The 67,637-nt window shown below is 35.5% G+C and overlaps 1 protein-coding gene across 1 annotated transcript; it reads right to left on the bottom strand.

The window, feature by feature from the left end:
- Positions 1 to 15,206: 15,206 nt before the first annotated feature.
- Positions 15,207 to 18,336, bottom strand: LOC107852087 (pollen receptor-like kinase 3). Its single transcript, XM_016697137.2, has 2 exons — positions 16,792 to 18,336; positions 15,207 to 16,297 (listed from the first exon to the last, which is right to left on the bottom strand). The coding sequence occupies exons 1-2, from the start codon at positions 18,062 to 18,064 to the stop codon at positions 15,729 to 15,731; spliced, it is 1,842 nt and encodes a 613-aa protein (XP_016552623.2). The 5' UTR covers positions 18,065 to 18,336; the 3' UTR covers positions 15,207 to 15,728.
- Positions 18,337 to 67,637: the final 49,301 nt, after the last annotated feature.

Raw genomic sequence — 67,637 nt, 5'->3', positions numbered from 1 at the left:
ATTAACTTTCACAATTCCACTTTCAAATCACTTCACCATTCACCATAGACACAAGGAAACACACACACACTGGGAGATCCTATAACCGATATAAACCATGTGAGCTACATGGAGTCCAACGTACAACCCACGTTGGCGAGAGCCATCCTATCCTTGCCATCGGAGTAGGACTATCGATATTAAATCCACACAAACTAGTGATCACTATATAAATCATCCTCAGGCTTACTCCTACGATGACACGTAGTTCTAGGGAAGTAAGGTCGCTTTATACCTCTCGCTCGGTGCTAAAGATTTCTCCCAAACTTAGCTTAGATCATTTCAAAGACAATCCACAACAAAATAATTTCAGTAATATATAAATATAAATCGGGAACCATCATGCTTCCCATCTATCAAAATCAATCACGTTGTGGATTTCTTTCACACTTAAGTTCAATACAACTCTATTAAGACCAAAAGGTCAAATCATTCAAAATATCTCAAATATTCAACATCACCGTGCTTATAACACACACTTTCTCAAAAAAACACAATTTCCAATGGGGATTCACGACCTAAATATCAAAATCATGATAAATATCATTCAAGATTTATGCTTTATATCTCTACACATGTAAATTCATCTTTCAAAATCATAAATATCAAGATTTCATAATAATCATCATAAGATATGGGCTCATGCTTCAAATTCATAAAAATCAAATAAAAATCATGCCTTTGTTAAGAAAATTACTTTTGGGCATAAGAACGAAAGAGAGTTCTTGTGGAAAAACCCCGCATACCTTGAATGATGAACTTTAGATCGATACTCATTTTTGAGATATTAATCGTGCCTTTGAATGATGGTTCTTAGAGTTCTTGAACTAGCAACTTTGAATCTTGAATAAATTTGCAGAATTAATGGTGAACTTTGGAGGTTCTTGAAGTTGGATGTTGGAGCTTATGGTTTTCTTTTTGAGGGAATTTGATGAAATATAACATATAATGCTTCTAATAGGCTTTAATATAGGGTTTGGAGAGATTTTGGGTGAGAGGGAGTGACCAAAACGCCCCTAAAAATCAAATAATTCTCGAATCTGTCCTTTGGTGGACTGTTTTGATAGTTCAAAGTAGATCAACCATAACATTTTACTCCGATATCCAAATTGGATGAAACCAACTTCATTAGAAAGATGACTCTCATATCTTTTCATTGACATATAGTATCTCACCCAGATCATTGTGTGCGAGGAGTTATGATCGTTTAAAGTTAGAGAAAAAATACGCCAGGCCTCAGTACTTTTTCCTGCATGTTTTACTGTTCACTACTATTCACAATTCGATCGGAATATTCATAACTCATTGCTTAGGTGTCTGTTTTGGATGATCGACATATCGTTGGAAAGCTTATTCAATACTATACGCAATGGTGGGTCATAATCTAATAAATTCTGCACAAAAAATTTATAATTCATTCTAGAAGATAGAACCCAACACGTTTATGCACAAAATTTCAATGAAAAATTTCCTGGGGTATTACAGAAGAGTGGAAAGTTACCAAGTGATATGGTCCAGAATCTACAAAATGATGGCTTGTGTATGGTGATTACCACTAGAAGTGGTAAGATATTACCTGGCCCTTCTGTGGGCAAAAATATATTGGATGAGGTAGTTGATAATGAACCCAACAAAAAATGTCCAGTGGAGTTGGAAAAGCTGGATCATGCTGATAATGCTCTGGAGAATAGGAAATAGAAGAAGGAGAACTCACCCAAGACCACCACCTCTCTTTCCTCAATGATTGAAGGAAAAAACTGATGATGCAAAATTTAATAAATTCATGGCAATGCTCAAACAATTGACGGTGAATGTGCCATGGTGGAGGCACTTGAGCAAATGCCAGGATATGTAAAGTTTATGAAAGACCTTGTCACGAAGAAACAAAAGGTTATCCATGAACTAGAGGAAAATCTTTTTCATTGTGGCGCTATCTCCACAAGGTCTTTAGTGTGGAAAAAGGTAAACCCAGGAGCATTTACCATCCTGTACACTATTAGGTCCCTAAATTTTACAAAAGCTCTATGCGATTTGGGAGCAAGTATAAACCTAATGCCACTTATCGTGTATAATAAATTTGTTTTGGGGAATCCTACCCCAACTAACATGTGGTTGGTGATGGTGGATAGGTCTGTAAAAGGGCTAGTGAGCATATTACATGATGTCATGGTAAAGGTGGCCGACTTTATTCTACCTATTAATTTTGTAGTCCTAGACTGTGAGGTGGACTTCGAAGTGCTTATCATCCTAGGTAGACCATTCCTTGCAACTAGGAGAGTGATAGTAGACATGGAGCTGAATGAGATGAAGTTCAGGCTTAATGACAAGGAAGCAAGATTCAAAATACACTTATCCATGACACCGACAAAAGAGATGAGTGTTTTTTCAATCGTGGACATATTCTATGAAGATGGTAAAGAGGTATCAGCAGGTTGTCTTGGAGAAGTCTGAGTAGTAAAGATAACCAAGTCGTGCCACGGCGTTACATCAGGCGCTACATGAGAGGCAACCCATGATCCTCATGATTGATCTACCCTAGGTATACCCTATTCCTTAGTTCAATTTTTCTTTGATTTTTCAGTTAAGGGTGTAGGGTAAAATTGTTGTTGTAAACTTTTGTAGTCGACTAGGAGAAATACAAGTACTTAAGGCAGTTAACCTATTTTTGTGAATTTTGAGCACCTCTTCAATGGACTTAGTATTTAACTGTGTGAATTGCATCTGATTGTGACCACTATGCATCATTGTATGGTATTAGTTTTAGTGACACTGTAATCATTGCTAAAGTGTGTGTGAGTAGTAGCATGTGATATACTTGTGTGCCAAGTGTGTGTGAGATCTTACTCAGTTCCCATTATATGTTGAAATCCAAAACTTTCCCGATTAGTCTTACCTTGGGTAAAGGATAGGGGTTAGGAAAGGATCATAGGCCGTCTTGATATTAGCTCACGTTTAGCCTAAATAACCTTCCCTGTATGTAGAATATCCCTTGATCCCCTATTTGAGCCCGATTAGCCTATTTCTTTTTATGACACCTGTCACTTTTTCAGGTAAAATAATAATGAACCTATTTTGGTCCTGGTTCTCCTTAGACAGTGTGCACCTTGACTTAAGCAAATGGCCTAAGTTGACGGTGGCTATCGTAGGGGTGCGTGATGTAAAATGAGTAGGAAGAAAGGTAGTGTAAAAGAAAAGAATAAAAATTTCAGTGAGGTAGAAAAAAGAAAGAAAAATAAAAGTTGTGAAAAAAATAATTGTAGAAAAGATCGCACCCATCCTGAATGAGTGTGATCAAGAAAAGAGAAGAATAGAAAACGGCTAATGTGTGAAACCCCAAAAAGCTAGTATAGTGTCAAGGATTTTAGTAACTTTAAATATCATGGAGTATCATACCATCCCTTAGCCTACAATACAAGCCAAATAAAAGACCAATAGTAATCCTAGCTGACCTGTCTGATGATCTGGGTAATGAAAATAAGGGCAAGACTATGGTATTTAGTATACATTGATTGGAACTTCATTCTGAGAGTGAGTGTCTTGTGATTATCCCCATGGTTATATATGTGATGTCTCATATGAGAAAAAGGGGATTTCTTTGTAGTGAGGAAACACTGGTTACATTGCTAGTTACTGACTTGTTTGGATAGTGTAAACTTGATGCATGCATGGTTGTGCTGCTGAGTTGGTGCCATTGCTTGATTCCTATGTGTTGCATTGTTGTTCTTCAATAATATACACAGTTTTTCTTGAATTGACTGACGTTGGAGATGGTGAAGATATTTGATATGATATAGATGATTGACTGCCAAATGTACTTTATATTCTCTTAGTTGTGTTTGAGTTGCTTGAGGACAAGAAATTGTTTTAAGTTAAGGGTGTTGATGTGTGAGTTGATACTAACATATTTGAGGCTTTTAACTGAGAATAATTGCAAACTCTTAAGCAACTTTTGTCGTTTTTGATTGTCTTATCTTTGATTTTGCAGTAGAAGCTAAGATGCTAGAGAACCAAAAAGGATGAAAGCAAAAAGAGTTGAAATCTGAAGCGAAAAGAAGAAAAGTATGGCTGACGACATTCCTGTTAAGTCATCAACCCTGTGATAAGTTCTCATCTTCATCGTTAGCCTCAGACAGAGAATGGACTTGAGTGGAGAGTTGTGACGACATTTTGTGATAAGCCTTCAAGGAGCTGATAGGTCGTCAAAATTGGTGTCAACCTAAGGAAGAACATGAGAACTGAGGTAAAGACGTGATGACATTCATGATAAATCATTAAGGAGCTGATAGGTCATCAAAACCATTGTCAGCCTAAGGCAGCAAATACCAAAAGCAAAGAGGAGCTTACGACATTTGTGATAATTCGTCAGCCTCCTAACAGGGAATCACGGATGACATCACCTATCCGAGGAATTGCTGAACTTTATTATTTTATTTCCATAATTAAGGTGAACTATTTAAAGCATTGTTTAGGGTTTTCTTAAGGGTTCCGAACCTGAGTTTTGAGACACATATTTTTGTTATTTTCTCTCTCTAGGTTCTTGGCTTGAAAAAGCAATTACTTTGAAGAAATTTTAATTATTACTTTGGGATTCCTATTGTGATCTAATATGAGAATCACTAGTTATTATTCATCTTGTGGTAAATTTATCTTTCAAATTATGAATTCATCTAGTTGTTTTGATTATTACATCATGAGTGGCTAAATCCCTTTAACTTGAATTACGGGATCTAGGGTTAAGTCTTGTTAAGGTGCTAAGTGTTTAAGATTCGAAAGGTAATACGACTCCTTGATAATTTTGAGGTTTTAATTATTGTCTATTGGATGCAAACAATTGATAACACCTACTTTGATTTGCTTGAGAAAGAAATCAAATATAGTGGGAAGTGAATTATCAATAGGGACTTGGAAACACTAAACTTCCGTTTAATAATCAATGATGTAACAAGGTTGATTAGCCTGAGGTAAAGTCTGGTTAATAAATATAAATTGCCTAAGTCCAAGAGGATTAGGAAATTAAATGCTTAAGTAGGTCGAGAGACATTTAGGCATAACTTTGATAAAGATAACCTGTTGTCCTACATACTGTGAGAATCTTGAACCACTATTAGCATCTTTCAAGTACCAAAACCCCTAGTGAACATAATTCTTGTTTTTACATAAACTCATGATTACAAACACTGAAGCTAAAGTCACCAATAATTATTTCTTAAACTCAAAACCACCCATTTCAGGAAACATCTAACTATTAGTTGATTAACTCGCATATGACATAAATTCACACCATCTTCCCTATGGGATTCAACCCCAACCTAGTTGGGTTATATATTGACAATGATTACTTACATTCTCATTAGAGAGGTGTAGTTTGAGCATTATCAAAATTCGACTTTGCCAGCAGATCCATAATGTCGATTATAGGGTGTTAGCATATTTGGTATAAATTTACAACTTTTAAATCTCATTTCGACCCTCGGTTTGAAAAATTATAATTTCGATTTTCGGGGGTCAAATTTGTGAAAATGATATTTTTTTTGAAAATATGATATTGCCATTACTTTTGGAATGTTGAGTTTAGTATGGTTTCATAGTCCATTTTCATGTATCAGACTCCGAATGAATCTTGAACACCCCATCGAAGTCCGGGGTGGACTTCAAAAAAATACAATAGCTTTTCCAAAGTTGGTGCAGATTTCTGCAATATTAAAGCTGTTTGGGGTCATTTTGCTAATTTTTTTCATCTTGTCTATTGAGATTTAAATCCTAAAATAATTTGGGAGCTTAAAACTGAAGTTTGTGGGAGTTTAGGAAGCTATATTAACATATATTTCTTGATTATAATATGGATTTAAGGTGATAATTCACCCTTTTTTAGTAATTTTTTGATTAATTAAAACCCAAAAATCTTAGGGCTTGATTTTAAACTCAATTTCACTCCTTTTAACTTAAATAATATTTTTATCTTATAATTACTATTTTTTCATCAATTTAACCTTTAAAACAACTCTGATTCTTGATTTTAACCCGAATTTTAAAAATTTTACCAGTAAAGCTTAAAAATGGTTTTTCTTTGATTTGAACCTCATATTTTAACTCATTTGACTTGTTTTTTTTAGATGTATATTTCTAAAAATATGGGGAACGTGCTTTTAAAGTAAAGTTTTAATTTTGCCCTTCTTTTTTTGAAAATTCATTCCGGGGGTCCGTTTTGAACCTCAACCAAAAGTAGTCAATATGAGTATCGTTGGTTTTATTTTGATGTGTAGATTTTATATTTGATGTTTTTAATGTATTTCAAGATTATTCGTGAAAAATAAGGTCGTGGGTTCAAAGTGTAGTGGATCGATTTCTGCTTTTGAGGTAGGTTATAGCTTAACTCTTTCAGACTTGACTGAGTAGTAAATAATGACACAAAATGCATGTTAAGGGTGAAAACTAATCATAAAAATGGATATCTATATGTTGTGCTCGTATGGGGGCCTATATGTGATATAATTGACAAAATTGAGATAGCATGTGATATGTGTGACTACGTGGGGTCCTATGTGATATTGATAGCCTTGAATGAATGTGAATAATTATATTCTGTTGTTATAATTCATAATGTGGTACCATTTCTGTATTGTGATTATTCATACTTTATTAGCATATGAGACGTGGAAATTCATGGGTGAAATAAAAATAATAAATGGATATTGGCTTATGTGGCTGTGGAAATGTATCATTATGGTTAGCTTTGAAAATATATCATGTGGTTGGTTGTGCAAATATATCATGTGATTGGTGATGAAAATACTCATCCTGATTGGTTGTGAGCATTACATCTTCATATCATACTCATTCATGAAATATTGGTACCACCGTGGCAATATCTAAGAAACACTGGCAACACCTAATAACACCTTTTCAAGGGATATATCAGAAAGAAGATATGATATATGTGGATTGTATACAGGTTGACGAACCCCTCATGGGTCCTGCATTGAGAGGCTTGCCTCTGTAGGTTTATACAAGGATTGTGCAATGATCCTGGAGGTTGTAAGATGGCCTCATGCATTATCATCATCATCATCATCATATATATTGCATTTACTTTGTTGTGTTTATATTGCGTTGTATTTCCATAATAACTTGCAATTTATGTAATTGTAATATCTTCTTTTACTTATATTTGATGATATTGTATATGGATGTTCCTATTTTTTCTACTTATATGTTACATAATGCATACTTGTGTTCTATCTTGTTGTGATATTGCAATATATGTGATATATTAGAAATATTAGTGCAAACGGTATGGGCTACTGTTATGGGACATTGGGCTACTTTTATGGGATATTTTCTGATTGTAGGTGACGTGCCCTTAATTTATATTTTGTATTCTTTATTACTACTTTTCTTGGTCAGTCTATGATACCTACTGAGTATAAGTGGACCCTACTCATACCTACTACACCCATTCGGTGAAGGTCCTAGCTTAAGTACGCCTCATCTTGCTTGACTCTGGCAATTGTTAAAGCTTCTAAGGTAGCAGTTGGGCATTTATGTACCCGAAGTTCACCTCTATATTTCTATAGTAGTTATGTCTTTATTAGTATTCGAAGACAGATATAACTCCTTTGTAGGTATTTTTCTGATGTATTTGGCTCTTGAATTGTATTAGTAGTCCTTACACTATTGACACCTAGTTTTGGGCATGATCGGTATTTTGGATAGTCTTTTCTGCATTATTATGATTACTTTATGGTTCGGCTACATTCTTGAAGCCTTACGTTGGGATATTTTTGTATTTTCCTCTTTTTGTATTAGTTTGGGTGATAGGCTTACTTGTTAAGGTACGCTGCCACAAGTTCCATCATGACCCTCATTTTTGGCTAATGACATTCTTCCCTGTTTGTCTCTCAGATAAAGCTTGAAATTCCTTAAAGACATCAAGTACTTAATCTATGGATTTTAAAAAATATACCTAGATCTTACAAGAATGATCATTAATGGAAGTCACAAAGTAAAGTGCACCACCTTATGACTTCACTTTAAAAGGACCACATAAATCAAAGTGTACTAGCTCCAATAGTTCGGGCTTTCTTGAGGTACAATGACCTTGAAAAGAAACTCTCTTCTATTTTTTGTCTAAGAAATGAACACATTTTTGACCTTTGCTTGTTTCACACAAGCAAGTAGATTCTTCTTATCCAAATATGTGATTCCGCTCTCACTCATATGACTGAGCCTCTTATGCCACAGTTATGATAAAGTGTCACTTTCCACCAAATTCATAAAGTCATTGAACAAAGATCCTTGAGTCACGTATAAATTAGAATAATTTCTACCTTGAGACACAACTAATGTCCCTTAGGTGAGCTTTCATTAGCCATTGAACAAGTCTTTATGGTAGCCATAATCATCTAGTTTCCCTATATATATCAAGTTTAGAGGAATGTCAGGAGCATGTTTGACATTTTGAAAGACTAACGCTGTATCAATATTAGTCTTCAAACAGACTGTGCCAAACCCAAACACCTTGACTTCACTAGTATTGCCTATCTTCAACACTCTATAGTTAATATGAGTATAAGATAAAAGAAGTCTTTCCTCGGTATGACATGAGATATAGCTCTAGAATCTACTATCCAACTAGTATCATGGGATATAAAATTGATGACGTTTTTATCATAAGCAACGAGAAGGTCATCTCAGACGAAAACAACCTTATTTTAGTTATTTTCTTATTTCATTACTTCTCTAGTCTATTGCTTTAACTTATATCAAAACTTTTTAATATGCCCTTTCTTGCCACAATGATAGCATGAACAACTCTGATACCCTAACCTTGACTTGCTTCTTCTTTTACCTTTATTTCTTGCATTTCTTGTTTTGTCTCTCCCTTGGTCTTTTGTAAATAGAACATATGAGTGTGAGGAATAGCCCTAAGATTTCCTCATTACTTCTTCATTCAAACCACTTCTCTTGGAAAATTCTATAGTCACATTGTTACCAAATTTGTTAAAGGAACACGAAGAGTCTCCTAAGAATCTAGTAGAGTATTCAAAATCCAAAGTACTTATATCTAATCATTAAAATTAACACCCATTCTAGAAAATTGATCAAGGACACCTTGCAAATAATTTATATGGTCAGGAATAGTATTTTCCTCCTTGTATTTAAAGGTCATCAATTGTTTTAGTAGGAACAACTTGTTATTGACCATTTTTGAAGAAAAAAGTGTCGCTAACTTTTTTCACAGTGTCCTAGCATATGTATCATTCATAGTATGATTGCGAACATTGTCTTCAACTCATTTCTTTATATTTCCACATACTTGTTGGCGCTTAAATTCCCAATTTTCGTTAGTTATATTCTCGGGTTTATGATAAAAAATGGAAGTCTTTCCTACTATAGAAACATAGGGTGTTGTACAATGATAGGTTACAAAAAGTGTTTCCTATTATAGATATTGAAAATTTGGTAAGAAGTGGTTCAGATCATGCTCCAGTGTTGATATAATTTAGTAGGACAAGTGAGAAGGTAATCAAGCCATTCAAATTTCTCAACTTCTGGTTGAAAGAAGAATCTTGCATGGAGGTAATTAAGAATAACTGGAAGGCTGACATAGAAGGTAATCCTTTAATCATCTTTCATAAAAAACTGAAAAAAATAAAAGTTGCTTTGACTACTTGGAGTAAATAGGCTTTTGGAAACATATTCCATGAGATTGCTACTTTAGAAGAGGTGTTAAAAGTAAGAGCTAAGTCGTTTGAATAAGATCCTAGAGGGGATAATAGATTTAATTTCCTAAAACTCAAGCAGAGTTAGCACTACAACTGAGAAGAAAAGAGGACTTCTGGAAACAGAAAGCAGGTTTTGAGTGGTTAAAAGATGGAGAAAAGAACACTAGATTTTTTCATACAATAGTGAAAGGAAGAAGATCAAGATTAAAGATTAAAAGAATCTAGAATGAAGAAGGGAGTTGGTTGGAAAGTCAGGAGAAAATTGCAGATGCAGCAACTAAATTCTTCCAACAATAATTTGAGAAGTGGAAGGGTAGAAATGACTTCTTAATGTTATATGTACTTCCTATAATAGTTTCAGAAGCTTAGAATAAAGAGTTAAAGAAGGTCCTAATAATTGAGGAGCTAAAAATAGCAGTTATGGGGTTGAATAATAATAGTTTTGGAGGTCCAGATGGTATGATTGGTGCGTTTTATTGGGATACTTGGAATATTATTGCCAAGGATCTTCATCAAATAATTATTGCTTTTTTTCTACGGGTATGAGCTCCCTAGGTTTATTACACATACTAATTTGGTTCTGGTACCAAAAAAGTTAGTTGTAAACACCTTCTCAGATATGAGACCTATCTTACTTAGTAATTTTATGAATAAAATCTTTTCTAGAATTATTCATGAATGAGTTAAGTGTACTCTACCTGATATTGTTTCTAAAAAATAAGATGGCTTTGTTTAGGGAAGAAGTATAGATGAGAATATATTGGTGGTCTAGGAAATAGTATCTGAAATTAGGAAAGGGAGAAAACCTCCTAACATGGTAATGAAACTGTATATGATGGAAACATATGATAGAGTAGAGTGGTCGTTTCTTACTAAAGTGCCGAAGAAGATAGGAATTACTAAAGATAGGATTGCTAGAGAATAATTGGTATTGTATATTGCTAAATGGACAACCTAAATTACTTTTTAAATCCTCTAGTGGTCTAAAGCAAGGGGATCCACTTTCACCTACTCTATTTATCATTGCAACTGAGGTATTATCAATAAGTTTGAAAGCTTTACTACTTAAGAAAGAATTCAAACTATTTGGTATGACTTGGGGTAGTCCTAAAATCAATCATCTAGAATTTGCACATGATATGATTATACTGTGTAAGGTTGAATTAGGTACATTACAGTTGGTTAGATAAACATTGGAGAAGTATGAAATAGTATCTGTCCAAAAGATAAATAAGGAGAAAAGTGCTTTGTATTTTCATGAAAGTATGTCTAATAGGGTAGTGGTAATGGAAGGGGTAGCAACTGGGATATTGAGATAGTAATTCCCATTCAATTATTTGGGATGTCTTATCTTCTACATGAGAAAGATAAAGGTATACTATAAGTAGATCATGAACAGAATTAGCAATAAATTGCAAGCGCGGAAAGGTAAATTACTTTCTTTTGGAGGTAGAGAAGTTTTAATCAAGCATGTATTAAAAAGTATTCCTATTAATTATTTATCAATCATGAACCCTCATAAGAATGTCTTAAAAACTATTCAGAAAATATTTTCTCAATTCTTTTAGAGTAGTACTGTAAAAGGAAGGGGAAGCCATTGGGTAATATGGAAGACTATATGTTTTCTTGAGGGGGAAGGGGGTTTGGGGTTCAGGTTGTTGTATGATGTTTCCAAAGCCCTCTTTTGTAAATTATGGTGAAGTTTTAGAACTAAGAAGTCTATTTCAAGTGAATATAGGCATAACAAATATTGCAACAAATATCATCCGAAGGAGGTAATGTGAAAATCAGGTGGAGGATCTCAAGTCTGGAAAAAATGCTACAAGCAAGAGATCTTACTGATCATGTTATAAAGTGGTAGTTTATAGGAGATGATTCACATATTTGGTTTGAAAGTTGGACTAGAGTAGGAGATATTTATTCTATTATGCAGGAAAACAAAGAATGGGATGACAAATATCAATATGTTAAGAAATCGGTGTGGAATGGAATCTGGAATGAAGACTTGTTGAAGAATTTGTTTTCAGAAGAGCTGGTGGATCATATACTTCATAAAGTAAGGCTTTTAGAGCAATCAATAGAAAAACATAAAGCAATATAGAGTGTTGATACAGTAGGAAAGCTTACAGTTAAATCAGAATGGAAGTATGTGAGACATAGAGAAAAGACTAATGATTTTTATAAGTAATTATGGATTAAAAGGTTGCCTTTTAAGATTGTTTTCTTTATGTGGAGAATGTGGAAGGGAAAGATTCTAGTGGATGATACTATAAGAAGATGGGGAGTTGAACGTTCTTCTAAATGCAGGTGTTGTCAAAATCCAGCACAAGAGACTATGTCTCATATGCTAAGGAGATCTTATACTACTAACGTGACTTGGTCCTATTTTTCTTCTTTTGCAGGAATTAACATTCAAGGATTGGGCCTAAGAGATACATTATGTACATAGTGGGATGTTCAGCTGGAACAGAGAGAAAAGGTGTACTTCATAGCATTACCTGGTATTATTTTGTGGGAATTGTGGAAAGAAAAGAAATACATTGAAACATGAAGGAAAAAGATTGAATGCTAAGAGGTTTACCTTTACTATTACAAGAAACTTAAGGATGCTCTTGAAATTTAGAAAGCCAAAGATGGATTTCTCATATGAATAGCCGGTGACTTTATAGTAGTTGAAGTAATTAAAGCCTAGGATAGATGTCATTATAGTGTTATGGGAGTTTCCAATGGCAGGCTGGGTGAAGTACAACACTGATGGAGCATAAAAAAAGAATTCAAGGAAAAGTTCATAGGCATTCTATTTGAGAGATATACATGGTGATCTATTACATGTAGAAGGAACAATCATAGAGGATACTAACAACATAGAAGTAGAGGCTATGGCAATACGACATGCAGCTTAACATTGAAATCAATCAAAGAAAGACAAAGTGATCATTCAGACAGATTCTTTAGTAATGCAAAACATAATAACTAAGGAATAGGACATGGAGTATAGCAGATAAGGTCAATAAACTATGGAAGTTACTTTCAAACAAGCATGTGCAATTTCAACATATTCTAAGAGAATGTGACCAATTAGTTGACTATTTTGCTAACATAGCAATGGAACAAGGGGAGTTCATATGTACATAATTCAAACAGTTAAAAACCGCAGGCAGGAAAATTCCTAATAATGATAAGCAACAATGTCCATATTTGATGTTAAAAGGGAAGCTTGGTGCACTAAAGCTACCCCTATACACGACGTTCGGGGAAGGGCCCCACCACAAGGGTGTATCATATGCAGCCTTACCTTACATTTCTGCTAGAGGCAGTTTTCAAGGCTTGAACCCATGACCTCCATATTTGAGGTTATCACCATCAAAAAGGGAAATGGATTGGGTTGGTAAAAGTAAGTTTTTTTACATGCACTAGATATACAACCTGAGAAGGTAACCAAAAAGGTGAAATTACTACTTAACCTAACTACACCATCCAATAAAAAAGGACTCTTAGCAGTTTGGAAGGTCACAATGTCAGATCTTAAATTTAGGTGGCTGAGTTACTTGTTACTTTCAAAATACATGTAGTTCCGAGCATCCCAGAATCTACATACCATCCATATCTACAGTTTAAAGAAGGAGAGGTCAAGAAACACAATCTACAAATTAGTTAGCAAAGGTAATAGAGGATTCAAATCACTTGGAAAAAGGAACAAGTCTAAGCTGACTAGACCCTTCAATTTAGCACCAAAACCACAGCATGTACCCATACACTGGAGAACACAACTGCAATACCAAAAATGAAGATACAAAATCAGGACTTAAGTAGAGCTGTCAGTAGCAACAATCAAATGGAAGAGGGATACTTATTTATGCAAGCTGGAAGAAGCTCCAAACAAGTACAACCAAGGCACGGAGTTCAGTACCCACAGCTGAAGCAAAAAGAATTGCTGATTCTCAAAGGGAAACATGATGGAAAGAGGTAGAGAAGAGTGAAGCTCAATACTGAGCTCGGATTATGAAACCCTACTCTAGATATATGTGGTTTTTTTGGGCGGGTCATCTGATGGACTGGTCCATTTCTTTTGTTTATGTTTTGTTTTTGTTTTCTTTTATTGTTGGAATATTTAGGATGGGTTGGTCCATTATTGCGTGGATTTTATTTTGATTGATTAATAAAATTAAAAATTAAACCAAAAAAAAAAAGATCTTTCATCTTGCTCTTCATATGTTGCAATTGCTCCCATTTAAACATACCATCTTGCTTATATTTATCTCCATCTCGAAATCCTTGATAGATAACTAAGACTTTGATACCACTTGTTATGATGAAAATAGGTAAATACAAGAACAAAGAAAGTAAAGAACATTAAGTCTAACGTGTCAAAACCCTTCAAGGCGAAGATAACAACCACGGGATCACGGAGATCCAAACTGCTCCAGTATAACAATAAGAGGGTTACAAGTATTTTTCGAATGTCCAAACAAGAAGATTCAAACATGGAGACGCAATAGCTACACCAACAAAAGTAAATCAAGAGAAATCTCCCGAAATAGAGCTACTGTTCGGGACTAAAAATCAGATGCTCTGAACCACCAAATCCGATCTCCACCGCTCAAATCAAACACAAAAATGTTACGAACACACAGTCAAAATTTCAGCCCGATCCAATGGTGAATAAGCCAATAAACTCAATCTAAACTTGGCTGGTCGGAGAGAAAAACTGCAGCAACTAAACTCTCTTTCTCTCTTCTCTCTTTGGTGAAAGCTGCCTCAAAAATCTCTCTTATGTGCTAATGTCTCTCAAAGACAAATACCAATGAGCTTGAATAATTTCCTCTCAAATAGTCCTATTAATAGATGATGGGTGATGCTTTTCCTAAAGCCAAACCAACTCAAAAAAAAATAAAAATCCGAATCCTTTTTCAAATAGGATTGGAAACCAAAAAAGAATAAGATTAGGCCATGGACCTTAGGCTGGAACGTGGGCCACGACCCAATATATTCCTCAATTCACAAGGTGAATAAAATTTACCGGTGGATGATGGAAAGAATTGCAAGCACCATCATAAGAAAAGAATAAACTTCCATTCACCAATCCTGTTTGAATGGGACTGGAAAGTTTTCTATGGTTTCTGCTTTTGCCATGGTTGTAAGTTTGCAGGACTCGGCACACTTCATGCTGAAGATTTTCAAGATAAGAGAATAAAAAGAAAGGTGTACTTTTAAATTGGATGTTAACAGATTTAATAAAGGATGAGCCTCTTTGATGCAGCAGAGATTTAATAAAGGATGAGCTCTTTGATGAGCTTCTGCACAAAGTCTAGTCACTAATGTTAGTTTAATAGGCCTTCTGTCCATGTTCTATTCTATTCATAGAGGTATAGCATATGGAAGTATAAGACAGAAGCTATACATAAAATGTATCTGCATTGCTAATCTGAAAAGAATGAACTATAGAGAGAAAAATTGAAAATGTATTATGTTACATGGTCGCAAGAATATTCATGATACAATACAAGTTTGTGTAATTTTTCATATGGCTACTTTCAGCTTTCTACTTACATTTAGTTCATGTTGATGAATCTGCACAAAGTATCCTTGCCCACGTCACGCCCCTTTGACACAGGCAAGTCAAATCATATTAGGGGCCATATAACATATAAAACGCATAGAGAAAGCTCTTTCATGCTCCTATATCTTTTTTTTTTTTAAAAAATTTTGCCATCTTAATTTTATACCTTTACAGGAAATCATTGTGGCCAACAGATGAACTGTAGACAACATTCATCTAAGAGAAAGGAAAATGCGATATTCTTTTGGAACATGCGACATTCCTTTGTAACATGCCCTTTTCAAGACTCTACTGGGTAGAGCTCATGCGTTGATAATTAGTTGGAGAACTCAAACAGCTTTCTCTACTTTTTTTTTCCTCCCTACCATAAATTGAACCTCCTGGTCGTCTAACCAATCACTATGTCAAGTTTGTATCACTTCTATCCTCCTTATGGCTTCCTTCATGTCGATTCTCTTATCATGGTCGCTCACAGTGCATGCAGCTCCTATAAGAAGGAACTTCTCCATCATTTCAAGGGAATCCTTGGCTGTTGCTATCTCTGGATCAATCAATTCTGATACTCTATTCTCTTCAATTGCTGACCGTGCCCATTGCGCAACATCCGTTCCACAGTTTTGGTTGCTGAGATATTGTGACGGGAATTTCCCAGTAAGGATTTCAAGAATTATGATCCCAAGACAATAGACATCACTTTTTGGAGTGATTTGTTGGTTTAATATGGCTTCTGGAGATTTATAAACAAAAAGAGATTGGACAGCTTGCGAATTGTTGAGTAGTGGGTAAAAGGCATAATCTGTGAGAAGTGGTTCATTATTTGCAGTAAGAAGAATGTTGCTAGACTTAAGGTTCCCATGAGGTACATCATATGATGCAAACTCTGAATGAAGAAATTTCATTCCATTGGCAACTCCCAGGATGATTTTAAGGCGAGTAGGCCAATTTAGTTGAGCATGTGCTATCCCCCGATCACCTGAAAATTTTGGATAACATCTCACAAGATAATTCATTAAGAGTTTATCGTTTTGATAATAGCAGCACCCAAATTGGCATGTTAAATATATAATGTGAATATTACCTCCAGGCATATCAGAGACCAATTCAACAAACTTATGGTACGTCAGAAACTGCTGCAATTATTCAAACATCTAAAGTTGTACTCTTTCATAAATTGTTCAAACGTGTAAACTTGCAATTTTTCCTGCAATTTTTTTTTTTTTTTTTTTTTTTGCAGGGATCAATGAATAGAATAGAAATGTTTCGGGCTATCTAAAAGCATTTTCATGAATTATGTAATCCAAGACTTTAAAAATAGTCATTTCAAGGGAACTATTAGCAGACTATTTGATAAACATAAAGGATATCCCATCCTGTTTATGCACATGAAAAAGAAAGAAAAATGTTGTACGCAAATGATATATGGGCTGTTTCATGGACGCCGTGAAGCGAAAAAAGAAATACCCATACCATGTAATAGGTACAACAGGCTGCCTTTGGAAATATATTCCGACACCACAAGCTTCTCCTCTTTCCTGTAGTGGTATGCTAAAGGTTGCAATATGTTCCTGTTCCTTAACTTGGCAAGTCGCCTGATCTCTGCATCAAAACTTTCCTTATTAAATTTATTTGTCTCTCTCAACCTCTTCACCACGACGGACACTCCATTTCCCAATATTGCCTTGTAAGCTGACCCCAATCCTCCATTGCCAAGGACTTCAGCTGCTGCCTTCATCAAATCAGGCATCCCAAATATACCTTTTTCTTCATTTACAACCACTAGATCACCCATATCGATTCCACTTCTTGAGCGTCCTTTCCTTGATAAGCGAATAGAGGTGCGCGTGCTCATGCTTCTGTAGTTTGAACTTTGAATGTGCATCTTCACAGTCTCATCAAGGTTCTCTTTTTCAATCTTTTCAAAATGATCATCCTTCCTCTTTGCCTTAAAGAATATAACAACCAATAACAAAACAACTACTAAGCCTATAATTATCCATTTTGTATTGCCGGAACCTTCAGACTTTTCCACAGAGGCTGCTGGCTTGCACTCCCTCCCTATTTGTTTTCCACATAGATCTGGATTTCCTTGAAAGGGGCCCGGGCCAAACATAGACAAACTCTCTGGAATTAAGCCTTGTAATTTATTGTTTGACAGGCTGATATATGTCAGAGTACCCTGTGACAAAGATGGAATAGGTCCTGTGAATTCATTATTCTCCAGGTGGAGTTCTGTAAGATATTTTAAACTGGCTAAAGAATCAGGAATTTTCCCTGAAAACTTGTTCTGCGCAAACCAGACTTTCCTGATAGACCCCATTTTGGAGAAGAAATCTCCAGGAATCTCTCCAGTAAAGTGGTTGCCATCAAGGAATAAAGACTTGAGAGCACCAAGCCTAAAAAATTCAGGAATCGCTCCTGAGAAAGAGTTGTTTGCAAGATTTACAACTCTAAGGCCTTGAAGGCTAACTAATACATCAACATCAAGATCCCCTGAGAGGCCAACACCACCAAGAAGTAAGCCTTGGACAACATTTTTGCTATCACATTGAAGACCAAACCATTTCTTTTTATTATCACAAGGACTTGTTCCCTTTATCCATGAGGAATCAAGAGCTGAGGTATTTAATAACAATTCTTTAAATTCAATAAGGACCTCATCATCTCCAATGGAAACACAAGGAGTTGGAAGGGATCGAAGGAGGAAAACAAATAAAGAAATAAGCAAGAGGACAGCGGCCATTTTTGTGAAGAAACAATGAGCCGCTCCCCAGAGAGAGAGAGAATTTCTCTGATTCTTCTTTTCTTGGGAGGTTTGTCATGGTCATGTGTTTTTTTTTTTGTGGTGGGATTAAGGTGAATGGTCTAATTGACAAAGATTTGTGCATGCCAGACACAGAATGTTGTCTGTAAACGGATTCAGAATGTTGGATAGAAAGAGAGGTGGACCTTGCATTGACCTTGTCTATGTCAAGAGCCCTTCTCGCTTTAATATTCTAACTTCTTTCTATCTTATCTTATGTTATAAGCATTAAAATGGTAGCATAAAACAAAACCATCTCATAAAATCTCCACTATTCCACATTATTATCGGGCATTATTAGATTATTTGTATTTGTTTCTCCTAGTTCTCTCTTTATTTACTGAGATCTTTTTCTTCTCTTGTTTCTCTTTTATATGATTTGGAATTGATGAAGAAAAATGAAGCTTACCTACTGAATAAGTGTACTTGTTATGTTAACAGTTAAGCTCCTATAGTTTTAAAATAGAAATCCGGTTATTTAAATATTTAATGAAATTGTAAAGGCTAGTTTGGCATGAGAGACAAGGTATAACTGATTGCGGAATTAGTTTTTGGATGAGTTTATTCCATGTTTTGTTGGTTAAAATCACTGGATAACTTATCCTGGGGTTAATTATCCTGGTTTGTAGTACTATTTTAGTCTTATATTGAGGGTGGGTCAGTGGGATAGCTAATCGTGAGATAATTGTTTCCTAGATAACTTGCTTCCCAACCAAACGGGCCCTTAAAACTTCATTACTTTACATATTCTCCCTGAGGACGAACTATATGTACTTGTGTTTCATTATATTTGAAATCTATGAAGTTAAAGAGTTTAAGGTGGAGTAGATTTTAGTTACACTTTAGTAAAGGGGACAGAAACACACTTTATTTGGGATTTATGAAAATGGAGTTGGAAGATAAGTTCGGAGAATTCTTTGTAATGCGGAATCCAAGTCCAAAAATAACCAAATTTTAATTTTAAAATGCAGTGATAAATGATTCTGAAAAGAGAAAGAATAACTTTTTTTCGTGAATAAATACATTTTTAATACTGATAAGTGCATAGTTTCAAAACGAAATAAGCCTGACCTCAGAACATAAAGCAAAACCTCTAATCTAGCAGACAACTACAATTACATGAACCTTTATTTAAATCCCATATTGTAGTTGGGTCAGTGGGATACTAATCCTTAGATAATTTTTCCCTGGGCACCCAGCCAAACGAGCCCTTACAACTTCATTACTTCACATATTCTCCGTGAGTACAAACTATATGTAGTTGTATTTCACTGTATTTGAAATCTATGAAATTAAGAGTTTAAGATGGAGTTATTTTTAGTTATACTTTAGTAAAGGGGATAGAAACACACTTTATTTGGAATTTATGAAAATGGAATTGGAAGATAAGTTTGGAGAATTCTTTGTATTTCAGAATCCAACCCCAAATATAAACAAATGTTAATTTTAAAATGTAGTGATAAAGTATTCTGAAAAAAAAAGAATAACTTTTTTCGGTAAATAAATGTATTATTAATATCGACAATTGCATTGTTTAAAAACAAAACAATCCTGACCTTGGAAATTAAAGCAAGACCTTTATTCTAACACATAACTACAATTGCTTGAACTCTAACTACAACCTATGCACTACTAGATAGATGAAGAGTTGCAGCGGGTTGCTTCTCAAATCTGAGACCTATTCCCAGATGGACTAAAACAACAATAACTAGGAGAAAGCAAAAACTATAAAGTGTGTAGAGAAAGTAAATAGTATAGACAAGAGTTTTTTGTGGAAACTCCTTGCTAAAGGGAGAAAACTCATGACCTACCTCCAGGATTTCTAAGCTGTTCTATATCCAAGCAACTTCATTGAATACAAACTCCAAACTTCAACACTAAACTTTTAATCCTTAATTTCTTAATAATAACTCCATTACAAGGAAAAAGTACAATAACTCTACTATACCCGCACACCAACTAACTCTAACTGGAAACTCATGCTAACTCAAGCTTGAAAATAACCTAAATCTAGATGATTACAAAGAAAATGGGTTTACACTACAACACCTAAAAACAATCATAAGCAAACATAGACAACTATTTCAGAGCATATTTATTGTATCTTGTTTTGATGATTAGAAGCTGACTACAAGGGACCAACTTCCTGGATGTTCAAATGTACAGTACAGCTAGCACGCGTATACACAGTTCTGTCCTCATGTGTAACAAATTATGCAGGTGTTGCTTGTACTATTTGGGACACCTGGTCCAATCTCATTATAACCCTAATCATCACTCCACTATAAAAAAAAAGATGTTTTTTCATCTAGTGGTTTTTGCAAATTCAAGAGCTGAAGAGATATAGAAGAAAAAACTGAATTTTGTGATACTTCTCAAGTTCTTATTTCTTATTTGTGCTAAAAGAGTGAATATTCTTGAGTGAAGCTTGAGTTTGTAATTTAATTACTCATTCTATAAGAGTAATGCTTTTTATTGTCATACTTTGAGATTTCTTAGGTAGAGTTGCCTAAGTTGTTGCTGATTAGAGTGAATCAACTTTGAGGGTATCATGGTAGAGTTGTCAAGGTGTGCTTGTAGTAGAGTTATTGCAAGCAGGAAGATACTATAGTTAGGATAAAATCGATTTTGTAATCAAGAGGTTGATTATAGTCGATTTTTGAGGAGCTTGAGCAAGGGGGTTTCCACGTTAAATTATGTGTTCTTTAAATTTCTTGCACTATCTTTTGTTCCTAGTTAGTTTATTGTGTTTTTGCTTGTGATTGACTTTGAGGGACTTGGTCCCTCACTGTGTGGTGCAACCCCCAGGATTTTAACAATTGGTATCAGAGCAGGTTCACTCTAAAAAGTTCAAAACTAGAGTGTCTTGGTTAGCATGACCACTTCACTTAAGCTAGAAAAGGGCAATCTACCACCAGACCACCAAGATTTAATGGGTAGTATTATGGGTGATGGAAAATTAGGATGTTTGACTTTATTATGGCTAAGGATAGTGAGCTTATGAACATAATTCTTGATGGTCCTCATGTTCCGATAAAGAAGTCAAAGAAGGAGAAATAACAAGAATGGTAGTAAAAATCAGTTGGGAAAGTGATAGTGAAGATTGAAGGAAATTAAGAAGAATTATAAGGCCAAGAAATTGTTATTTTGTGGCATAGGGCCTGATAAATATAAAAGGATCTCAGTTGGGGAAAATGCCAAGGAGATCTTAGATTTCTTGAGTACTACTCATGAAGGCACTACTCATGTGAAGGATTCTAAAGTACAAATGTTGACTACTCAGTATGAAACCTTCACCATGAAAAAAATAGAAATCATCTAAGAAATGTACTCTAGATTCACTTCTATAAAAAATAAGCTTTACAGCTTAGAAGAAGTGATCCCATTGTACAAGCAAATGAGAAGATTCTTGGTGTTCTTCTTAAGTCCTGGTAAAGTAAAGTGGATGCTATAACTGGATCCAGAAACCTGAAGACGCTCACCATGGATGAACTAATTGGAAATTTAAAAACTCATGAGCTCAAGAAGAAGCAAGGTAAGGTGAAGAATGAAGTAAATATGAAAAAATTTCTAGCATTGAAGGCTTTAAAATATGATTCAGCAGAAGAGGACACTAATGTTGCCTATTTGACAAAAAAGATTGTCAAAGCCATGAAGAAAAGAGGTTAGTTCCAAAAGAAAAAAGCAACAATAGACGATGAAGAAATATTGAGGTTTGTCACTAATATGGAAGTCCTGAGCATTTCATTAAGGATTGTCCAATGCAGAAATTAGATTGTGTGAAGTATCTTAAGATTGAAGGTGACAAAGGAAAGAGCAAGGACTAGGTCCCTGGCAACATGGGGAGATTCCTCCAGTAATTCAGATGAAGCTGAGATGCATGAAGTATGTCAATGTTAGATGTGGAAGAGAGTTCAGTTGTCTATGATTACTTGTTTGTCTTAATGGGCAACACCGAAGATGAATAAAAAAAGAGGTAACTCTTTCTTACATTAAGGAAAATCTAGATAACTACTAAGCTAGGAAGACAAAAAGGCTTGCTAGTGTTCTGATTGACTCTGTATGTGAGCTAACTGCTGAGAAGAATGCTCTATAGGAGAAAGTGATAAATCAAGAACTTAAATTTAGTGACTTAACTCTTCAGATATTTAAGACTGAAGAATTGGTAAATAAGTTGAAATTTGAAAATATGAGTTGTATGAGTCAACTGGAGAAGGTAGATAACGTAGATAGTAAAGGAAAGATAGAAGCTTCAAGGTTTCAGATTGATCTTGAGAAAAAGTTGAGGGATTCTAAAAACAACCTTATGTCTACACTTCAAAATAATAAAAAGTTAGAAAGTGACCTGGTTTGCTTACGAGAAGAGCTTAACAAATCTCTTAAATGGACCACATCTTTACAAATCCTTTCTAATTTGATAGTCAGGGTTCAAAAAATAGTAAGGGGCTTGGTTATCAAGGAGAATCACAACCTATTAGCTCAAAAGAAAAAATTGTTTATCATGCCAGAAACAAGGTTCACAAATTGTCGTGTGCTCATTGTGGAAGAGATGGACATGTAAAATAAATTATCAAACTTAGGTTAGAGAAAGGATCAATGGTTTGGAATATATTCAACAGGAAATTCCATATCCTAAGGGTCTCAAACCCTTGAGAAATATGAGAAAAATTCTCTACCTAGATGGTCAAAAAATGATTTGACCACACCATTACCCTCTTATTGGAAACTTAGGCTCAAGTGCGTTCCTAAATTCAATATGTGATTATGGATCCAAGTATGAGAAAAAGGATTGCAGTCAGATATGGTTCATTAATATTATGATCTTAAAGCTTATTTTAGAAGGTCTAACTGTGTTCTCTCTCTCAAGACACTCCAAGGTGGAGGTTTCTTATTTTGAAATAGTGGATTTTAAAAGACCTGTTCCCTAACATAATAGAGATAAAATTTTCAAACCTAGAAGTGCCTTGTGCTGAAACAAGGGAAGAATAAATTGAAAAAGAAAGTTGATATCATTGAAGATGATAGAAAATCATAAATAAATTGTCATGTCCCTAGGAAACTCATCTCAGATGAAGAATCTTCAGTATTGAGGATAACGTTAAGTCTGGGACCTGGTACCCAGGCCTACCTTAGAGCTAGTTCTAAAAAGGGTGTGCAGAGGTTCAAGAAAGAATTAATCAAATTGACCTGACTTAGCATGTGAAACAGTATCTTTTCTCAAAATTGGCTATGATAAGAAGATAAGTATCATTATAAAGTAGGTTCAGGATAATGTAACTCAGTTTCATACCTTTACAGGTATACACCCATGGGAACAGCTTGGGAAGGAAATAAATGAAGCTAACACAAGCAAATAATTCAGTTAAAAAGAGAGGGGCTGAGTCCTATCTTTCAGGTTAGTATCAAAATGTTGTGCCTCAAAACTCAAAATTTCTATCTAAAAAGGGCCACATTTCTTATCCTATCTGAACAAAAGATGTTAATTTACCACTAAAGTGAAGAGTCATACCTCTTGTGATTAAACACGTCATTCCCAAAAGGAACCTCTTAAATAACCAACAGTCATTTCCTTAATTACAAAATCAAATCATACATACTTTATTCTCTTCCTAATCATCTCAAAGTATTCTTTTAAATTATTCCATCCTAATTTAAACTAATTGTTTTCTCTTGTAAAAGTATAAAATAGCAGAAAATCCTTCCTCCTCAACCCTCATGAAAAAGCTTTTATCAGATAATCCTTAATATTCTCAAAGTTCTCTATCAACTTCACCGTCACCTAAAATTCCCAAAACCATAGGTGAACAAGTTCCTATTGACAATCATACATCCATTAAAGTTCATGCCGAGCTAGTCTTTGAAGATTTGAATCAAGACCTTGAATCAACAATGGAACAAGGAACCTATCACCCAGAAGTTCCCACATCATCAAAAGAATTAGAGTCCTCTAATGTACCACAAATTCCCATTCACCCTACAAAATTGGTAGGGTCTAAGAAATTCAAAAATATGCCAGTACCTAGCCCCCTAGTGTCTATGAGTCAATCTATCTTTGCCCAAATATGTGATGATGAAATTTCTATAAAGGAATTTGATCCTCTTTGTTGCATAAATTTGGGAGTCGAGAATCTTCTTCTACTTGCTTATAATCCCAATGAACGCTCTATAACTATTGAGGAGGAACGTAAAAGGGAAAAGAATGTAGAGGCAAAGAATAAAGAAGTGATATTACCTCCAAATAAGGAAGCTCAAGATGATGAGGATGAACAACTACTAAGTTGGGAAATGAATAGACTGAATGATAGTAAGAGAAATAGAAAAATAGCTGACAGTGGTGTACAGAGAAGTAGATCCTATTCCACTAGGGTATCTAAACAAAAGCAGCTAGCTGATGCAATGAAGACAAGTAAGTCTTATACCACTAAAAGAAAAAAACTCAAGAAAATTGTCATAGTAGAGAAAGAAAATGTTGAAGTTGTAGAGGTTAGAGAATAAGAGGATACCAATTCTGATATTGTTAATACAAATAAGAAGAAAAGACAAGAAGTTCACATTAATGAGAGAACCAGGTCCTCTAGTCCAAAGTCCGGAAATACTTTTATAAGCAAAAAAAACATATTGCTAAAATAAAGAATGACTCTAAGGGATATGGTCCAACGAAGAGAAAAACTGATGAAAATGAAGAACCAAATAGTGACTCAAAAAGAAGAAGAAAAGAGGAAGAAAAAAAAGTTGTCCTTAGAGAAACAAAAAATGTTGTCTTGGAAACCCAGAAAGTGCTATCTATGAGAGTGTTTGATCCAAGGATCTATGAGAAACATGGGATGGTAGAATTGTTAGAGTATGTGAAACACCAAGGTTGGTTTCACCTACTTAAAGAATAAGCTCCCATGGTGTTTGAAAATGAAGTTAGAGATTTTTACTATACCATGGATTTCTTAAAAGATGGGCTAAGATTAATCGCCTAGTTGCAAGGAAAGTTTATCCATCTAAATAAAAAAGCACTGGGAAGGAATTTAGATGTACCTGTTATGGGAGTGAAATTTGTTGTGAAGGAACAACCTAACACAGAATTTGTGATTGAAGCCTCAAAATTAGATGGGTTTTCAATAACTACTAGGAAAAAGAAGTTTTTAATTAGTGAGTTTTAGGTTGTATTTGAGTTCATCAACAAAGTTCTGTCACTAAGATCAGAAAAAAGAACCATTGCCTCTTATGTTGACCTGTTCTTGATAGAATGTTTAAGTAAGTTTGAGTTGATAATCTTACCTGCTCTTATGATAGAGCATATAAAGAAAGTAACCTTTGAGAAAGAAAAGAAGCATGGTATGCCTTATGAGTACTTCCTAAAAAAGGTGTTTGATCACTATGGAATAATTGGGACTAAGGTAGCCATAGGAATAGTCAAACAAAAGTTCAGCTTGACAACTATGGTAGAGAATAGATGCATAGAGGACAAAGCTAGATCAGTATCTCAAGTATCTGAGTTGTTAGCTATTGAAAGTTTGGGAAAGAAAATAAAGGATAGCGTACCTGAATCTACAGAATCAGAAGATGACCTCAGAGGGACTTGGTGCCACTGAAGAGATTGTAGTAGAAAATTCAAAGCTCTAGGGCAGGGTTGCAAAATTAACTAGTGAGGTTCAAGGGTTTAATGCTGAAGTAAAGACCCTTACTAAAAAGTTGTTGGATGATCATGAGGTTGAGGATGCTACAATAGACATGCTGATAAAATTATTCTCCCCTAAGCCCCCTTGTATCTGAGTCCTAGTGTGTCAGTTTCCTGTGTCAGTCTCTATTGTAACCTTTGCAAATAATTATTTAATATTCTTATGGATATTTTAATAGTGCTAAAAATGAATGAATTCTACTTGTGGGACTCATGTGTCTCATTTATTTTAAAGCTTTTCTTCATGTTAATGTTTCCCCAGTGGCCATGAGTTATCTAATCTGTACTTATTTTTACTCTTGGTTTACTATTTTACCTTTTCAATGATGCCTAAAGGGAGACTAGTGATTTCATATTGTAGAGACCAGGTGTGATGTGCATGAACCAGATACCATGTAATGTGTTGAATAGGATGCTTGACAAGGGGTAAATGACTAATGGATGTGTATATGGTGACAGGGGGAAGTAAAAGACTTGATATAAAAAGATAACAAGGGACTAGTTCCCTACGTTACTTGATGATAGAAGCATAGTGATTGAATGATGGGGTAGAATTCATTTTTAATGTTGTAATTACTTTGATCAAATGTGATAGTTTGTCATCATAAAAAAGAGGGAAAATTGTTGCATCCTTTTTTAATGATGAGCAACTAAATACAAGGGACTAGGTCCCTAGATGTTCAAAGGTACAATGCAGTTGGCACGTGTCAGCACTGTTTTGTTCTCTTGTGTAACAAACTGCGTAGGTGTTTCTTGTATTATTTGGGACACCAGATCCAATCTCATTGCAACACTAAACATTAATCCACTATAAAAGAAAAAGGATGCTTCTTTATCGCATGGTTTTTGCAAATTCATGAGTAGAAGAGAGATAGAAGCAAAAACTCAATATTGTTATATTGGTCAAGTTCTTATTTCTTGTTTGTACTGAAAGAGTTAATGTTCTTGAGTGAAGCTTGAGTCTGTAATTGAATTACTTAGTTTGTAAGAGTAATGCTTTTTATTTTCATACTTTGGGAGTTCTTAGGTAGAGTTGCCTAAGTTTGTTACTGATTAGATTGAATCAACTTTAAGGGTACTTGGCAGAGTTATCAAGGTATGCTTGTAGTAGAGTTATTGCAAGAAGGAGAATCCTAGAGTTAGGCTCAAATCAAGTTTTTACTTTGTAGGTTGACTATAGTGGATTTTTGAGGAGCTTGTGAGGGAAATCCGTGGTTTTTCCTTCCTTGAGCAAGGGGGTTTCCACGTTAAATCTTGTATTCTTTATATTTCCTGCACTGTCTTTTGTTCTTGGTTTGTTTACTGTGTTTTTTTCTATGATTGACTTTGAGGGACCTAGTCCCTCACTGTGTGGTGCAACCCTCAGGTTTCCAATAACACTTAGAAAGACTCAAATACAACTTGATGAACAATTAGTTTTCTATTACAAAATGGAGTGTTTGATTTCCACTTCAAAGAGATATTTAGTTGTAAGAATATGGAAGCGATAGTTTTCTTAGTGAAGAAGATGAGCAATATATGGTATGACACAAGAAAACCTAGGAGAGATCCCACTGACTGAGACAAAAAGGTTGCACTAGTTTTTCACTAACTTTTGTACTTTGTGCCAGCAGTGACAGTTTACTGTGATAGTGACAGGTGAGACAAATTTATTCCCTAGGTTGTAGCAGTTTTGTCATCACATAATCTCCAGGAAACAAGTCCCAACTTGCATATTGTCAATTATAAAAAAATATGGACTTAACAGTTTCCCCCTTTTGATGATGCCATACCCATGCAAGCATTCAATATCTTCAAATATCCACACAACACACAGCCTACACAACAGGACTCAGCGACCCAAGCCATAAGAGTTGTTCCCCTATCTCTAATACCTCTAAGTATCCAACACCTTATTCCCCCTGTATATGAGCATCATATTCCCCCTGAGTGTGATAACCCCTTTCTTCACTCACTATCATAAATTACACAACTCAGCTACAATATGCACAACTATGTACAACTATATCTCAGTTTCCCCTTTTTGACATAATCAAAAAGATCAGACAATTAACCAAACATAAATAAGCACACAAATGTTAACTCATGGCCATTGAGGCAACATTTATATGATCAAGAAAGATTAGATAAGGAAGAAGGAGAAATAGCACCAAGAGAACTCATGTATAAATTAGGAGAAAGTATGAAACAATATTCTGAAGAGGCCCATAATGAGAAAAAGAAGTAGTGACAACATCATAGGAGAAATAACTTTTAGGGAAACCATACCTACTAGGGATAGGGAGAGGAGGTTCGAGGAGGGAATACCTCTTCCCTAAGCTATATATATATACATATATATATATATATATTATTTTTTAATCTTTTTATTTTTTTTTCATTTTGTATGCACATACCTTCCAATTGTGGAATCCCCAAACAATCAAAAATGGTTTATTAGCTATACTCTTTGTTCCTATCATAGGCAAGTGACATTACAGAGTGTAAAAATTTATATGGCACTTCTATTAGTAAATAAATTATGGCCACTATTCCTGAATAATGTATGATACTAACCTGAATGGTACCTGGTCCCTATATGATGGTCTGAGTACACTTAGGTATACAATACTTGAACTATTTTACCCTTCTCCCTATCTTTTCTGCCCAGCCATGGGTGTATCTCTTTAAAATGTATGAGACTGAGTTAGACATAGGTGAAATTATCCAGCCTGGATTCCTACATACCAAGTCATAGCCATATTTTGAGGATGAAGAAGATCAGGATGCATTCAACTTGGTCTCATCAACCCCAGTCTTGGCCTATTTCTTTCAAAAGGCTCTCTACCAAGTTGAAACACCTAGACTTGAACCATTGAAAAACAACTTCATTTTTGCGTCTCTGAGTTAGGTAACTTGAGTTGAACCCTTGGTCACGAATCGTAGCCACTTTTTCCTCTTTTTCATACCTTGATCACTCTATGAGCGTATCATACTATTTCTTATATGACATGAACTTCTTTTTATCTTACCCAATACATACAAGTTGTATGCAACTCAATCATATAAAGTGGGGTCTTATTTTAGAGTGGACTATTTTGTATACAATTTATGTATACTACTAAGGGGTGAGTCGTACCGTTTGGTTACGACTCAAAGGAGCTCATTCGTACCCACAATAGTGTGGTTGACCTAGGGGAAGCCGTCACCTAAACTGGGGCCTTATCGTAATGGGCATCCCAAGTCCAACCAGGACCCAGGATCTCCCTCTTAACCCAACCCAACCACCTTATACAACCTTGGATGAGCTGAATTTTAAACATATAATAAGATTGCGCAATGTTCTCATGAAGACTCTAGGATAGGGTCACAACTATAATTGACCCAACCTAATCTAACCATACAAAACCAACCATCCATACCATACCAAACCATTTAGAAAGTATCAAACATAATATGACAATTAAGCCCAAAATATAGAATGATGAAACAGTGAAAAATTATATTCGATAATGCCAGCTTCCTAGCTTTTTCCAATTCCAAGGTCGACACCAATACCGATCTCGCCCATACCAACCCCCAGAAGTACCACAAAGCCTCTATCCAAAAGAATAAAAATATTCAGTTGGGACATGCCCCCAACTATGGCCAAAACTAATATTAGGAAAGAAAGTAAAAAGTCAAAGAATGTCCACATGAAATGATGCCTTCCAAAAGGATAGAAGCTTACCACTTCAGTCTAATAAGCCGTCCCAGATAACGTACTATGAAGGAGGGTCGAATGACCGGTTACTGCACAACGTGGGTATACAACCGCCAGTAGACCAGTTAGTGGGTGAAAACTAGCATGAAACATAGGATAAGGATAAAGTAATGTTAGTTATCAAAACCAAGTGAAAACCATCCAATGCAAACAATCAACCATATATATAAGTGGTGGGAAAAGGAACCGGGTTTAGCATGCCGTTAAAACCTTTACCTGGGTTGTATAGCTTAGCTTTCCTACTACCCACGGGCCTTATGGGTTCAACTCCCTTTGCTGAAGGGTCCCAGTGAGTGTAGCTGCACAACCAGGCAATATCCCTAAGATGACTAGTACATCCCTCCAATATAAATGTCACTGGTACGTGGCCATCGAAGACCGCTCATATAATCAAATATGAGTTTCTGGTTTTCATCCCCGTGGGACTGCAACCTTCCATGGCTTAGCTTACACTTCCCGCCATTAATGGTCAAATTAAAACCAAGTCCAAACAATCAAATAATCCTTTTATTAACCAAGGCTATTCATTAAACCAGTGGTCTCTCCATACCACCATACTTACAAGCATTATCCATAGCCAAACTATTTAGATTAAGGAGACATTCAAGTGTCCTATCATTAGCAATATTATAACTTTTGGGAGGATACTATGTTCTTCACAAGCATAACCAATTCGCCATTAACATTTGTAAACCATTCAAGAACATTTAAGGTTTCATGTAAGCCAAAAACAAGAAAGAGTTCCATTAAAATAAGTTAATGCAATGAACATATCTTTATTAGCATTTTATCAAACACCTTGGGGGCAGAATATAACCAAAACCAAATCCCAGTACAATTAAACCATTACCATGGAATTCAATTTTCCAAAACAACCATTAATGCTTAGAAAACAAAATTAAAATCATAGGAAATCATAACCAATAATTTAACATCAACACCCCCAAATCAATAGTTGAAATCAATAATCATGCAAAACAAAAACCATGAAATCAACCATGTAACCATGCCTTTAATTGAATTTAAAACTAGGGAAGAGAATCACGCTAAAACCAAGAGGATTGATGGAAAGAATTCAACAAGACAAGCCCAAAGGAATCCCTTAGTTAAAACCTTAGATTTTTGCTCCAAAAGCTCTTGAGAGAATTGTGATATGTTTAGGAAGAGTATCTAAGTGTTTAAGAGTAAAATAATAGGGTAAATAACCTCTTATGTGTATTAGAAGTCGTGGGTCCTTATTAGGAAAAGTATGGAAATATCTAGAATACCCCCACTTAAATCCCATAAAAACCTAACGCAGGGTCACGACTGAGCTCTTTACACTTTGTAACCTCCCTTATAATTGATGTCCACCATATCGTAACCAAGCGTCAACCATGGATCTAACACTGATCAGTATACGACTAATCCACCTAAGTCGTAACCTCATCATATGATCCGTACCCATGATCCATATCCCTAGAAGAATGTAACACCAGGAGGATCAAACACTGTCCACTTTACGAGTCACCTATGCGACTCATACCCAACCATACGACACTTACCCCTAAGTTATATCGATTCCAATTACAAGAACAATCCCACCAACTAACACAGGTCAGCTTACGATAGGACCTCACCACTCATACCCCAGTATGCGACTCATATCATGAGTCATATTGGGTCTGAAGAATGGGATTCCAGTAAATTTTCTATAGGTCAAAACCAAGGATGCTTTAAGATCCCCCACCAGGAATCTTTGTCCCCGAATGATGGATAAGGTAGTGGTAACCACACACAGAGTCGTTTGCATTATCAAACATCCCTTTAACAAAGTTTGAAAACAAAAAGGTAAAAATGTTAATCTTTTCTTTAACAAACTTAGAAAATAAAGATGTATTCAAGAATACATACCTTCTGCATGAATATCAGGACCAGGAAACAAGAGTAGATTCTTGAACTTTATGTTCTTCTCCGCTTCCCATGTGGCCTCTTCCACCTTGTGGTCCTGCCATAGAACCTTAACCAAAGCCAAATCCTTGGTCTACAACCAACAAACTTTCCTATCCAATATCTCAACTGAAACATTTTCATATTACAGAGAATCTGAGAAATCCAACCCTTCCAAAGGAACAATCAAAGACGGATCACCAATGCACTTCCTCAACATAAAAACATGGAATACTGGATGAACCAAATTAAAGCTAGATGGCAACTCCAACTCATACATAACATTGCCTGTTCTCTAAAAAATCTCATAAGGTCTAATATAATGAGGAGTGAGCTTTCCCTTTTTGCCAAACTGTAGTATTCCCTTCATACAAGACACCTTAAGGAAAATATTATCCCCAACTATAAACTAAAAGTCTTTATGCCTAACATCTGCATAGGACTTTTATTAACTTTGGGAAGCCTTGAGCCTATCCCAAATCACCTTACCTTTTCCATAGCTTGATGAACCAAACCTGGACCAAAAAAATCAGCCTCGCCAAGCTCAAACCAACCAATAGTAGGTCAACACCTACTTCCATACAATGCCTCAAAAGGAGCCATACTGATAATCTTATGATAGCTATTGTCACAAGAAAAATCTACCAAAGGTTGATGATCCACCCAACTTTAACCATAATTAATACACAGGATCGAAGTATATCTTCTAATATCTAAATAGTTCTATCTGCCTACCCATTCGACTATGGATGGAAAGCAGTACTGAGACTCAACTATGTCCCCAACCCTTTATAGAAAGACCACCAAAAGTGGGATGTAAACTGCGTACCACAATCAGAAATAATCAAAAAAGGCACCCCATGCAGTTTCACAATCTCTTGAAGATAATGCTTCGTATAATCCTCCACCAAAAAGTTAGTCTGCATAGGCAAGATATGTACAGACTTTGTCATCATATCCATGATAGTTGAAATTGAATCAAATTAGTTTCGAGATTGAGGAACATCGATAACAAAATCCATATTGATCTTCTCACACTTCCATTTAGGAAACTTAATTTCTTGATACAACCTACTAGGCCTTATGTGCTCAACCTTAACTTGTTGACACACTATGTACTTGGACATAAAATCAACCACATCCATCTTCATACCACTCCACCAATAGATATCCTTGAGATCATGGTACATCTTAGTAGAACCAAAATGAACAACATAACGCCACTCGTGTGCCTTAGCCTAGATCTTCTTTTGTAAACCATTTACCTCAAGAACATACAACCTTCCTTCTTATCGTAAAGTACCATCGCCGCTAATCTCAAAATCTGCCACCTTTTTTCCAATAATGCTACCCTTGATTTTTATCAAGGTAGAGTCCAACACTTGCTTCTCCTTAATCTATACACTAAGAGATAATCTATCCATTTCTTGAACCATCATACAACCATCCTTGGAGTTTAAGAGACGAACCCCTAGATTTGCAAAATGGTAAGAGACGAACCCCTAGATTTGCAAAATGGTGAATATCCTTTACCAATTCTCGCTTTCCTTTTTCCACATGATCCAAAATACCCTTGAATAACCTATTAAGAGCATCATTAACCACATTAACTTTACCTAGGTAGTAGTTAGGACTCATATCATAGTCATTGAGGAGCTCAAGACATTTACTCCGCCTGAGATTTAGCTCTTTCTGCAAGAACACATACTGCAAACTCTTGTGGTCAGAAAAGATATCCATGTGGACACCATACAAATAATGCCACCATATCTTTAAAGCAAACACAATATCTAAAAGATCTAAATCATGAGTGGGATAGTTCCTCTAATGCACCTTAAACTGCCTGTAGGCATAGGCTATCACCTTTGCATGCTGCATCAACACACAACCAAGACCAACCCTAGATACATCATAATAAACCACGAACCTATCATTGCCCTCCGATAAAGTCAGAACTAGAGCCAAAGTCAACTTATACTTCAACTTCTAAAAACTCTTCTCCCAAGCATCCAACCAAGAAAAATTAACTTTTTTCCAAGTTACCTTAGTCAAAAGAGGAACTATGGATGAAAAACTCTCCATAAACCGCCTATAATACCTAGCTAAACCCATGAAGCTCCAAATATTAGATGGAGTTATAGGTTTAGACCACTTCTTTACCACAACCACCTTCTATGAATCCACCATGATCCCTTTACTAGAAATAATATGACCCAAGAAAGTCACAACAGTCAACCAAAACTCATAATTAGAGAACTTAGCATATAACCACTATTTTATTAAGGCCTGCAACACTACACAGAGGTAATTAGCATGATCCACCTCACTCTTTGAATACACCAAAATATCATTAATAAACACAATGGCAAAGAGGTTAAAATACTGCCAAAACACCCTGTTCATTAAACCCATAAACATTACCAGGGCATTTGTCAATCGAAATGACATCACAAAAATTCATAATGCCCATACCGAGTGTGATAGTTTATCTTAGGGATACCTACCTGCCTAATCTTGAACTGATGGTGTCCAGACCAAAGATCTATCCTAGAGAAGAACTAGCCCCTTTGCAATTGGTCAAACAAATCATCTATCTGAGGAAGAGGATATTTATTATTGACTGTTACCTTTTTCAATTGCCTATAGTTATGCACATATGAAGAGAACCTTCTTCTTTGCACATGAACAACACTGGTGCACCCCATAAAGAAATTCTAGGACGAATAAACCTTTGTCTAAAAGATCATTAATTTTTTCCTTAAGTTCCCTTAACTCAGCCAGAGCCATTCTGTACAAAGGAATAGAAATTGGATGAGTGTTCAGAAGCAAATCAATACCAAACTCTATTTCCCTATTCAGAGAAACACCTAGAAGATCATTCGAAAAGACCTCTGGAAACTCATTAACAATTGGGGCCAAAGAAAAAGAAGGACCTTCCAAATTAGAATCTTTAACATGGACCAAGTGATAAAGACATCCCTTAAAGATTAACCTCTGAGCTCTAAGATAAGAAATAAATTTCCCCTTGGTGCTAAGGAACAACCTTCCCATTTTATTTTTGGCTCACTAGGGAACCTAAAGATGACCCTACAAGTTCGATAATCCAAATTAACAAGAACACAACCTATCTATGCCAAAGATTACATCAAAATATAACATACTTAACTCAAATAGATCTGCCAAAGTCTGTCTACCACTCACAGATATCACAACCCCTCTATAGACCCATTTACGGATGACCGAATGTCATACCAAGGTAGAAATAAAAAACAGATCCAAAACAATCTCTGGATCAAAACCAAAAGACATGGCTATATAAAGAGTCACATAGGAAAAGGAGAACCCGAATTAAGAAAATAATATACATTACGAGAGAAAAACTACGACGTACAAGAAACAATATCAGATGATGTCTTCGATTCTTAACAGAACGCTAAAGTAAACAATCTATTTCTACCAAAACTAGAACATAAAGTAGTAATAGAAGCAGATTCTATACCACAGGGTGTATGAACAGAAGATGAAGCCATCGAAATCATATTTTTCCCTATAGCAGCCTTGTTAGATAGAAAATCCCTAAGTTAATAGCTTACTTGGCCATATTTGAAACACTTATACCTTCTCTCCTCAGAGAATCCTTGATGAGGATGAACGCCAAATCGACAAGAAGGACACCAAGAAATAGACTGACCTTGTGGTATAGAGAATCATCACTACCATGATGGCGCCTGTCGCTTGATTGCTGAGGGTAAGAAGCACTAGCAGTACAGAAGGAAACAGAACTCCCCCACTTCTTTTTTTGCCTTATCCCACTGTCTTGACCACCCTGATACTGGGAACTTTCTTGATTAAAAAACCTGCTCGACTTACCCTGCCGTCTCCATATTTTGCCTGCCTTCTCTTCTCATCCTTAATCTGCTGCATATGTATAGTCAACCTTGACATGTCTATATCCTTCATGATCAAAACAGTCTTGCTCTCCAGAATTATATCTCTGTTCAGTCCAGAAGCAAACTTCCTCATTCTTGACCTCATATCAGCCACTAAATTAGGAGCATGCCTGGAAAAATAATGGAACTTTAAAGCATACTCTTTCACAGATATTCTCCCTTTCCTAAAGTTCACAAACTCTTCCTTCTTAGCGTCCCTTAACTTTTGAGGAAAGAAATAATCCATGATGGCATTAGAAAAGGCCTCCCACAAACCATCCTTTTCTATATCACCATTATCTCTGTCCCACTCCTCATACCACAGATAAGTAACCTCTTTGAGTAGATAAGAATCAAAGTTTACTCCTTGGACATTAGTATCCCTCATTACCCAAAAGATCTTCTCTATCTCATCAAGAAAGCCTTGTGGGTGTTCCTCCACCTCCAATTCTGTAAAAGTCAAAGTACCCTTCTTCATAAACTATCCAAACCTAGTAGCCTCAGAAGAAAAAATGCTAGCCATACCCCACTCAGCTTGAGCAACAACCAGTTAGGAAATAGCATAAGTAGACTGGCGAAACTCCATATTCATCATGTTTTCCTGAGGTACATGACGAGTAGTAGGAGGAATAGGAGAAACTCTAGCATAATTAGGAATAGAACCATAAGATTGAAGATGAACCCCAGGAGTAGAACATGCTCCCTAAGAATCACTTTCAGATAGGGAAAAATGATTTTCTTATGTTTCAAAACTAGAGGGCATGATCTGAAAGATGAATAAATAAAGATTAGAGGAGATTCCAGGACTTAGAAGACATGCTTAAAGAAAGAATACCCAGAAAGTGAAATATTCCTAAATGACTTGCAGCCTCTCCCTTATAAGTGTGGCGCGCTACATATCTCTAAAAGAGAACCTTCTTACCATAGATTTATGGACCCTAAATTGACAATAAACCTAGGATATAATACCAACTTGATGCATCCCAAACTGAGGCCTTGTCGTAATGGGCATCACATGTCCAACCAGGATCGGTGATCGTCCTCTTAACCCAACCCAACCACCTTATACAGCCTTAGATGAGTTGGATTTCAAACATATAATAAGATTGCACAATGTTCTTATGAAGACTCTAGGATAGGGTCAAAATCATGATCGACCCAATCAAAACCAACCATCCATACCATACCAAACCATTTAGAAAATATCAAACATAATATGATAATCAAACCTAAAATGTAGTATGCTAGAACAGTGAGAAATTATGTCCGATGATGCCTCCCAATTTATTTCAATGCTAAGGCCGACACCAATATTGATCATACCTATACCGATCCCCAGAAGTACCAAAAGTCTCTATTTAAAAGAATATAAATATTTAGTTGCAATATGCTCCAACCATGGCTAAAACCAATATCCAAAAAAAAGAAAAAGCTCTATGAATGTCCAACATGAAATAATGCCTTTCAAAAGGATGAAAGCTCACGACTTTAGTCCAATAAGATTTCCCCAAATTAAGTACTACGAAGGAGGATTTAAATGGCCGATTCCTGCATAGCTTAGGTATACAACTACCAGTAGACGGGTTAGTGGGTGCACACTAGCATGAAACTTAAGATACGGATAAAGTAATGTCAGTTACCAAAACTAAGTAAAAACCATCCAATCCAAACAACCATACATATATGTAAGTGTTGGGAAAAGGGACGGTGTTTATCATTCTATTAAAACCTTTACCTGGGTTGTGTAGCTTAGCCGTCCTACAACCCATGGGCCATATGGGTTCATCTCGCCCTATTGAAAGGGTCCCAGTATATGTAGCCACATGACCAGGCAATATCCGTGTGATGACTAGTACATCCCTCTAATTTAAACATGACACTCACACATGGCTATCGAAGACCTCTCATATTGATAAATTTAAGTTTGTGGTTTTGATCCCCTTGGGACCGCCACCTTCTACGACTAAGTTCACACTTTCTGCCATTAATGTCCAAATTAAAACCAAGTCCAAATAATCTAATTACCCATTTATTAAACAAGGATATTCAATAAACCAGTGGTATCATCATACCACCATACTTGTAAGCATTATCTATATCAAAATAATTTAGATTAAGGGGACATTCAAGGGACCTATCATTAGTAATATTAAATCTCTTGAGAGACTACTATGTTCTTCACAAGCATAACCAATTATCCATTAACATTTGTAAACCATTGAAAAAAATTTAAGGTTACATATATAAGCCAAAAATAAAAAAGAGTTCCATTAAACTAAGTCAATGCAATAAAAATATCTTTATAATCATTTTATCAAAAACCTTGGGGGCATAATATAACCAAAAAAAATTCAATTACCATTAAACCATTACCATGTAATTCAATTGTCTAAAACCACAATTAATGTATAGAAAACATATCTAAAACCATAGGAAATCATAACCAAGCATTTAACATCAAAACCCCTAAATAAATAGTTGAAAGCAATAATCATGCAAGAGAAAAACAAATAAAATCAACCATGTAACCACGCCTTTTATTGAAATTAAAATTAGAAAAGAGAATCATGCGTTAAACTAAGAGGATTGATGGAAATAATTCAGCAAGAAAATTCCTAAGTAATACCTTAGTTGAAATCCAAGATCTTTTCTCCAAAACACTTTCGAAAGGATTATGATATGTTTAGGAAGAGTTTCTAAGTGTTTAAGTGTAAAATAATTGGGTAAATCACCTCCTAAGTGTATTAGAAGTCATGGGTCCTTTTTAGGATAAGTAGGAGAATATCCAAAATTCCCCCATCCTTTTTCAACACACATTAGACCAGGTTGACCTACTTGTTGTCCACATGGGGTAAACCACACTATCATCTAACCACTTAATAATTTCTTTCTCCATAACCTCCTAGATAGGAGGATTCAAAAGCTATTGATGCTCAGTGTTGGGAATACAATTTGACTCAAGTTGTATCTTATGGGTAGATATAGTTATTAGGATCCCTACAATGTCTACAATGGTTTATCTAATGGCTCTATTCAACCTCCATAACACTGATATCATTGCTTCAACCTATGTCTCTACCAAATCTGGAGTAATAATCACCAGTAAGGTATTGTCAGCCCCTAAAAATACATACCATAAATGAGATGGGAGGGCCTGCAATTTCAAATCAATGGCTCTTTAATAGATGGTCACGCGGGAAGAGTGGTTGTATTCTTTAGATCAAGATCTAGCTTTTTCAAAGCATAATTGTAAGAACCTCTATAATGCATTGTGTTAACCATCACATCATATCTTTGATGCCATCATTGTCAATATTCATGATTACCGTTTATAACGGCTCAACCCTAAGTTTCTTTTCAGTGGGAAAAGTCTTTGTATCAACATTATTATTAATAGTGTCTATTATAGACACTACTCGTATATTATCTGGTTGTTGTATTCACTAGTACAGGTCAAAGATTACCAGTTTATTAGTTAGTCAAAAATTTATATGACCTAACTCCATATCAATCAATACCCTATCTATGGCTAGGAAGGGTCTAACTAATATAATAAGGGCTTAGAAGTCCACCCTCACAGTCAAGAATTACGAAGTCAGCTAGAAATAAAGGATGCCACATTTACCACTATATCTCACCAAATACCTACCAGTTTCTTCAAAGATCGACCAACCATTAGTAGCTTTAAAGATGTAGGTTTGGGTGCCCCCAACCCTAACTACTTATACACAACCAACGACATTAGATTGATACTAGATCCTGAGTTACATAAAGCCCATTTGAGGTTTAAGGGACCAATAACACACAGAATAGTAAAAGCTCTGGGGTTCTCCTTCTTCTCTACTAAAGATCTAAAGTAATAGCACTGCAATAGTACATATTACCAATGGGATCAAAACTTATCATTCACTTTTTTATTACCAATTCTTTCATGAACTTCGCATATCTAGGCATATGCTCAAGATCCTCAAGAAGTGGGATATTCAAGCTCAACTCCTTCAGCATATCAATGAACTACTTAAATTTCCTTTCTTCTTTCTTCTATTTCAATATTTGAGCAAAAGGTGAAGGAGGTCATGGAATTGTCTCACTTCAGTCACTTTTACCTTTCTTTCCTTTTTTCCTTCACAGAACTACCATCAATACCTGTCGCATTTTTTGACTCTTACTCAAGTCTCTCATCAACCTCAACACCATAATTTCTCGACTCATCAATAGTAGGCAAAGAGGGATCAACTGTAGTCTTACTATTCCGAGTGGTGATGGCTAGACAATAACTGTTATTTTTTAGATTCTGAACTGTATTCCTTGGAAGGATTCTAGGTTACCTATGATTTAATGTCTTAGACATTTGCATAAACTACTACTTTAATTACTTTTGTCACAATCACATGCGATTTCCCTTTTCAGGCCAATCCTGAGATATTTGCCCAAATCTACTTAAGGCAAGTTTCATGACTTTCCTGGCCATTAAAAAGCTTGGACAACATAGCCTCCATCCTCGACTCAGTATAATGACTACCTGGTGGAACATCCTTGTCCCCCTTCTCTTTATAGTTATCTTTATTCTCCAGTCACCATCATGCTCTCTAATCCAATCTTTGTACCTCTCTCCATAATATTTTTCCCTTAGTTTTTTTCCCCTTGACTTTGAAGCCTACTGATTCTCGATCTAGATACTTGGCCTCCTCTTCTAATCAGAACCATATGCTCTGGAGGCCTTACCCTATAAACTTACTTTATTTGCCTTCTTAGAATTCATTATTATGAACTGCTTTATCAAGAGCCTTATATCAATTCTAATATACATAATCTCTTATTCCATGTAATCATTAACCAATTTATGCTTATTGGAATCCCTAATGGCATAAGTTCTAGCCCCTCTCTATACTTTTCAAGTATGACATCCTTGGTTGGTGAGACAGATATGGTCGAAAATATCTGATGCTACTTCATAGAATAGATGCATAAATGCTCCACCAGTGATCGTATCTACCATAGCTCAAGAATTGTTAGTTAGGCTTGATAAAGTATCTCAAGAAAATTAGTCCTTAAAATGCAATAACTGGGTACCATGCTTAAATTCTTCTTAAATCAGAACCATGCCTCATACATCGACTCATAATGTAGCTACCTAAAGTTATATATCTCATCTTTCAATTGCAATATTTTGGCTGGAGGAAAGAAATAGTCTAGAAAATGCCTTCACAACTCATCCAAAGTAATAATCGATCCTCCAAAAAGTTCCCCAACCACAATGAATCTTCATAAGTTAATAGAAAAGGGAACAATCTGAGTCTGAGCGCTTCTTAATCTACCCTAGGTATAGTGTATGAAGTGCAGATCCCAATTAATTTTTTAAGATGCATGTTTGCTCCATTCATAGTCAAGACCATAAACACAACTTTAAGGTTCAAGAGTTATAGAATAACACCAGTAATGTCAAACTTCAGACCCTATGGAGATGCAGAAGGAATGATGGATCCTATCTTGGTAGGCTCAACGTAACCCATATCTTCATCTAGATCATCATATGGTAGTGAGTACTGGTTGACTGGGATTACTTGAGCTCTACCACCTCTAGCTCTATCTTAATTTCCATCGATTTATGGTTGACAATCTGTTTCTTATCTTTGCCTTGTAAGCTTTGCCTCCTGAGCATATGCTTTATTCCTCTAGTTGGTAGCTTCCGCTAATAAGTTCTTAGTACGCTGATTCATAATGTTTTGAACATTTCTAGGAGGAGGAGGCACAACATTAGGATCATCCTAAAACCCTTCAAGATAGCCTTCACGTATGTGTACTCTAATCATTCAATTTAGTTGTAGAATTCTCTCTGGGTTAAGATGTAGTGGGAGTAAAGGATTTTCTTGACTCCTATGCTAGGCATACACCAGCGTACACCAAACTAAAAATAGAAAACAAAAACCTAAAAAATTTAACAACTTTGATCAACAATCACTATATTCCCCGGTAATGGCACCAGAATTTTTATATCGTCCAAAGCTACACCTCCAAACATGTAAAAGAGGTTGATGCAAAATATAGTAACCCAACTCCGATAGGAGTCAAACCGCTGGGAATATGTGAATTATCTCTCTAGTTTTATGAAGTCAATAGGCAATACTAAAAAGTAAATAGGGAGGGTTGTAGTAGTAATCTGTGAAAAGTAACAAGCGGTGAGTGTTTTGGTTGTAATTAATTAGAAATAAACACTAAAACTGTGTTCCCCCTGGATTCTCAACTATGTAGGTTTATCGTGCTTTGCTTAACTAACACGATACCTTGCATGTAGAATTTGATAAATTATGTACTATCAATTGTCTTCTAGACTCATTGACTGATTTCACCCTTTACCTAAAAGTCTCAGCATGTCGCCTTACAAAACCTTATCCTAGAACACAGATTAACTATTACTTTTTGAATGTCAAGTAACTAGATGAAAGATAATTATCTTAAGTAGATAAGGATGATTAGCCTATATCAATAATTAATCTTCAAATTGTTGTTTTTATCATCTTTTCCTAATCTCTACTCCTCTTGTGAAGTATGTAGTGAATATAAGTCCGAATCCTAACATTTGCAACCATTAAGAAATCTATTAACTGAAGACAACCATAATACATGAAAGAATATCGGTTCAGAACAACTTTACACTTCCCCTACTTCCTCAATCTACCAGGGTTCCCACAACCTTAGTTAGGGAAATTAGTTGCTCATCGTTGTGAAATAATATATTGAATTCATAATTAAAAGCATTAAATCAATATCACAATGAATAATGAATAAAACCTAAAGTCTCGAATTGAATAATCAACAAAAATTAAGAACAAAATAATCCCAAGACAAAATCAAATCTTGGAATCAAATATATGTTTGCAAGTATAAAGAGTGCATAACCTAACTAAAAATGTCAAAAGGGTACATATAGAGTACAAGGAAACCCTAGAAAACAAATCCTAAACAAAAGATGAAAATTTAGGCCGATGGCCATTTACTGGGCCACCTAAGGGCTAGAAGTGGCACCTATGGACCATAGGTGGTCCCATGTAGGTGCCAGGTCTTCAAAAATCCTTCAAACTCTCTGCACTTTAACTTTTTTGAGAAAAATTCTGGTACCTACAGGTTGTAGGTGCCCTCTATAAGTAGCAAGGTCTTTCTGATTCTCTATTTCCCAACTTCTCTGGCACATACTCTGGCACCTATACCTAGTACGTAGTACATGCGGGCCGTATGTGCCCACGTAGGTGCTCCAAAACTTTAACTTTTACTTTTATCTATATTATTTCCAAAAAATGTTTTCCTGCAAAACACAACACAAAACACAACACAAAACATATCATATCTAACAAAAATACCTATGTAACTTACATATTTTTATTATTTTACGCATCGAAAGTGCTATGAAACCACATCACATCAGTAGTATGAGTACCAACACCATGGGAAATCAATAGGCATCATCGACTGACTGAGCTAAATCATGATATAAGAATGATAGAATGAAAGTTAACATAACTAAGTCAAGTTAAGGAAACAAACTAGAAATATTTCCAACATCACTATATATGAATAGATAAATCACCGAAATATCATCATAACATAGAATAAAACATCAACACATGCAATCATAACTACAAAATTAGCTTCCATACACCAATTAGTGTGGAATAGTAAATAACCCATTGCAAGACCCCATAATCCTAGATGGTACAAACAAAATCGAATAACGACCGTTATTTATTAAGTCTCATAATAAAATTAGAATTCATCCAAGTTATGCCACACTATAGCCATCGCTTTCCCATATTCATCACTTGTAAATAAATCAACACTTATCAACTAATCATTATTTCATTATAATCCTTTTATATCATACCATATTACAACTATTTCCTCATTTTTGAATTAGCTAGTTTATCAATCTCACACCCCTATGTCATCATATAATAATAAGTGTGTCATCATATCATAATATTCATAACTAGATTCAAATCGATATATATATATACATATATATATTCAATTGCTGGACTTGAACCAATAAATATATATAATCATTAGCTAGACTTGAATCAGTAATTCTAATCAATAGCCAGACTTGAAATAGTAAATACATAATTAATAGCCAAACTTGAACCAGTAAATATATCATCAATGTCATAATAATCACTTGTAAATAAATCAACACTTATCAACTAATCATTATTTCATTATAATCCTTTTATATCATACCATATTACAACTATTTCCTCATTTTTGAATTAGCTAGTTTATCAATCTCACACCCCTATGTCATCATATAATAATAAGTGTGTCATCATATCATAATATTCATAACTAGATTCAAATCGATATATATATATACATATATATATTCAATTGCTGGACTTGAACCAATAAATATATATAATCATTAGCTAGACTTGAATCAGTAATTCTAATCAATAGCCAGACTTGAAATAGTAAATACATAATTAATAGCCAAACTTGAACCAGTAAATATATCATCAATGTCATAATAACCCTTCAGACTCAAACCAGATAAAAATCATCAATATCTTATGCATCTTCCATACTCAAACTGGTAATTATAAATGTATCAACATAATCAATAATATCATCAATATTATAAGTAATAGCATAATCAATAGGCATCATCCCTCACATCAACCAACATATCGATCAAGCGTCAAGGTTTCTCAATATTACCATAAGCATATCAAATGGTCTAACAAGAACATAAAGGTCTACACAAGCTAACATACATCTTAGCCTAAGGTGGGTCAAGGGCCCACTTATAATTCTTAAAGTTATATTTTAGGTAAATTCTACTCGAACTAGACTTAAGGTATCGAATTATACTTTTAGATGTTCAGAAGGCCTCAATTATTCCTAAGGCAGGAAATTCCCCTAAATTATGAGCAACTAGGTCAATTATGCCTAATTTATGACTTATGAATAGACTAACGGTCCAACTAATTCAAGCATTGCAATTCATAATACCAAAACCAAAAACCCATCTCAAATCTAACACAATATCATAAACATATTATGAATTAGTTTAATCTAACGAGGGACAAAACCTAGCCTACCTCAATGTTGAAGAAAACTCAAAGATTCGCTATATCACTGCCTTTCCTTTCTGAGAAGCTTCTACAAGATGCCAAGCTTTCAAAACTACATACTACTCATCAATACGAGAATAATGATACCCATATTGCACTAGTGTGCTTCGGGTCCAAAAATCACCCAAAAATCCCATATGGATCCCATTATAGAAAATCATATTTTCAAAACCAACCTAATATTCCCATATGCTCAAGGAATCATTACCCTTAAACATGAGTAAAACCCAAGGTTTTGGAGTTTTTTGGACAAGAAATCAAGAAAATGTACCAAGAAAAGGGTAAATTCTTAACTCAAATCGGAAGGTAATCGCAAAAACAAATGTTAATCAAGCTTCCCAATCACCCACAAGCCTAAATCCTACATAATCTTGCTCTTTAGGATTTAAGCTCTCAAGAAATGGATGAGAAATGGCTAAAATCGTGAAATAAGGGGTAAATTTATACCCAACCAGACCTTTCAATTTTGCGATTGTGACCCAGGATGTGTGATTTCCATAGCTTGTGGCTGGAAAGGCTGGTTGGGATCCCGATATGCACACCATGATTTCACTAGAGCCTTGCTAAGGGTATCCTAATCGCGAACCTTAGCTCACGATAACGACTACACTAATTGACAACTGAGACTTGGACTTTTTTCAAGTTTCTGTCAACCCCTCAGGATCATTTTGGAATCTCGTATACACAACCAAACTATGTAGCCATACCGAATTTGATATTCTAGACTCAATGACACAGCAAAAATTTCTATTCGAGGTTGTTTCGATAAAATATGGGTCCCATACCCAATTTCTAATTTCTTAACTTTCCGACTAATAGGTCAAAATGAGCTCAGGTGCCTCGAGACCTAAAATAAAGGTCCATCTAGTCTAAACTTTATATTTTAGAGCTGTTGGAATAGTCAAAATTTGCATTTAAGGTCGCTTAATTAAAGTTTTTTCTCGGTGGCCATTTGGAACCAGAGAAAATGACCTGAAGGGTGATTACCATATCCTCTACTAAAGGAACTTTTATTTGAGAAAGTTAAGGATTAGGATATACCTAAAGTCTTGAACAAGTGAGGATACTAGGTTTGCATATTGCTCTCAATATCTCAAGTAGACTCTTCTACTGGGCGGTGCCTCTAATGAACCTTAACTATAGGAAACTCCCTAGTGCGCAATTGCTTAACATCACTAGCCAAAATAAGGACCGACTCCTCCATGAAGGTCAAATGCTTATCCAACTAGACCGAGTCCCATCTAAGCACATGATACTTATCAAGAATATGTCAACACAATAGAGAAACATGAAAAATTAGAGGGATAATATGGAAATTTAGAGATAAGGATAACTCATAAACCCCTTCACCAATTATGCGAAGAATCTTAAAAGGTCCAAATATATAAGACTGACCCGGCCCTTCCTTCAAAACCTTATCACATCCTTCATGGGCAACACCCAAAGGAATACTAGGACAATAAATCTAAATATCAAGGGACAAAGACTACAGTCTGGATAAGCCTTCTTCTAACTCTAAGTTGGTCTCAACCTATCCAGAATTACCCTAACTCTATTTAATGACTCCTGAAGTATATTAGTACCACGGGGCCAAATCTCAAAAGTCTCTAACCATCCAATTACTGAACAACATATCCCACTATACAAAGCCTCAAATGGTGCCATATCAATACTCGAATGATAATTGTTTTTATAAGTAAACCTTGCCAAAGCTAAGTGATCCTCCTACTAGCCTCCAATTTCCATAACATAGGCTCAAAGAATAACCTCAAGTACCTGAATAGTCTGTATAGACTGGCCATTGGTCTGTGGATGAAAGGTTGTACTCAGATCCACTTGAGTATCCATCTTCTCCTAAAAAGCTCTCTAAAATCTAAATGTGAACACAGAAACTCAGTCCTAAATAGTAGATATGGGCATACCATGAAATGAACTATCTTATGCACATAGATACAAGCTAACCTCTCAACACTGAAAAATATTTGAATAGGAAAAAAATATGCTGACTTAGTCAATCGATCCATGATGACCCAAATACCATAAAAACCATGACAGGTACGAGGAAATCCACTAACAAATCCATGGTAATCCACTCCTATATTTTCTTAGGAGTGGGCATTCTCTGAATCAAACCACCTGGTCACTGATGCTCGGCTTTTACCTACTGACAACATAAGCAATGAGCTACAAAATCCACCACATCTATCTATATTCCACTCCATCAATAATATTGTCTCAAGTCTTTATATATCTTACCTATGCTTAGACGAATAGAACATCTAGAGCTATGCGCCTTATGCAAAATCAACTGGATCAAGTCATCGATCCTCAAAACACTAATGCATCCATCAAATATCAAAACTCTCTTAGAATCAATAGTGTTCCTCTTAGACTCACCATCGAACACCTGATCATGAAGAAAGCGAAGCATACTATCTTCAAACTGAAAATCCTAAATCTACTAAAAAAACCTCATCTCAACACTAGAAGGAATCATCTTAGGGTCTAAAATATAAAGGCAAACCATCAAATTGGATAAGAACTGAATGTCACATGCCAATGACATCTGTGAATCTGAAGTAGAAGCCAAGCTACCCATACTCACAGCCTTCCGACTCAAGGCATCTACTACCATATTTGTCTTACCCAAATGATACAAGATGGATATATCATAATCCTTAAGCTGCTCCATCCATTTACACTATCTAGCATTTAGTTCCCTCGCAATCATAAGATGCTGAAGACTGTAATAATTGGTGAAAATCTTATAATGCACAACATAAAGAAAATTCCTCTAAATCTTAAGCACAAAGACTACCGTCGTGAGCTCTAAATCATGAGAAGGGTAGTTTCACTAGTGCACCTTAAGATCTCTCAAATCATAAGCAATAACATAACCTTACTATATCAAAACATACCCAAACCAATTCTAGAAGAAATACAATAGACGGTGAATCCTTTACTCTCAATAGGAAGAGCTAGAATAGGGGATAAAGTAAGAAAATCCTTGAGCTATCCAAAGCATGACTCACACTTTCCTCAATCTTAGCTGGGTCTACCATGGTACCATCTGTAGATACCATATGTCTAAGAAATATCACTAATTGAAGCCAAAATTCTTACTTAGAGAGTTTCTCAAAAAATATATGACATCTTAAAGTCTAGAGCACGATCCTTAAATTCTGTCCCTAATCCTCCAATATACAAGGATGTTGTCGATGAACACAATCACAAAAAAATCCAAATATGGTCTAAATACTCAATTATCAAATCCATAAATGTGGATGGAACATTAATCAACCCAAATGATATTACCAAGAACTCATAATGACCGTAACAGTTCCTAGTAGCTATATTTTGGATGTCCTCAGCCTGAATCCTCAAATGATAGTAACCGAATCTAAAATCAATCTTAAAAACACTAATTCTCCCTAAAGTTTGTCAAACTAATCATCAATGCGAGGTATAGGATAACAATTCTTCACTGTTACCTTATTATACTACCTATAATCAATACACATATGCATGGAGCCTTCCTTCTTCTTTACAAATATCATAGAAGCTCCCCAAGGAAACACAATCGATCTAATGAATACATTACCATGAAGATCCTGAAAGTGAGAATTTAGCTCCTTAAACTTGGTAGGATCTATAAGGTAAGGTGCTATCAAAATAAGTTGGGTGCCAGGCTTAAGATAAATAGCAAACTCAATCTCATGGATAGGGGGAATAACGAGCAGGTTGGTAGAGAACACATCAGGAAACTCATAAAATATAAGAACAGGTTAAGTGATGGACTCTCCACACTAGTATCACAAATAAGTGAGATAAGACTCATAACCCTACAAAATAAGCCTCCTAGCATGAATATAAGAAATAATCCCTATTGGCTCATGGTTAACCGATCCCTGCCATACTACTAGGGGTATACTAGGCATGGTTAAGGTAACAATCTTGTCAAAATAATCAGTGACCATATGATAGTGGGATAACCAATCCATGCCTAGAATCACATAAAAATCCACCATATCTAAAATAATAAGATCAATATGATTATAAACATCATTAACAATCATAATACAGGATCTAAACACCCAATCCGCTACTCATATGTGAGCAAATGCTAACATATTTGAGGCTTTTAACTGTGAATAATTGTAAAGTCTTAAGAAACTTTTGTCTTTTTTGATTATTTTCTCTTTGATATTATAGTAAAAGTCAAGATGCAAGAGAACTAACAATAATGGAAGTAAAAGAGTTGATTTCTGAGCAAGTAGATAAAGAAATATAGCTGATGACTTATCTGATAAGTTATCAGCCTTATGATAAGCTATCAGAGTTGCCATCAGCTTTAGACAGAGAATGAGATTCAGTTGGAAGAAGTGATGAGAACCTATGATAAGACATAAGATGTGTGATAAGCCATCAGGCTCATCATTAGACTTAGGCAGGGAATGGGACTTGAAGTGAAGAAGCAGTAATGATTTTGATAAGTCATCAACTTTGTGACAAGTTATAAGAATCAATATCAGCTGTAGATAATATGAGGTAGTGGGAGAAGAAGTGTGATAATATTCCCTAATACACCATAAGGTGTCTGACAAATCATCAAGAATGTCGTCATCCCAAGGCAGAAATCATGAAAGTGGAGGAGGACCTGATGATAATTCTGATAAGTCATCAGACTCCTCATAAGCCATCAGAGTGTCATCGTCAGCCTAAGGCAGAAATCATCAAACTTAGAGAAGAAGCTGATGACATTTTTGATAAGTTGTCAGAATCCTGATAAAGCGTCACACTTCATCGTCACCTGTGCCAGAAAAGATCTATAATCTGTGATTTGTTTCTATAATTAGGATGAAGTATTTAAGGCATAATTTAGGATTTTTTTGAGACTCTTGAACTTCACGTTTTCATCAATCTTTCTCTGTAACATTACAATTTACTTTTGAAGAAATTATTATTACTTATTTTAGGATTTTCTACTGTGATTTAGAGGGGGAAACACTTGTTGATATTCATCATTTTGTAAGTTATCATCTATCGAACAATGAATACAATTGGTGTTGTTTCTTTCTACATTATGAGTAGCTAAATTCCCTTATCCTGAGTTGTGGGATCTATGGGTTTGGGTTTGTAACGTAACTAAGTGTTCAAGATTCTAACGGTGGTAGAAATTTTTTGTTAATTCCATTATTTTATATTCTGACTATTGGTTGCAAACAATAGGCCTTGCTTACTAGTGATTTTCTTGAGATAAGAAATCAACCCTAGTAAGGAGCAAATTATCAATAGGGACTTGGAAGGATCAAACTTCCATTAAATAATTAATGCTATAACAAGATTAATTAACTTGAGATGACATCCTATTATGAAATATAAATTCTGTAAGTTCAAAAGAATTAGGTGGTTAAATGTCAAAATAGGTTGAGAAATATTTAGACATACTTTTAACAAGGATAGTCTGTTGTTCCTACCTACCACAAGAATCTTGAATTTTTACTAGCATTTGTCAAATCCCAACATCCATAGTGAACATAACTCTGGTTTCCCTTATCATATTGATTTCAAATACTGAATTGAGAAGTAATTATTTGCTACCTTTCCAAAACTACCATTTACAGGAAATTGCTAACTATCAGTTGTTTAACCCGCAAATAACTCAAATTCACACCATATTCCCTGTGGGATTATACCCCAACCTAGTTGAGTTATATATTGACAACGATCTCTTATATTCTTGCAAGAGAGGTGTATTTTGAGCATTATCAAAAATGGTTCTGTTGCCGAAGAATACAATTGTAAATTAAAGTTTGTGTGCGCTAATTGACTGTTAGTCAAGTTTCCTAGTTTTATGTTTATTTGTTGTTTTTATTTTTTGCTGGACTTTTGTGGTGTATTCTAAGAACCAGAAGTTTTGGAGAACCATTATTACTATTTAATTCGTAATCACAACTAATTGGTAGAATGGCAGACCAGCAGGAGGTTGATAGGTTAGCAACCTTTGCTAGAGCTCAGGTGAATGTGCAGAATGATGGTAAGCAAGTACAACATCCAAATCCTGAGGATGAAGACTTAGGAGATGAGGAGTTTATATACCCTGGTAACCCAAGGTATACAGAGCAAATAGCTACACTAGTACAACGTAATGCTAATAGGAACCGTCTGTTCTGAGAAAGGCAAGATCACTAGCCGGTGCAGTATGACCTTAATAATGATAATGATAGAATGGATGGAGCAGTTGTAACGAGTTCAATTTCCTCCACCAATAGCACCTGAGGTGAAATTCAACATTACGAGTACTATGATTCAACTCTTTCATCTGAAGGGGTTGTTTGGTGGCCTTTCTGGGGATGATCTGAACTTGCATTTGGTGAAATTTGTCACTATTTATAAATCTTTTGATAACCTAGGAAGGGGTTAGAATGCTATCCGTTTGAGATTATTTCCATTGTCCCTGTCTAGGGAGGCAAAATTATGGCTTAATGAGCTGATACCTAATTCTATAACCAACTGAAGGCAGTTGAAAGGAGCTTTCCTAGAAAGGTTCTTTCCACCTTCCAGGAGGGTATAGTTGAGGGATGAGATCAGTAACTTTAGAAAGCTCCCAACTGAAGTCTTGCATGAAACCTGGGAGAGATTTAAAAAAAAGTTGATGCAGCGTCCGATCCATAACATGATGGACATACACTTGATAGAGACTTTGTATAGGGCTCTTAACTCTGTGATAAAACCGATTGTAGATAATGTTACTTCCAATTTTTTTGTTGATCTTACATTCCTAGAGGCTTAAAAAATGCTACAGAGAATGACCAAACAAAGTCGAGTATGGCATACCAGAGACTCTATGGTAGTTAGACCCACTATTTTTGTTGGTATGACGATGAAACAATGCACAAGAGACGAGGAGCGTGATCAAGTTATGGCTCACCTAAAAATGCAGATGGACTTACTAACCAAGTATTTACTATTAGGTAAAATTGAGAAAGTGAAGGCTGTGGGATTGGAAGGCAAAGTAGAGTCCGACTCATAAGAAGAGGCAAACTATGTAAATATTTAGGGGGTTCTTGAGGCAATAGCCAAGAAAATCAAGGTCGGACTTATTATGACAAGGCTGGATATAACAACCAGGAGCAAGGAAATTGGAGGAGTAATAATGATAGAAGCGGGTTATATGTCCCTCCTGGAAATCGTGAGGCTGCTACAGCAAGTTCTAAAAAGATGTCCATGGAGGACATAATGTCTAAATTTTTAAAGAGAGTGAAGGCTACCAACTCAGAGGTGACTACCATGAAAACCGATTTTTTCTCTATGAGTCAGTTGGTAAACTCACACTCCACTTTGATCAAATAGCTGGAACAATAAATGACCCAACTCTCCTCAGTGTTGAACCAGAGGAAGAGTGGAATGTTAACTAGTGATATAGTTCAGAATCTATGGAATGATGGCTTATGTATGGCGATTACCACTATAAGTGGTAAGATATTACCTGGTCCTTCTGTGGGTAAAGGTAGAGTTGAAGATGTGATTGAAGTAGATGGTGAGCTTGAAAAAGATAATCCATTGGAGTCTAAGAAGCTAGATGGCATTGATATCCCTTCTTATCATCAGTAGGTTGATGAGTTAGAAAAGAGAAAGAGAAGAAAAAGGAAGTAGTGTTGAAAAATCTCCCAAGACCACCACCTCTCTTTCCTCAAATATTGAAGAAGAAGGTTGACGATACGAAATTTAGAAAATTCATGGCAATGTTGAAGCAGTTACCAATAAATATTCCTTTGGTGGAGGCACTCGAGAAAATGCCAAGGTATGCTAAATTCATAAAGGACCTTGTGACAAAGAAAAGAGAGGAGCTATGAACTGAAGGATAATATCCATCATTATAGCACTATTTCTATGATGTCCTTGGTGCAGAAGAAGGTAGACCCAGGAGCATTCATTATTCCTTGTACGATTGGGTCTCTGTAATTCACTAAGGCCTCATATTATCTAGGAGTAAGCATTAATCTGATGCTGCTGGTTGTATATAAAAAACTGGGTTTGGGAAATCCCATACCCACTAATATGCGACTCATGATGACGGATAGATCGGTAAAATAACCTGTTGGTATTTTGTATGATGTATTGGTAAAGGTAGATAGCTTCATATTTACTATGGATTTTGTCATTCTTGATTGAGAGGTGGACTTTGAGGTGCCCATAATCTTGAGCTGACCTTTCCTTATAGCCGAAAGTGTGTTGATTGATTTATGAGCTAATGAGCTCTTATTTAGAATGAATGATGAAGTGTTATGATTTGCTGTGTGCCAATCAATGAAGAATAATAAATAAATGAGTGTTCTAATAATTGTTTATGTATATTATAAGGATAAGCAGGAGGTGTCAATAGAGAAGAAACTTATTGTCGAGCCTTTAGCCGTAGTTCTGAAGGTATTGAGAAGTACGAAAAGACTTTTTGTTCTTTGTTAGGAATGGGTTCATACTCTTATGCTCCTAAGAAGCAAGATCTTGGTCTTCCTAATTGACCAACACTATCGGCTAAGCCATTCATCGAAGAGCCATTGGTGATGAAATTGAAAGAACTGCCAGGGCATTTAAGGTACATGTTTTTGGGTAATGGAAACACGCTACCCATTATTATTACTGCTTATTTGGGTGAGAAGAAGGTAGAAGCTCTTATTTCGATACTTCAGAGGTACAAAAAAGTAATAGGATGAACTATCACAGATATTATTGGTATTTCCCTTGACATCTACACGCATAAAATACAACTTGAAAAATATTGTACTCCAACCATCAAACACCAGTATCGTGTTAACCCACCAATACAAGAGGTGGTTAAGAAGGAAATTATTACATGGTTGGATGCAAGAGTGGTTTACCCTATTTATGATAGTAAATGGGTGAGCCCAATTCAATGCATGCCCAAAAAAGGGGGCATAACTGTTGTTCCAAATGAAAAGAATGAGTTGATTCTACTCAAGCCCGTGACTGGTTGGAGAGTTTGCATGTACTACCGCAAACTAAACTCATGCACTTTGAAAGACTACCTTCCGATACCCTTTATGGACCAAATACTTGATCGATTGGCCGGAAGGGGGTGGTATTACTTCTTGGATGGTTATTCTGGATATAACCAGATCTATATTATTTCTAAAGATCAGGACAAGATGATATTCACTTACCTATATGGCACCTTTGCATTTAAGAGGATGTTGTTTGGGTTATGCAATGCCCCTGCTACTTTCCAATAGTGCATGATGTCTATTTTCTCAGATATGGTAGAGGACAACTTAGAAGTGTTCATGGATGATTTCTCTGTGGTGGTATATTCATTTGAGTTGTGTTTGGAAAACCTGCGTATGGCCTTGCAACGATGTGTTGAATTCAATTTGGTGCTTAATTAGGATAAATGCCACTTTATGGTAAAGAAGGGCATTGTTCTCAGGCATAAAATTCAGCAAAAGGGATAGAGGTTGATCGAGCCAAGGTTCAATTTATTGAGAAACTACCACCTTCCATTTCAGTGAAGGGAGTGCATAGTTTTTTTTAGCATGCTGGCTTTTACCGGAGGTATATAAGAGACTTCTCAAAGGTTGCAAATCCACTTTGACAACTTTTGGAGAAAGAAGTGAAATTCTCTTTCGATGATGATTACTTGAAGGCATTTGAATGCCTTAAAAATAAGGTAGTCGATGCCCCTATCATTGTTGCACTAGACTGGTCAAAACCGTTTGAGATCATATGTGATTCAAGCGGTGTTGCCCATGGAGCTGTATTGGGACAAAAGAAGGACAAACTATTTTATCCAATATATTATGCCAGTAAAGCACTGAATGAAGCGCAAAAGAACTACACTGTCACTGAACAGGAACTCCTGGCTGTAGCATATGCTTTTGAGAAATTCAGGGATTATTTTCTTAGAACCAAGGTAGTAGTCCACACTGACTATGCAGCCTTAAGGTATTTGATGGCTAAGAAGGATGGAAAACCAAGGCTGATTATATGGGTGTTGCTACTACAAGAATTTGACTTTAAAGTCAAAGATAGGAAGAGTTGTGAAAACTAAGTTGCAGATCATCTGTCTAGAATGGAAGGTGAGCAGGCAGTTAGTAATGAAATGGAGATAAATGATGCATTTCTGGATGAGGAGATCTTGGATGCTGCTATGGAGAAAATGCCTTGGTATGCTGATTTTGCAAATTATGTTGAGAGTGAAGTCATTCCAGAAAATCTTTCCTTTTATCAGAGAAAGAAATTCCTTCATGATATAACACACTACTTCTGGGCAACGAGTGAAACTTTTTATCGATCCAAAAGAGTCGATGAAAATTATTGCTACTATCTTTCTCGATGAAGTCTGAAGTAATTGAGATACCTGAGTCATGCCATGACGTTAAATCAGGAGCTATATGGGAGGCAACCCATGATCCCCGTTTTTGATCTACTCCAGGTATACCCTAACCCTTAGTTTAGTTTTTATTTGATTTTTAGTTGAGGGTGTAGGGTGAGTTATTTTTGTAATATTTTGTAGTTGACTAGGATAAATACAAGTACCTGAGGCAGTTAACATGGTTTTGTTATTTTGTGAATACCTCTCAAATGGTCTGATTGTTTAACTATGTGATTTACATCTAATTGTGACCAATGTACATCTTGTTATGGTATTAGTTCTATTGACTTGATAATTATTACAAAACAATTACATGAACTGGAGAAGTAGTAACTTGTGATATACTTGTGTGCCATGTTCGTGTGAGATCTTACTTAGTTCCCTTTGTATGTTGAATCTAGAACTTGCTCGGTTAGTTTTACCTAGGTTGAAGGATATGGATTAGGAAAGGATCATAGGCCATTTTAAAATTAGCCCACTTTTAGCCTAAATGACTTCCCTATATGCACAATATCCCTTGATCCCTATTTTGAGCCTGAATAGCCTATTTGTTTTTATGATATCTATCACCGTCCAATTTATATCATAATGAACCTGTTTTGGCCTTGGTCCTCTTTGGACACTGTGCACCTTGACTTAGGAAAATGGCCTATGTTGAGGGTGGATATCATAGGGGTGTATGATGTAAAATGAGTATGGAGAAAGGTAGAATAAAAGAAAAAAAATAAAAAGATGGGTATGGTGGAAAAGAACAAGAAAAGAAAAGTTGTGAAAAAAAAAGTGATTGTAGAAAATACCGTAGCCATCCTGAATATGTGTGATCAAGAAAAGAGAAGAATAGAAAAAGGTTAATAAGTGAGACCCCAGAAGCTAGTGTAGTGTTAAGGAGTCTTAGTCACTTTAAATATCATCGAGTATCATACCAATCCCTAGCCTACATTACCATCCAAAGAGAAGACTTATAGTCATCCTGGCTAACCTGTCTGAAAATCTTTGTAATGAAAATAAGGGAAACCTATGGTATTTCGCATCCTTTGATTGGAAATTCATTTTGAGAGTGAGCGTCTTTTGATTGCCCCCATGGTTACATATGTGATGTCTGATAGAAGTGAAGTGGGACTGCTTTGTAGTGAGGGCATACTGGTTACGTTGCTAGTTGCTAACTTTTTTGGATAGTGTAATCTTGGTACATGCACGGTTGTTGTTGTTTAATTGATTTCATATCCTGATTCATGTGTGACGTATTGTTGTTCTTCAATAATATGCACAATTATTTTTTTAAATTAATTGATCTTGGAGATGGTGAAGATGTTTTGAGTAATATGGATAGTTGACTGCCGAATGTACTCTGCATCATCTTTGTTGTGTTTTAGTTGCCTGAGTACAAGCAATTGTTTTAAGTTGAGGGTGTTGATGTGTGAGAAGATGCTAACACATTTGAGGCTTTTAACTGAGAATAATTGCAAAGTCTTAAGCAACTTTTGTCGTTTTTGATTGTTTTCTCTTTGATATTTCAGTAAAAGTCAAGATGTAAGAGAACTAACAATAATGGAAGTAAAAGAGTTGATTTCTGAGCAAGTAGAGAGGGAAGTATAGATGACGACTTGTCTGATAAGTCATCATCCTTATGATAAGATATCAGAGTTTTCGTCAGCCTTAGACAGATTGGGATTCAGTTGGAAGAAGTGACGACGACCTATGATAAGCCATCAGATATGTGATAACCGTCAGGCTCGTCGTTAGGCTTAGGCAGGGAATGGGTCTTGAAGTGAAGAAGCGATGAAAATTCTGATAAGTCATCAACTTTGTGATAAGTTATACGAATCAACGCCAGCTGTAGACAATGTGAGGTAGTAGGAGCAGAAGTGTGACGACATTCCCTGATAAGCCGTCGGGAATGCCTTCATCCCAAGGTAGAAATCATGAAAGTGGAAAAGGACCTGACGACAATTCTGATAAGCTGTCAGACTCCTCATAAGCCGTCAGAGTGTCATCATTAACCTAAGGCAGAAATCATCAAACTTGGAGAAAATGCTGATGACATTTTTGATAAGTCATCAAACTCCTGATAAAGCGTCACACTTTGTCGTCACCTGTACGAGAAAAGATCTGTAATATGTGATTTGTTTTTATAATTAGGCTGAAGTATTTAAGGCAAATTTAGGGTTTTTCTGAGCATCTTGAACTTCACGTTTTCTTCAAGTTTTCTCTCTAGTTTTGTCTGCAACATTACAATTTACTTTTAGAGAAATTATTTTTACTTTTCTTGGGATTTTCTACTGTGATTTAGAAGGAGAGACACTTTTTGATATTCATCATTCTATAAGTTATCATCTATCGACTCTGAATACAATTTGCGTTGTTTCTTTCTACGTTATGAGTAGCTAAATTCCCTTAACCTGAGTTGTGCGATCTATGGGTTTGAGTTTGTAACATAACTAAGTGTTCAAGATTCTAACGGTAGTAGAAACTTCTTGTTAATTCCATTATTTTATATTGAGTAAATATATAATTACCCGGCTTATGTTGGATGAGATTTTAAAAAACACACCTAAACTTTGAATTTGGCCTATTACCCTATGATTCTTACTTAATTCGTTGCAAATACACCATTTTTTACTAAACCTCAGTCACAACAAGGAGAGTGAACACATGCACCAATCAGGTGCTGACACGTGTTAAATATATTTAATTTTATATTTTATTTATTTTTTAATAATTTTTTTTATTTAATTTAATACCCCACCCCCTCTTCCCCCACCCTAACCCATCTAACAACTCCTCCCTCCTCCCGCGTCCAGTAGTAACCCCTACCCCTTACCCCCATCTTCTTCCTCATCTAGCACCCCCACCCCGTCAATGTATCCCCCTACCCCCCACCCACGCACCATCACCACCATCACTACTACCACCGCCATCACTACCACTACCACCATCAAAACACACTCACCACCATTATGAAATTGAAACTCCACTTTACACTTTTGAATTTTTCTTGAATTTCAACCATTTTAATTCAAACTTTAATATCAATTGCTTCTTCAAAATAAAAACTCAATTCCATTAAACATTCAAAAGTGATAAATGGAGCTTTAATGATATGAATTAAAAAAAAAACACTTCATTAGAGGTTTAATGGAAGAGCAATGAAGGAGCTTTAATGGTGCTGAGGATCTTTAATGGGTAGTTAAATGATATGATTAACTGCAAAATAAGAAGCTTTAATGATATGATTTGAAAAAAAAAAGTGTAATGAAGCTTTAATGGAGGATTTAATGGTGTTGAAGATGAAATACTAAGGGGGGAGGAGAGAAGTGGTAAGGGGTAATATTTAAAAAGAAAATAAATAGTTTTTTAAAAAAGAATATAAATTATATATTAAATTATTTACACATGGGATCTTTTAATTGGTCAAAAAATCAAATTTGAGCCCTTTCACACGGCTGTGGTGTGTGTATACACGCAGAGGTCCAAAATGGTGTATCTGCAACGGAATAAAAAAGATTCATGGGGTAATAGGTCGAATTCAAAGCTTAGGTGTATTTTTAAAAATTTTGGACAAGATCAGTGGTATAATTATGTATTTACTCTTTTATATTTTGACTATTAATTGCAAAAAATAGGCCTTTCTTCCTAGTGATTTTCTTGAGATAAGAAATCAACCCTAGTAAGAAGCAAATTATTAACAGGGACTTGGAAGCATCAAACTTTCATTTAATAATTAATATTGTAACAAGATTAACTAACTTGAGATAACATCCGGTTATGAAATATAAATTCCCTAAGTTCGAAAGAATTAGGTGGTAAAATGTCTAAATAGGTTTAGAAACATTTAGACATAACTTCGACAAGGATAGTCTACTGTTTCCACCTACCACAAGAATCTTGAACCGTTACTAGCATCTGTCAAATCCCAACACCCATAGTGAGCATAACTCTGGTTTAACTTATCATATTGATTTTAAACACTGAATTGAGAAGTAATTATTTGCTACCTTTCCAAAAATCCCCATTCATATGAAATTGCTAACTATCAGTTGATTAACTCGTAGATAACTCAAATTCACACCATATTCCCAGTGGGATCCGACCCCAACCTACTTGGGATATATATTGACAACGATTGCTTATATTCTCGTAAGAGAGGTGTAGTTTAAGCGTTATCAGCTGCTAAAGAATCACCCATGGGAGTAGATACACACAAGGGGATAGATAACAAATCCCAAGATAACTCTAATTATGAAGCATAATAAGCAGATACATAAGAATAATTGTATCCCAGATCAAGTAGAGCAAGGGTCGATTGACAACACACCAAAATCATACCTATAATAACAACATCTGAAGATGCATCCTCGGATCTAGCTGGTACTGCATATAACTGACCACACCTGTCACTTGGCTGGGCTCCTGACCAACTTTTTGTCCTGCCTACCTGAGAACCACCTCGAGTACCCTAGAAAATACCCCTAAGACCCTAAGAATCACCTTTACCTAAGGGATGAATTGCTCTAATAGGGGGAACCCTCTGAGCAGAAGCAATAATCGCCCCATGACTAGGGAAATCTCATGAGTAGTGACCATGAGCTCCACAACTATAACATGTCACTTGAGTTGAACCATAATCAACAAATACAGCTAACCTAAAATAACCAAAAAAATGACCAGAAGATGCATCTCTCAAAGATTGACCACTGCCTTAATCAGTGAAATCATTAGAATAACAATGACCTTCATTAGTAATCTGAAGTATTGCCTGAAAAGGTCGACTAGGCTAACTCTATGACTGATAGGATAGACGTGGAGGATATCTACTATGAAAATGGCTACCTCAAAACCAAGAACTACTATAGCTCCCACTGAACATGACTCTTTGAAAATTGCTGTCCCCATAAGACTTACGATGTATCTCCTACATAAGCTAAGCATGATTAGAAACCTCAATAAAAGACCTACTTGCAACAACAAAACTCTGATTAGATATACATAGAGAAAGTCTCAACCCTCTGTAAAAGCAATGAAATTTCTCACACTTAGTATCAAATATAGAATTTGTATGCCTAGCTAACTCATGAAAATAAGACTCATACTCCTCAATTGTCATGAAACCCTGCTCCAATCTAGATAAATTATCCTTAATGTTATGGGGCATATACTTCTCCAAGAATGTCTCAAAAAATTGATTCTATGTAAAAGGAGAAGATCCAGTTGGTCTAGAATCCATATAACTTCTCCACCAATGTCGAGTAGCAAAGTCCAATTGAAATATGGTAATCCATATCTTGAGTCTCAACAAATCCTAGATTACAGAGCCTATCCTTACAAGCAATCAAAAACTCATATGTATCCATGCTTAAAGCACCAAAAAACTTAGATGGAGCCAATATAATAAATCTACCCAACATCCTCTGCTCCTCGGCAGACATAACAAGATAAGAAACCACTAAATGAGCAACTACAAACTAAGAAACTATTAATGCAGGAGGGACCTTAACTCTGGGAGCCACAACTACAGGCTGCACACCCTTCTCAGTACCATTCCAATTTATAGACTATGCACCATCAAAAGATCCACCACCAAGTAACCCTAAAAGTTGTATTAAAGAGTCTCTGAGCACTGAATAAGAAATGAACCCTGGTTGAGCTTGGGTTGGTCCCTGGCCCACCACTACTTAGGGTGCATAAATCTCTAGCTCAGGAGCAAGAATAGGGTCTGGTGAAGGCCCCTATCCTGGGACCTAGCAAGGGAAATATCTTTAGCCTTTCCACAACCTCTAGGTAATCCACTAATAGTAGTAGGATCCCAAGGATCTATTTTGAAACCTCAATACGTGTAGTGGTAGCATGAATCGTAGCCTTTTTTAAAAGAGTGAAATCTCAGGAATATTCTATAAACCAGCACAGACTCTTAGCATGATATAAGTGAAAGAATTGAAAATCTTCTAAGAATGTCCCATAGCCTCCAAAATATAGGAAGAAAATGTCATTATTTTGATCTGCAGGACTCTATCGGACACTTGCTCTTATACCAATAATACCGGTATAGCCTAGGCTCTGATACTAATTTTTCACAACCTAATTTATGAGTCATAATAGTACCTACTCTATCTGCTAAAAGGTAAGCCAAATATTAACTCAAAGTTAAACATAATGGGTTAATTTGGTGGAAATGCCCCAAAAGGGACTAATAGGTAATCCAACACAATAAATAATCAAGACAATTGAAATAGCTTAAAGGTAGTCACTACATAAAATCATCCCACGACCTGGTAGAGTCAGTACAAGAGTATCTAGTAATTATAATACAACCAAGTATCTAGAATAGTCCGTACATCTATCTTAAAACAAAAGACTAAATATAGAAAGATAGAAAGAAATAGGTTACTCTCACTCCATGAACTCATCCTATCTCTGAATATAAACATAACACAAACATCAATCAATGATGATAACTAGTACTCGGATCTGTACCAAAAAGGTATATTAGTGTAGAATGAGTACAAAAACCATGATTACTCAATTGGAATCATTGGTGTAACACCCCGAATCTAGTACCCAAAATGCTACATGGTGCTCATGACCCCAAAAGACCACAAGCTAATGCATGGCTGATATCTATACCTGAACACTACATAATATACTGTATAATTTTAGAAATAAAGGCTATAATGCCATAAGGTTCAAAACTATAACATAACTGATAAAATGTAACTTATAGATGGGGTATGAAATAACCAAAACAACTGAAATAAACTATCTGAGCATACTATAGTCTGAAAAGCCTCTAACTGACTGTACTATCTGAATAAGGAGTTGATAGGACATGTCACCAACTAACTCTAACTATTGAAATAAATTAATTAATGAGATAATAAAGTAATGGTCATGTCCTCGAAGGATAAGGACTCACTGCTAACTCTAACTGCTGAGACTGGAATGCTACTGATGCTTTGAAGCTCGTGCTTCTGAACCTATGGTATAAAATACCATAGCATAAATGTGTTAGTATGTTTGAATGTATTGGTATGCATGTGAGTTAGGATAAATGTAAAAGGGTTCACATGTATGAACTATACTAACTGACTGCATAACATGAATATGAGAATACATACTTGACAACATAATAACTATAACTGAGTTCCTGATAACATGATTATTGAGTTTGAGTACTGATAATATGAGATACTGATAACATGAGATACTAATATCGGTATAACTAAAATAACTAATACTGAGCGAATGTATCTGATTATCTAGGTTATGATGGAACTAGCTGAGTTTTGTATTGTTCCAAGTTGACTATATCTAACAGTCCTAAATCCTATAGAACTATTTGAGTTCTATTACCGAGACTGAGTGACTGTATCTAATAGTTTTGATTTTATACTGAAACTATAAAAAGTAGTCACCTAACCGACATGCCCTAAATAATGCATTATAGCTAAGTTGGGGTCCAACCTGTAACCCCAATTGGAAGGGTGTCAATGCCGCGCCACTGGTAAAGATAATCTGTGAGTAACCCTTATATAATAGTTGACTCTTGTGAGAATAGTGGGAACCCTCATATAAAAGGTTAAGACACCTCATCTACCCTTATATAATAGGCTATAATGTCTCAACCCACACTGGCTACATAGTGTTGGAATGCAATGATTGCTTCTAAGAATCACACCCTCATATAACAGGTGGGTTCCTATCCTTGGGTTCGATTAATGATAATTTTTACTCCCATTTGAATAGACACTGAACAAGATTAACTAAACTAATTGGACTGAATTAACTGAGTTCCGTTGACTGACAGAATACAACTGAGATTACTGAGTTTTTCCTGAGTCATGAGACTGACTAAATTCTATGGATCATGGCTTAACTGAAAGTATCTTTAAAACATGACACTGATTCAAGGAAAATAGCTAAATTTTTAGGTACAAGTATCCCCTAGACTCGATAGAAGAAAACTGACAAAGCATGACTTTCTTGAATACATGAACATCACAATCCATAATACAATATGTAGGAGATTTTATGACGTAAAAGTTCTAAAGCACCGCAGGGGTTACATATGTATCCATAATTCATTGACTAAGATATTTCATCAAACAATTGACATGCATAAACTAGTACATGATTGGGGATTTCATATTATCATACTAGTATGGCACTTTTCTTCCACATAGGCATTTAATCGAACACATGGGGAGCATGCTTTGGTTTTACAATCATCAACACATCTAATAATCATGGATATATCAATCAATATGTAAATTTAAGGGTTTATCATGATTATTATGCAAATCACCCCATCCTAGGATCAATAATTGGAATATGTAATTTCAAACATGAATCAAAACCGTACAATATCATGAACATGAATTTCAACTCAATTTAAATCATAAATATTCATAAATATACAAATCTTAGATTTTGAAAAAAAATTCATAAGCTTCATGTGTGAAAGGGACCCATGAATCTACACACGACATACCTTGATTGTGAGTTTCTTGAAGTTCTTGGACTTGAAGAACTTAGAATCTCTTAGTTTATTGAAGAAGGGTTTGGATCTTTTTTCTTGGGTATTATCTTTGATAGAAAACCCTAATTTGATACGGCGGATGGATAATGAAGTTATGGGCTATGGTCTGGTAAAATTAGGGGTTAAAAACGGGTGGAAAAAGCCCCAAATACCTTTTTAAAAATGGCTTAGAATTCGCTGAACGAGATCTACGATGGCTCATGCGATGGTCTATCACTGGCTTGATGGTCCGTCTTTCTGACCATCGCACCTGGGAAGAATAGGGACTCACTACCTTAGTAGGGATGGCTTGGGCGACGGTCTGTTAACCTGTCTTTCGCACCTTAGCTAGAAGACTAAATTACTGCTGTAGTTGTGATGGTCTAGGTGATTGTCCACTGCTAGATCGACGGTGCGTCGACCTGCCCGTCGCACCTGGGTAGTTCAGACAACTCTCGGTAAAACATCCATAACCTTTTACTCCGATACCGTATTTGACCAAAATTGGTATCGTTGGATAGATAATTCAATTTTTCACTTAACAAAAAGTGAAAATATTAAAAATTCCACGTGTACACAAATAGATTTACCTTCCAAGGTAAGTTTCTAACATTCTTAGGATGATTTCAAGATAGGTAGAAGTAAGGGGTATTATAATTGGCCAACTGAAGTAAATTATGATATAAAAATGATAGAATGTAATGTAGTTTGATGTGATATGTATTCATAGCACTATCAATGCTTAAAACAATGAAAACATAAAAGTTACTTATTTTTTTGTGTTATCTATGTTGTATTTTATGTTATGTTTTGTAGAAAATAAGGTTTTAGGATTATTTTGGAAGAAAGGAGTGAAAGCCAAAGTTTTAGAACACATAAGTGGGAGCCTCTGACCCGTGTGTGCTACCTACAGTCCGTAGGTGCCAAAGTAGGTATTATAAATTGAGATCTAATGGCTCAGAAGTTCAGAAAAGAAGAACTTGTAACTAATGGAGGGAACCTATGTCCTGTAGGTGGAACCTATGGTCCGTAGGTCTCAGAAAAAATTTTAGAGAGTTTCTACTATGTTTGAAGACTTGGGTACCTTCGTGGGACCACCTATGGCCCGTAGGCTCTACCCATGACCCGTACATGGCCCAGTAAGTGGCCACTAACCTTATTTTTCCTTCTTTGTTTGGGAGTTGTTTCCTAGGGTTTCTTGTAACCTATATATACCCCCTCGACATTTTTTTAGTTAGTATACCCACTCTATATACTTACAAACATATATTTGATTCCTAGATTTGATTATGATCTTAGGATTAGTTTATTCTTCATTTTAGTTGATAATTTAGTTAAAGACTTTGGTTTTATTCATTGATCATTGTGATATTACTTGAATCTCTTCAATTATTAACCTCCTTGAGCTTTTCACAACAATGAGATGCTAAAGCCCTTAGCTAGGGTTGTGGGAACCCTACCGGATTAATGATGTAGGGAAAGTGCTAATTTGTTCTAAATTAATATTCTTGCATATATTGTGATTTCTTTAGTTTAATAGATTTCTTAACGGTTGTAAATGTTAAGATAAGACCTAGTATATTAGTACTTACTTCATAAGAGGAGTAAGGATTAGTAAAAAATAATCACAAAAATCATTTGATTATTAATTATCGATCTAGGATAATCAACATCATCTACTTAATTCGGTTATACTACATATAATAACTTGAGACTCAAAGGTAATAGTTAACTTGGATCTAGGATAAGGGTTTGTAATGCAAAATCCTAATACTCAAAAGGTAAAGGGATAAATCTGTCGATAAGTTGGTAAGATAGTTGATGGTATATAACTTATCAGATTCCGCTTGCAAAATATTAGGTTTATTCAATAAATCATGATAAACCTATTAAGTTTAAAAGATAGGGCAACACAATCCTAGTGTTCATTTAAAAATAATTACAACCAAAGTTGACTTCTATTACATTTTTGAGATTACTACTACAAACCCCTCATTTTCTTTCTACACTACCCATTGATTCTAGCAAACTAGAGAGACAAGTCCACATATTCCTTGTGGTTTTGACCCCAACCTTGTTTGGTTACTTTACTTGATAGAGATAACTTTATTTTCTATTAGAAGTGTAGTTCGGGCATTGATCAAAATACCCTTTGTTTTAATTAGGTCTCCTTTGTCATTTTGAGATACTATAAATACCCTTGTGTGATGTTTTTATTAAGTGACACACTTTTGATGTTTTTCTCATACATTGACTTTATGATACTCAAAACTTTTTTCTTGGGTTTTTGGTTTCGTATTCAATTGGAGATTTTGGATTTTAATCTTTCATGATTGTGCAATTAAATATATGTATTCTTCATTGAATTCAATCGATTATTACATAAGCATGAGCGACTAATTGTCTTTACTAGGGTTGTGGGAATCCTAGCAGATTAACAACATAAGGGAAGTTGGATATTCATCTATTTTGTTGTGGCTGCGTGCATCATCATATCCCCAGCTACTACAAAATCTTTGGAATAGCCTATATTCAAGATCATCCTTACAATAAAGTTTGAGATTGGGAAAAGAAGGCTACGATAGTAATTCGAGGCTATCAACCCTCATCTAATATACTTTAGGACAAAAAAGGGATAGTTGTAATGGGGTCAAGGACAAGAGATAGTACGGTGATGACCAGTGACTCAAAAGGTGAAGGGTGAGATTTATCAATGCATTCACAAGATGATTGATAATACAAAAATTGTCAGACTTTGCATACAAAGCAGTGGTATAGGTGAGTTGAACATGAGAATCTTATAGAGTTAGAAGCCAGGGGGAACAGAGTCCTAGTGTTTGTATTTTATTGTTTACAACCTCAAGCACTCAATTTTGGTTACATGTTACACTGACTTCTACATTTCTCTATTTACTTTTCAGCAATGCCTGTTATTTCATCAAGTTTGAGATATAATTCCATGTATTCCCTATTGGTTCAACTCCAACCAAGTTTGGGTTACTAAATTTGACATCGATTGCAACATACTTCCTTGGGGGTTAGTTTTGGGTGACATAAAATTTTAGTGTCGTTGGTGGGGAATACAGTGTTGTGTTATTGATTTGATTTGTTGAAGTTTCTAGTTTTTTATTTTTTATTTTAGTTGGGCATACGCGGTGTATGTCTAACACTAGGTGTTGAGTAAATACTATGCTCCCATGATCCTGAACTAGAAAAACTTACAACCTAATGGTACAATGAGTGAGCAAGTATGAGCAAGCGACTTAGATAACTCAGGAAATTATTGTCTAATATTATGTTGTCCAAGCCTGGACATCTCAGGAAATTGCTTCATAACTCAATATCCATAAGATCCTGAGTCTAGAATGGATGCAATGTTGTCCAAGCTTGTGAAAGTCCATATGAGTCTGGGGAGCTTACTTAAGGAGATTAAGATAGACATATCAGGCTTGAATTACAAATTTGAGTTACATGCCACTATGATAAAACAACTAGAACAACAGTTTAGCCAAATGTTAGCCATATTGAATCAGAAGCAGCCTGGAACTCTTCCTAGTAATATAGTGCAAAATCTAAAAAATAATAGTCATTGTCATTCCATTACCACTTAGAGTGGTAATACCACCATGGATCCCCCCATACCCACTATGATTAAGTCAAAGAATGATGGTGATATTGTTGATATTGAGAAAGCACCTGAAGTTGAAATTGGAAAACATCAAGTGTTTATTGTAGGGCCATAAAGGATAAAGGTAAGAATAAGGTTGATGAACCTGTTTTGAAGACTAGTTCGAGACTGCCCCTACCTTTTTCTCAAAAACTGAAAAAAAAGTAGGAAGAAGGTAAATATCAAGGTTTTTATCGATGTGGAAGGAGTTATCTATCAATATTCCACTTGTAGAGGCATTGGAGTAGATGCCTAGTTATGAAAAATTCATGAAAGATCTAGTCACAAGGAAATAAACAATGAGCTATGTGCCTACTTATAATGTGTTTCATTGTAGTGCTATTTCTTCTAGATCATTAGTAGAGAAGAAAGAGGACCCCAAAGCCTTCACCATTCCATGTACCGTTGGCTCATTCAACTTTGCTCGGGATTTATATTATCTGGGAGCCAGTATTAATCTTATGCCACTGGTTGTGTTTAAGAAGTTAGGGTTGGGGACAGCCAAACTAATATCTATGAGGTTCTTGATGGCAGATCAGATCGTGAA

This window comes from Capsicum annuum, chromosome 5, assembly GCF_002878395.1.
Source record: "Capsicum annuum cultivar UCD-10X-F1 chromosome 5, UCD10Xv1.1, whole genome shotgun sequence".
Classification (NCBI taxonomy): Eukaryota; Viridiplantae; Streptophyta; class Magnoliopsida; order Solanales; family Solanaceae; genus Capsicum; species Capsicum annuum.
Note: the sequence above shows the minus strand (reverse complement) of the source record. Positions and strands in the feature narration are given on the sequence as shown.

Excerpts from the sequence above, each read along its gene's own strand:
- LOC107852087 (XM_016697137.2), bottom strand. The coding sequence starts at position 18,064 with ATGGCCGCTGTCCTCTTGCTTATTTCTTTATTTGTTTTCCTCCTTCGA. Across the intron at positions 16,298-16,791 it reads CCTGTTGTACCTATTACATG|GTGATCGGGGGATAGCACAT; the intron begins GTATGGGTATTT and ends CAAAATTTTCAG.